At 38.6% G+C, this 70,600-nt stretch overlaps 5 protein-coding genes and 1 pseudogene across 13 annotated transcripts; 4 read left to right on the top strand and 2 right to left on the bottom strand.

Annotated features, from left to right (window-relative positions):
* The first annotated feature begins 19,332 nt into the window (after positions 1 to 19,332).
* On the top strand, positions 19,333 to 27,190 carry CDC48B (cell division cycle 48B). The gene is made up of 12 exons (XM_086572846.1): positions 19,333 to 19,638; positions 19,738 to 19,782; positions 19,869 to 19,924; positions 20,018 to 20,167; positions 21,044 to 21,151; positions 23,158 to 23,257; positions 23,461 to 23,745; positions 23,856 to 24,025; positions 24,480 to 24,608; positions 25,641 to 25,728; positions 25,813 to 25,890; positions 26,671 to 27,190. The coding sequence occupies exons 1-12, from the start codon at positions 19,468 to 19,470 to the stop codon at positions 27,106 to 27,108; spliced, it is 1,818 nt and encodes a 605-aa protein (XP_086428972.1). The 5' UTR covers positions 19,333 to 19,467; the 3' UTR covers positions 27,109 to 27,190.
* A 787-nt stretch (positions 27,191 to 27,977) lies between these two features.
* MCM8 (minichromosome maintenance 8) lies at positions 27,978 to 42,997 on the top strand. 2 transcript variants are annotated; one of them, XM_086572843.1, is made up of 17 exons: positions 27,978 to 28,179; positions 28,271 to 28,408; positions 28,491 to 28,614; positions 28,699 to 28,921; positions 28,994 to 29,031; positions 29,912 to 30,175; positions 30,340 to 30,435; positions 30,573 to 30,725; positions 31,317 to 31,387; positions 31,938 to 32,056; positions 35,008 to 35,137; positions 40,814 to 40,865; positions 40,944 to 41,100; positions 41,206 to 41,380; positions 41,669 to 41,839; positions 41,950 to 42,063; positions 42,659 to 42,997. In XM_086572843.1, the coding sequence occupies exons 1-17, from the start codon at positions 28,003 to 28,005 to the stop codon at positions 42,707 to 42,709; spliced, it is 2,253 nt and encodes a 750-aa protein (XP_086428969.1). In that variant the 5' UTR covers positions 27,978 to 28,002; the 3' UTR covers positions 42,710 to 42,997. The 2 variants fall into 2 exon arrangements, with proteins under 2 accessions (XP_086428969.1, XP_086428968.1); XM_086572842.1 differs by having other exon boundaries at positions 28,994 to 29,157.
* A 10-nt stretch (positions 42,998 to 43,007) lies between these two features.
* On the bottom strand, positions 43,008 to 45,799 carry HCF152 (Tetratricopeptide repeat (TPR)-like superfamily protein). 2 transcript variants are annotated; one of them, XM_086572845.1, is made up of 2 exons: positions 45,273 to 45,516; positions 43,008 to 45,057 (listed from the first exon to the last, which is right to left on the bottom strand). In XM_086572845.1, the coding sequence occupies exons 1-2, from the start codon at positions 45,334 to 45,336 to the stop codon at positions 43,367 to 43,369; spliced, it is 1,755 nt and encodes a 584-aa protein (XP_086428971.1). In that variant the 5' UTR covers positions 45,337 to 45,516; the 3' UTR covers positions 43,008 to 43,366. The 2 variants fall into 2 exon arrangements, with proteins under 2 accessions (XP_086428971.1, XP_086428970.1); XM_086572844.1 differs by having other exon boundaries at positions 43,008 to 45,799.
* A 618-nt stretch (positions 45,800 to 46,417) lies between these two features.
* On the top strand, positions 46,418 to 54,270 carry LOC147485883 (nuclear pore complex protein NUP1-like). Of its 2 annotated transcripts, XM_086572841.1 has the most exons (11): positions 46,418 to 46,637; positions 46,728 to 46,762; positions 47,109 to 47,224; positions 48,871 to 49,132; positions 49,272 to 49,580; positions 49,655 to 49,744; positions 49,839 to 50,262; positions 50,365 to 50,591; positions 51,076 to 51,539; positions 52,596 to 53,353; positions 53,483 to 54,270. In XM_086572841.1, exons 1-11 carry the CDS (start codon positions 46,421 to 46,423, stop codon positions 53,953 to 53,955), a joined length of 3,375 nt encoding a protein of 1,124 aa, XP_086428967.1. In that variant the 5' UTR covers positions 46,418 to 46,420; the 3' UTR covers positions 53,956 to 54,270. The 2 variants fall into 2 exon arrangements, with proteins under 2 accessions (XP_086428967.1, XP_086428966.1); XM_086572840.1 differs by having other exon boundaries at positions 52,596 to 54,270.
* Positions 54,271 to 57,579: 3,309 nt separating this feature from the next.
* On the bottom strand, positions 57,580 to 62,089 carry YAB2 (Plant-specific transcription factor YABBY family protein). Of its 6 annotated transcripts, none has more exons than XM_086572052.1 (6): positions 61,493 to 62,089; positions 60,008 to 60,127; positions 59,434 to 59,563; positions 58,319 to 58,367; positions 58,115 to 58,190; positions 57,580 to 57,931 (listed from the first exon to the last, which is right to left on the bottom strand). In XM_086572052.1, exons 1-6 carry the CDS (start codon positions 61,559 to 61,561, stop codon positions 57,818 to 57,820), a joined length of 558 nt encoding a protein of 185 aa, XP_086428178.1. In that variant the 5' UTR covers positions 61,562 to 62,089; the 3' UTR covers positions 57,580 to 57,817. The 6 variants fall into 6 exon arrangements, with proteins under 6 accessions (XP_086428178.1, XP_086428174.1, XP_086428177.1 ...); XM_086572048.1 differs by having other exon boundaries at positions 59,395 to 59,563; positions 61,493 to 62,004; XM_086572051.1 differs by having other exon boundaries at positions 58,319 to 58,370; positions 61,493 to 62,004.
* A 6,711-nt stretch (positions 62,090 to 68,800) lies between these two features.
* On the top strand, positions 68,801 to 69,546 carry LOC147485881 (uncharacterized; annotated as a pseudogene).
* Positions 69,547 to 70,600: the final 1,054 nt, after the last annotated feature.

Below are 70,600 nucleotides of genomic sequence, written 5' to 3'. Positions count from 1 at the left end.
CCTCCAAGGGACTTAGGTTTGCAAAGTTTATCCCACTCAATAGTGTGGATACTCTTAGATTCATCATGCCCATGCCACCAAAATTCCATACACACTTTATCCATATTGTCACAAACAGATATAGGGAGGGAATACGAGGTCATGGCATAAAGGGGTGTAGCTTGAGCTACAACTTGGATCAAAATTGTTCTGCCAGCTTGGGATAAAAGCTTGGCTCTCCAACCTTTTATCTTATTATGTACAATATCCACCAAGTAATCAAAATCAGCTTTCTTACTGCCCGTGAGTAAAATATGTACCCCTAAGTACATATCTTTATTTGAAAATTCTCTCATGTGCTAGTATTTTCTCAAAATTTGCCTATGTTTAGCATGCACATTCCTACTAAAATAGATACTATATTTATCAAAAATGATCTTTTGGCCAGAGGCCATACAATACGCATGCAAAATCTCTCTAAGAACACCTGCTTCACTTAAAGAAGCTTTAGTGAAAAGCAATAAATCATCAACATATAGTAAATGAGCAATGGGAGGAGCATCCTTCCTAATTTTAATACCATGTATAACATGACCATTTTCAGCTTTATTAATCATGCGAGAGAGAGCTTCAGAAATAAGAATAAAGAGATAAGGAGATAAAGAATCTCCTTGTCTCAATCCCCTTTGAGGGAAGAACTATTCCAAGGGAGAGCCATTAAGGAGCACTTTAAAAGAAACAGAAGATAAGCATTGATTAATAAAAGTTCTCCATTTTTCACAGAAACCAACCTTTTCAAAAATATTATTTAGAAAATACCACTCTACTCTATCATAAGCCTTAGCCATATCAAGTTTTAAAGCTACCCAGCCTTCCTTCTTCTTATACATGTTCTTCATGTTGTGAAACACTTTATTAGCAAGGCCTATGTTATCCCTTATATTTCTACCCTTAACAAAACCTCCTTGGAAAGGAGACACTATCTTATGAACATGCATGACACTTTAATCTATTAGCTAAAAGTTTTGAAATAATTTTATAAACATAATTGCAAAGGCTGATAGGTCTAAATTTTGAAATATGTTCAGGAGAGGAAATTTTAGGAATTAAATAAATAAAAGTTTCATTGAACTTGGGGTTTAAGACACCATTACAGAAAAAATCCTGGACACAGTCAATAATTGCTGGTCCAACCACATCCCAAGCAGTTTTGAAGAAAACTCCCTGGAAACCATCAGGTCTAAGGGCTTTAAGAGGGTCCATTTTTTTAACCACCAACCAGATATTCTCACCAGAGGGAATTTTAACAAGCATATTATTTTCAATATAAGTAATACATGGAACAAAAAGAGAGTCTATATCAGCACTATTCACAGGCATATCAGATTTAAATAAGTCTTGAAAGAAAGAGTTTATGTTCTTACTAATCATGTCCCTGCCTTCCAGCCAGTTGTCATTTTCATCCTTCAACTTATCGATACAATTTTTTCTTCTTCTATAGATAGTAGAAGTATGAAAAAACTTGGTGTTCCTACCCTGTTCTTTCAGCCAAAGAGCCCCTGATTTTTGGCGCCAAAGGTCTTCTTCCTTATCAAGCCAGTCATTAAGTTGACTTTTAAGAGCTCTAATCTCTTCACATATGACCTCAGATAGAGTATTTTTCATAAGCTCCTCAAGCCGATTTTGAATCTTTCTTATATTGGAAAACACATTCCCAAGTTTCCTCAAGCCAAACTCATAGTACCATTGAAACAATTAAATTAAATTTGTTCTCCCTGATCTTCCAAGCTAGTCATTAAGTTGACTTTTAAGAGCTCTAATCTCTTCACATATGACCTCAGATAGAGTATTTTTCATAAGCTCCTCAAGCCGATTTTGAATCTTTCTTATATTAGAAACACATTCCCAAGTTTCCTCAAGCCAAACTCATAGTAGTTCATTGAAACAATTAAATTAAATTTGTTCTCCCTGATCTTCCTTTTCTCTCGAGTGAATGGAGTATATATGTAGAAAAATATCTCATTGTAATTTTTTTTTTCGATATCATGCATGTATAAGTAGGAGGTGGTCATATGCATGTTTAAGCAAGAGGTGGCATAATTGTTGTACTAGTAAAGATAACTTGCTAGAATAGCCAACACAGTTTTCGAAACACCGTGCCAGAAAAGCCCACTGTTTAGCCCAAAGCCCACGTTGTTTTGAAGTCGACATTGATTTCTGAAAACTGCGCCAAAGAAATCCACAGTCCCACACGGTTTTTGAAAAACCGTGCGGCTTATTGAACACCGCGTCGTACGTTTGATACAACATCATTTGGTGTTTGGTTTGGTGTTTTTTTAAAGTTTTTTTTATTTGGTCTCACCACTAAAAATTATTTTTACCAAATTTTCAAGAATTTAGTGTTTAGTTTCACAATTAAAGATGCTCTAATAGACCTATTATTCAAGCACTATCCAAAACATGACATAAAATGTGGAACAAAGTGGGACTTTGTTTTATGATGAGGCAACACTTGAATTGCCCATCTCAATCACGAGTCTCGCCTTTAAACCAAGTGGCAACTTTGCCCAAGCACTCCCCAACGTCAGGCAACGATATCCAAGCGTTACTCATCCTGGACAAGAGCATATATAGGTCCAGTAACTACTTGGTGGCAGTTGCCACATGGGCAGTGCGTCATCCCCAGCAAGTAGAGTCGTAGAAACATGTCTACCTTTCTAATGTATATGGGTTCATCTTTGTTGAACTCATCCTGTTTCGATCGTGATCCCACTTCATCCTACCTAACAGGCAAATACAGTTCAAAACAGAAATTTTTGGTTTTAGGAATGCATAAATTGAATTACATTGTTTTTTTTAGGGTAACTAATTGGATTACATTGTTGATGTGGGCAGTTCTCTCTTACAACCATACACAACACTGACGGAGTGTACAGTACAAGCACAACAAATATCAAATGTCTGCTCCTTCCATCACGCACGAGGGTTCAAGCCCCTTGGTTCCACCACTGCAGGTGATACTGGTACTCTGGTAGAGTAATATGGTGATGTCGTTGATTTTAAATGAGATTTTGTAGAGTACCTTCCTAAGCAACTTAAGGCCAATAGAGAATTAGAGATGCATCTTTTTGGGGCAGCCTCCTAAGAGCATTCCCAATCACAGTCACTATAGAGGGAAATTGACAATTTTTACCGTTTTTGGGAAAAACTCTTGCCCAATGTAAGGGTGACAAAGTCGGTAAGTTGTGACTAAGTGAAAACAAGAGTAGCAGTTGCTACCGAGAAAGTAGCTGAATTGTGAACTTCGGACGGAATGTTTTATTCCGTCACGTGTGTGTTGTTGTTTTTTTAAATTTTTTCGGTTTTTTTTCTGGGTCTTGCGTGTTTTTTTCGGTTTTTTTTTGTTTTTTTTTAAACTTCAAACGGAATGTTTCATTTCGTCTGGCGTGTTTTTTTTATTTTTACATTCAGACATAATTAAACATTCCGTCCAAGATTCAAACTCACCTTTGCATTGGACAACCTCACTTTGCTTTTTACCAAAATGGTAGGAAACAAGGGAAATTAAGTCTATGTGGAGGTGAAAAACTCTCGCTTGTATTGGGAATGCTCTAAAAATTTTGCCAACAAATACGGCTGTCAGCCAATTGGACACCGTTGATTATGCATAAAGGACTCGAGATCTCTACAACCGGGTACAGAGATCATCTCTGTAACCGTGTTATCTCGCCGTTGATCCGAATCCGAGATGTGTGTGTGTGTGCTCGAGATGTGTGTGTGCTCCGAGATGTGTGTGTGTGCGCCGAGATACGAGATGTGTGTGTGTAGTACAGAGATCAATAATCAATCTATGTGATCTCTGTACCCGGTTATATAGGAACCGGTCTCATGCATAAAAGCTACACACAAGCACAAATAAAACTTTTGTCAATTTGTTGGTGCATATCAATGTACAATCATTGGCACGCGTTACTGCATCAGGCTGACACCTCTTATCGTTAGCCTGCTCTCAGCCTGCATAAAATTAATCAGCAATCTTTTGCCAATTTTTTTGTCAACAATCTTTTGTTATGGTAAGATGTATGTAACATCTCCAGATGATTATTCTTTTGAACGTGTCCTTGATTTCGAACATAAAGAATTATACAACTAAAGCCAAATTAGATTAATAATCAATATTGATTAATAGAAAAAAGAATATAATGAATTATATTATAAATACAAAAAAAATTGAGGTAAAGAATGTATGAACTTATGCTCCTAATTAATTAAGCAAACAGCAGTTTCCCATTGTAATCACTGCTGCCATCAGCACTTGAAGCAGAGAAATGCTAATTAGTTTAGCAGATTTGGAAGGTGCTGGTGCTGGTGCTCCCCATTGATCATTAGATAAAACTGTAATGGCCAGTTTTTGACCTCCAACCTCACAATGCTTGCCTACACCACAAATGTACCATTTTCTCCCTGGGGTACCAAGCATAATTACGTCACTACCGCTAGTCAGACCTCCGGTTCCTGTTGGAACAGTGCAGCTTTAGAATTCAGTTCCATTCACTTTGTGAACATTGTGAGCTCCGACGTCATAGTTAAAAACTGCATTGTAGTATGGTACGGTACAAGTTAGTTGAAGTAGTATCTCAAGTAATATGGTTGATGTGAAAAATATATATATATACATTTGTCTAACAACTAATTGAACGAAATTAATTTACCTAATGTATCTCCAACTCTAAATTCTTTCCCAGTAGCCCACGATTGATAATCGAATCCAATTGTCCAACCTTTTTCGTCTCCGACTATAAACTCCTTTGCAAGAGTGATTGTTGGAAGAGTTGCCGCAGCAATGACTAAAATGATGGTGAACATTTGTTTAAAAGCCATAGATGCTTGACACAATTTATGGCAAAAGCTAAATTATTAGCCCTAAATTTGTTTTAATCAACTCTTAACCAGGATGCTTGTTACAAGGATCATTAGAAGTGTACATATAGAGTTCATACCTAGGGATATGTCAAAATTCATTAAATTTGAGATGGGGAAAAGAAGTAAAGAACCGGCTAGGACGGCATGGCATATTTATTTCAATTTTCAAGACTTACATAGTTACATGCCCCGTGTATATTGCAGTCCATTCATTTTAACGAACACAATGACAGAGCCTTTTTTTTGGTAAAACACAATGACAGAGTCACTCTGTCAATACAGCCACTGCTAAATAAGTAAACGGAAGAGTTTAAAAGTGAACTAACTCACCTTCCTCCCAGTATACCTATCCAAGGCATTTCTGTAGATATGAAAATTAGACAAGTACGTATTTCTTCATTGCTAAATATACTTAGCATTGTAAAACTCAAAAGAAAATCAGTGTTTTCTCAAAATTGAAAGCCGTTGGATACTTGGATGAATGACATTGCAACATCGTGCATCACTATGTTAATTAAAAAATGTCACTTCCTACGCGTTCGTTAATCTCTCTACATTCTCCGCTTTTCTATTTTAATTTTTTAAAATCTTTAGATGGCAGGCCTATGTTAGTATGTTTACAGGACCTTCACACTCTTATCATCTTATGTCCCATATACACGTATTCAAATAGTGCAAGAGGAAAATTCTCTTCAACACATTCCCTGATGGCCTGGTCAAAATAATTCCTACCGTATGTACGTAGTTTTTGTCATTTATTAGTAACACTTAGCTCTGGCTGTACGGCTGTGCCGGCAATCCTAGAATGGAATGTTCACACTCGTGGCAAAGGAATACTATAAATACACTCCACGAGTTCTTGCATTAAGCATTCAGTCCAAGGCCTACAATACATTCAAAGTTAGCAGTATCCTAAGTTCCTAACTCCTGCTCATTAAGTTGCAATGGCTTCTAAGAGTTTGTTTGTGATCCTGATCCTTGCCATTGTTGTCCTTCCAAGTGTGGTTCTTGCAACAGATTTTATCGTCGGAGATCAGGTGGGGTGGACATTTGGGTTCGATTATCAAACTTGGACCAAGGGCAAGCAGTTTTATGTTGGTGACAGGATTGGTATATTTTCTAATTTCTTTTTACCGTAAATCATGTACTCATAACACACTAGAGTGACCATATACTAAAATTGTGCATGCATTTTGCAGTTTTCAAGTATCCAGTTTGTAAAGGAGCGTTTTGGTTTTCTCCTAATTACTACTAGGATGAACGGGAAGGGTTAGGATTTTTGATGTGACCAGGAGGTCATTTGTGAAGCTGAAGCCCACATTATCTTCTCTCGTTTTCCTTTTTCGGGGAGAGAAGAATCAGGTCCGGCGTAGTTCCGGTAGGTGGTATTTATAGAGTTTGAGAGAGGAGATCCTTCCCGACCGCGTGTATTCTTTTGTACAAATGTAGGGTGGAGATCGCGGATGAGTGTTGAATTGGATCTGTTATGATTGGGGGTAGATCACGGTAGTCCCTATTTCCGGTGTTGAGATTACCACTAAGATTTTGGCAATCATTACACGGTGGGGCGTGTTTCTATTCGAAGCGTTCTATATTTGGATGAAGTGTTAAATGCTTGAGGTATCTCCGTTTCGCACCACCTACTCGAAAGGCCGCCTCGCATGGTCGGTCTTGGAGGTCGCCTTGGATTCATCTATCTTCTGCGCTGACACGTGTGTAATGCTGTTTGTTATCAGTCCGTCTTGGAGGTCGATATCTTGGTTCGCTTATGCTCCTCGCGAAAGCGATGCCCTATGAGGATATCGCTCCTACCACCCCCTACCGATGGAGGCGTTGGTGTAAGGGAAGCTGGCGAGAGAAAGAGTCGGATCGGCGTGGTGGGCGTGGCGAAACGGTGAGTGGATGAACCGACGGTAGGCGCTACTTTTGAATGTTGTGGCCTCGTGAATTGGCGGGGAAAAGGTAGTTTTAACTTACGCACGCGATAATCGTAGCGGTTGAAGCGAAGCGTGTCCAGCGTTATGCGGGCTAGCTGAAAGGGCGATGCCTTGGAACCGATGTGCGGGCTATGGCGTAGGATGTAATGATTACTCCTTGGTAAGCTGAGCAGGCGGTTTATACAAAATCAGATTTGGAATCTGAAAAAGTTGCCGTGTTTTCTTCCAAAACGCGCCCGACTAGGGTTTTCGTGTGAGTGCTCTGTCATTTTGTTTTTCTTCCCATTTCCATTTGCTTTCCTCTCTGTCCGGTTCGTTATTTTAAGTAAGTAGGTTATTGTAAAGGCTATAGGGTTTAGAACTGAATCTTTGATAGAAAAGGGTTGTTATAATGTCGATTCGATGACACTTTCGGTCGGAGGAGGTCAGAGATATCTTTGAGTTGTGGAAATCACGAGGATGAAGAATCGATAGTAATGTCGGCGTGGGGGTTGAGTTAGAAGAAGAAGATAGGATAGGATGCGGGAAGTGCGCCCGATCTCGGTCGAGGAGATGGCGTGGCTAATACGTCGCGTCGAGGGAGAGGTCGGCATCAGCGATGTGCCCCCTAGAAGAGTGAACCGTCGTCTTTGCTAACTCTTTCCCCGATTTGAAGGGCGTATATGGGATTAATGTCCCGACACGGAGATATCTGAGCCACGGCCGAAAGTGAAAATGTTAAGTAGTGAGGAGTATAACCCCGAGCGGTGGAGTTATAATCTGTGAGGGCGGTGAGCCGCAGATGCACATACCGTTCGAACCGGTATCGCGACTTCTTGGCGCTTTGTTGGAAATCGCCACAATGTCGGTTAAATTGGGTAACACTGGCGATTATTTAAGGTGTTCGACCTCTTTGAGCGAGTGGGAATATGACATAGGTGTATCGATATAGTGGAGCACTATGTGATCGTCGATCGGGGAACATGAACTTTAGCTTGCAAACCATGGCAGCGTTCTGCGGTGATCGATGGAGTAAGCAATGAGGCTGGACTAAGAGACCGTTGTTGCTAGTTGGCAATTACTGTGTGGCCGGGTGTATCTGCAAACTAGGATTTGTAACATATCCGGTGGGTAGGAATACTTTTTGTTATTTTTCGGAGCGTTTGATAAATTGCTCTAACAGGTCTTTGTTTTGCTTTGGCTGCGAGTTTTACGTGAAGCGGCCCGAATCGTGGGGAGATAGAAAGATTAAATTTCGGTGACTCGTCTTTGAAAAACAAAGCGAAGTTACCGAGGTCGCTCATTTCTTTGAGGAAAAGGGGGGCTGCGATCCGGGAGAAGAGGAAGGTGCAAAAGGGGCGGGCTCTAAGTCGAACCAAGCGAGGGGTGATGGAGAAGCGTACAAGTGATCGATAACACGAGAGGAAGCGGTGAGTCGGGAGGGCGCAAAGGCGGGTTGTGAGGGGAATCCTCGGGGAATTTGGAGGATCGAGGCAATCGGCTGAATGGGGTTCGATGGAGGCTCTGTAGAGTTGGAGCCGATGGTTTTTATTTGCTTTCGTGCTAGGGGCGGTCGGAGAGGAGGCCCGCGATGTCTCTGGCGGGGCGGATTTGGGCGAGTGCGCGAAAGTAGCTCGACATGCTTCGTGGAGATGGTGCTAGCGAGGCCGGATCGATGGTGGAAGCGGTGGGGCCGCGGTATCTCGCCCGTAGTGGGGCCCGACTGGCGAGTCATGGACTTAGCCACTTTGGAATGGGGTCCGGTGCGCCTCGGCGGGGCGCGATCGATCCGGTGAAAAGGCCAAGGCTCCACGTAAAGCGCTGGAAGCGGTGCGTCTTGGACGATCTGGAAGGACATTTTGTCTATCACGGGCGAGAATGGGGTATGGCTGCCTTTGTAAAGCAAGCGGCTTGCGCTTGAGATCGATAAGATAGCGGGTTGTTTGCTAGAACAAATAGCTCACGGATGGCAACCGAGAGCTAGATGAGAAGGGTTAGCCGACAACTTGAAGCGAATGGAAATTGCGCAATCGTGGTATGTCTATAACTTCATCGAGGGTACTTGCTTGCTTATGCAAATTCTTTGTTGTGCTAACCATGTGTATGTTCGTGCGGTGGTGGAGCCGGTTCAGAAGTTGAAAGAGATCGCCCGGTTCCTTGAGAATCGGATAGGGAAATAGTCTTTGAAATTTGGGTGAGGAGCTGAAAAATGTCGGGGCGCCCTCATGAGATGGGCCTTGAGGCTGGAAGACTTGAAGAAAGCCCATGAAGCGTTGACTCTGGCCAAAATTTGTTGAAAGATCTGAGCGGAAGAATTTGAGGCAAAAGCTAGGAGAATTTGAAGATAATGTCGCGGCATTTCTTTGTGGAAAGTGGAAGGTTGAGCGAGTCACGCCTTTACCTGCAAAGAAGGTTGCTTTCGGGGCGCTAATCAGGCCTATGACAACGGCTGGGCCTTGACCGTTGAGCCGGAGGCCCGACTACAATGCCTTGAAGGAGGAACACGCCCGCTGTGCGTCCCGTCCCTCGGTGGAGGAGGTTCCAGGGGATGCCGGTGGGGCGATTGCCTCTACGTGGCGTGCGAGGCGGGGTTGCTTTCGAATTTGAAAATTTATTGCACGATCGATCGATGATGAGCTTAGAGTTGGATGGCATAGCGATCATTGTGGACGGGGAGATTTGAAGGTCGATGAAGCGTTTGGCGTGGAGGTAGTTAATGTGGCTGGAGATGAGGAGTTGTAAAATTTGTTCTTGGTCTTTTTATCAGCTTATATCTTTGTGATCAATAGAAGCTGGTTTCACAGGGTAACTGGGCGATTCGCCTTTCTTATGTTTATTATCTTGTAATCACGAACAAGTAGGTGTTTTTCTGGCGATTCGGGGTAGCGAATGTGGCGAACTTCGTGTGGGGCGGGTTGGATTTCTGAGTAATCAAAGAACTTCGGCTCAACACCGAGGCTATCGATAAAGCTATTAAACCCGAACTTCCCTTGTTTATATGCGATGGTAAATAGGTTGTGTTGTGTGTATGTATGCGAGTCGTACGCCCCTCATAGTGATGTAGGATGACACGGCTTAGAATGGAGCGTGGTAGGCCGATTGTGGTGGCGACCTCCTTACTTATGATTGGTAAAATGGGGGCGCCCCGTTGTTGGAGTGCTTGAGATCGCGAAGTCGGTATGAGCGTGAGCATCGAATCATTTGGAGTCCGGCTCGAGATGCGAGGTCGAATTACTCTGGATTGATCGCCAACTGCGGTGTTCCGTTCGCGTCGTGACCGCGTGTAGGGAAGGCGGTTCATGGGACATAATGATGGCGGGCGGATGGCGTTTGGCGTCTCAAGGTGATAATGAGGGACTTAGGAAAAGACGTTTCCTAAGGAATATAAACCGCCGCACATATCATCAAGAGGTCTTTGTCATTGTTTAAGCTTAAGCTTTCCTTCCTCCTCGTTGCTCTGCTCTTCTTTGCTTGCTTTTACGTAGCGCTTGTTCATCGGTATGTGGCTTCTTCTCTATCGTGTTATTCGGTTTGAGAAATACCTAGAGTAAGTATTAACTTTCTTTGTCGCAACTTTTGCTAGGGTAAGATGGCTAGATGTCGATGCGTTTGTGAGAGAAAGCGTCCCCCTATCAATGGAGGAAATGGAGTTTGAGCCTCATGTTCATGGCGATCGAGGGAAGAGGAAGGTTGTTTGATGGGAAAGCGAAGGGTCATAAGCGAGCAAGGAGAGATATTAAGCCCTGGCCGGAATTGTCTTTAGGTCGCCTTTGGTGAAGTGGGAAAATTTGGTCATTTCGGCCCGGGTATGAGAATTTTGGGGCAAAAGGTCGCCCGATTCTGGTGAGTTCGGGCCCCGCCATGTAAGGGCGTGGGGGCGAATTCTACTATCACGGGAAAGGCGGGGAAGAAAGCGGATGGTGAAGCCTTTCGGTTGTAGCTTTCACTCGGCCCCCATAGCGACTAAGCGTTCGAAGGGATTGTGCTAGATGGTGATAAAGCGAAGTTGAGGGCGAGGACATGGGGACACTCTGCGGGGGCGATGGATATGGCGCTTGTTTGGTGAGTTCTTGATAGCTTAAAGTTTGTTGTACCAGACTTCGGGGAGTGCGGTGTTCTAACTATGTTCATGCGGTTTTCGCGCGGGTATGATAAAATTTGAAAGATCTTTGTGCGGCGTTAAAGAGACTAGTGGTAACCCATGCGTGGGTTTGGGGTTGATCGAGCTGCGTGGGGGTGGACAAGAAAAGCTGGAGGTGATGTCCACCAAGTACCGTAACGCGTATCGCCGAGAACTTATTTATCTTGGTGTCGGATGTGGAATTTGGAAAGGAACTGGCGGTTGTGACGGCGCGAAGAAATGAAGAAATGTCGGAAAGATGGTGAAAGCGAAGAAGGCGATTTGAAAAAGTATACGCGCCTATGCCGCTCGTCTGACCGAAAGTATGACCGCCGAGGTCATTTCGACATCTTTGCCGACTAAGCAGCGACCCGGAAGACAAGCATGTCATTCTTGAAAATTGATAAGGTGATGATCATCGTCTACTCTGTTAAAATTTGAAGTTGTGATTGTAGTTTACATTTTCTCTCTTATCACGGGGAGCAAACAATAAAGTCGTGTGTTTCGGGCTTGCACGGCGGTTCGACATTTTCATTCGGGCGAATTTGGTTTCCACGAAAGTGGCGGTTCAAGACTTGTTGAATTTTGTAATGATCATCGATCACGGATTTCTGGGTAATCCCGGCAGATCGGTGGGCGTAGTTAATGATGGCGTATTGTCATGTAGCGTTGTTTTGGATGTGTATGCATCTTTGCGTGTGTGTTTTGTGTAACTAATATCTTGATCTTAGAAATATCGTCTGTTAAGTAGTCAACCCTAGAAATATAGATTCGTTGATGTGACGGAGGCTGGATGGGTTATATGGTGCCTGTGAGCTCGGGGGCGTTTGCTTTCGAGAGAGTGTTCTCGTATGGTCGACCCTAGAAATATAGGCCCTCGGCGTAACAAGAATTGTAGAGGCTATGTAGCCCGGAGAGCTTAATTAATGTGCTTTCCTTGAGAGCGTTCTCGTGTGTGCTAGAAATATAGGTCCTCGGCGATTGGGCGTTCTCGTGTAGTCGATCCTAGAAATATAGGTCCTCGGCGTAACAAAAATTGGAGAGGCTATGTAGCACTGTGAGCTCTGGAGATGTCGCGCTTTCATTGAGGCGTTCTCGTGTAGTCGATCCTAGAAATATAGGTCCTCGGCGTAACAAGAATTGGAGAGGCTATGTAGCTGTGAGCTCCCTTTTATGCGCTTTGTGAGCGGAGGCGTTCGTTCGTAGTAGTCGATCCTAGAAATATAGGTCCTCGGCGTAACAAAATGGGAGGCTATGTAGCGCGTGAGCTCACGAGTATGCGCTTTCGGTGAGGCGTTCTCGTGTAGTCGATCCTAGAAATATAGGTCCTCGGCGTAATAACAAAATTGGAGAGGCTATGTAGCTGTGAGCTCCCGATTATGCGCTTTTTGAGAGGCGTTCTCGTGTAGTCGATCCTAGAAATATAGGTCCTCGGCGTAACAAAATTGGGAAGAATTGAGAGGCTATGCGTTCTGTGTGTAACAAAATTGGAGGCTATGTACCAATACAACTAACTGGAGTAGATAGTATCAGTCAGCACAAAAACTTGTCTTACATTAATGAAAACAAAAGATTTACAACATGAATGGCGCTACTGATAAAATTTTTTCAGTAGATAAGTATTCCAAGGTCGAGGCAACATCTTCCCCTCTTGGGTTCTTATCCAGTATGCTCCATTGCCAACGACGCGTTCCACGATGTAGGGGCCTTCCCATGTGGGTGCTAACTTGGAGTCGTCCTGCGTCTTTTTGAGCACTAGGTCACCAGGTTGAAAAGACCTAGGATGAACTCGCTTGTTGTAGGAGTTCTTGAGTTTCTTCGATAAAGGCGACTCGGCGGCAGACTAAGTCCAGCTTTTCTTCAGCGGTCGGCGTCTCGTGATAACACGGAGTCGTTATGCCACGATTCGACAAGTTACGATCGAGTTGTAGTGGTGGTCGATTCGGTGGGAATTTCGGCTTACGTGCCATAACATAAGGAGAATGGCGACTTCGCCCGATCTCTTGGAAGCGGTTGTTGTCGCGGTGAGCCCATAGAATGTTTTCAATGATTTGGCCATTGGCTCTTATTCTTCTCAATCTTTTTCTTCAAATTTTCCAAGATAGCTTTGTTATCGGCTTACGCTTGACCATTACTCGGCGTCTTTGCGGGTAGAGAACGCATGAATGATCTTCCACTTGGCTAGGAACTCTTTTATTATTCGGCCTTTGAATTGAGGCCCATTGTCCATTACCGGTGTATGTGGTAACCCAAATCTGGTGATAATATGAGTCGGATGAAGTTGCGGACATGGGACTCTTTGGCGTGTCTTGAGGAATGGCCTCGACCCACTTGGTGAAGTAGTCGGTGGCGGCTAGGACAAAGCGGAAGCCGATTACTCTTACGTGGGATGAATGGTCCCATAATGTCCATGCCCCACATGTGAAATATTACGCGGGCTCGCTATCTTGTCGGTTCAGCGAGGTTGGATGATATTGTGGCGAGCGTTTGGCATTTGAGACATTTGAGGGCGTATGCTTTAGCATCGATCGCATCGGGGCGAAATATCCTTGAGAGATGGCCTTGTGAGCTAATGGCGGCGCCCGCGATTTTCCACATTCTCCTTCGTGGATTTCTGCAAAAATTAATTGACCCTGTTCTGGGGTAATGCATCGTAGGTGTGGGCCACCAGCGGATTTCCTGAATAACTTGTTTTGGACTAAACAATAACGCCGAGCTTGATAAGAGACCTGCCGGGCCTTGGTACGCTCCTCAGGGAGCGTGCCGTGCTGGATATAATCGATGATGGGTTGCATCCATGTTTGGCTCAACTGACTGGCGGAGAGAGGAAATAGGTCGCTTATCATCAAGGTATGGTCGACTTGGTATGCAGGTCGATCGACTACCTCAATGAGGACTTGTCGGGGAACGCAGTTCGGGGTCTGGGTAGCCAAATAAGCTAAACTGTCTGCGTGGCGGTTCTCCTCGCAAGAAATGATGTATGTGTACTGCTTAAAAGAAGGCAATAAGCGATGAGCGACACGAAGATACTTTGAAAGGTTACCGCCGTGGGTAGTGTACTCTTTTTTGCAACTGGCGACGACCGATTCGCGAGTCACTAAAGACTTGGAGCTCTTCGACCCGAGCCGCGGTATCCATCCTTAGTCCCCTAATTAGTGCCATTATTCGCTTCATTGTTGGAAGTGGCAAAGTCAATCTTGAACCGACTTTTCAATCATATTTCCGTCGGGGAAACTAAGGCGACTCGATGCGCTTCCACCGAGGGTTATTTTCGAACCATCCACAAAAAGACCCGGGGGGGATTTGATTTTCGCATTTTGCGTGTTTGGGAGCTCCGTTTCTTGTTCCCGGTTGGGGTCCTCGACCGGGAAATCTGAGGAAATCGGCGACGACGACCTTTTACGAGAAGTCGCGCGGGGACGAACTTCGATGTGGTGTTCTCGAGTTCTTCGCCCAAAACCGCCATTCGAGTAGTCTTGTTTTCTTTATGAAGGACTTTCTTCAATGGAAGGTCGGTGAGAACCTTTGATTGGATGTGCACGAAAAGTACGGTCTGAATTTCCGTCGCGGAATACAACAAAGCGAGTGCGGCTCGTTCAGGAAGGAGTAGTTCTTTTAAATTTGGCGTGAGTGTCTTACTTTCGTGAAGTAGATCGGCTTCTCTGAATTGTTCTCCTCTTTAAAGAGAACCTGAGTGATGGCGAAATCGGATATGGCGGATAAAGCCCGGTGTCTCTCCATATCTTGGCTTGGCTAAGGCGGGGCGTGGTGAGATACTCTTTGAAATAGCGAATGCATGATGACATTGATCGCTCCGGAGAGCGGCTCGCCTTTTTGAGAATTTGTAGGAACGGTCGCACTTATATCGAGGCCCTTGATATGAACGGTTAAGCGCCCGCGACCATTCGACAACCGTATCGTTTTTCTTTGTGCGTGGATCGGGCATATCAAGAACGCTTTCGGATCAGTCGGGATTGGCCCGATCCGCATTTGCGACACGATACCCTAAAAACTTGCGGAGGGCGCCCAAAGAGGCATTTTTCGGGTTCAACTTCATGCCCGTCGGGCGTAGTCACGAGAAGCGCTTGTTCTAAGTGGGTGAGGTGATCACCCGGCTTTTTTTTGACCACCATGTCGTCAATATAGACCTCCATGGTGTCGCCTAACATGTCTTGAAACATGTCCGTGACCAGGCGTTGGTATGTCGCTCCAGCGTTCTTCAGACCGAACGGGAGGACGTTGTAACAATAGATGCCTTGTTCCGTGATGAACGAAGTCTTCTCTTGATCTTCCTCGGCGAGTGGGATTTGGTTGTACCCACTGTACGCATCCATAAAGGAGAGGAGTTCGTGACCACAGGTTTGGTCGACCAGTTGGTCAATGCGAGGCAAGGGAAAGCTATCTTTAGGCGTGGCCTGATTGACATTTGTGAAATCGACACATAAGCGAACTGTGCCATTCTTTTTGGGGACGGCGACAATGTTGGCAATCCACTCGGGGTAGTCTACCTTTCTGATGAAACCGACTTGCTTGAGTTTTTCGACCTCGTCATTGATGGCTTTTTGAAAGCGCAGGGATAGTCGACGAGGTCGTTGTCGAACTGGTCTGGCATTGGGGTTCACATTTAATTTGTGGCATGCGAAGTTAGGATCGATTCCGGGCACATCGATATACGACCAAGCAAAAACATCTTTATTCATAGATAAGAAATTTACAAGTTGTGATCGAGTGTGGGGTCGAGGTTAGCCCTACATACCACAAACTTGGGGGTCGTCTTCGATTGCCAAGATTCACTCTTTCTTTTTCTGCGCATTTGGAGGCTTTACGGTGATGGCGAAACATTGCTTAACAACTTCATTATCGGAGGAGATCGAGCACTGGTGGGACGACTGGACCGGTATTTGAATGTGGAAGCGATCTTCAACATTTACCCGGGGTATCCACGACACGGGGAGGGGCCCAGGCTGCAAGCACATTGATGGAAGCGGTCGCGGTGACAATTGTGGCGGCTTGATATGGTGGGACGATCTCGAAACTTTAAGCCCGACAAAGAATGACGACAAAGGTGCGCGGCGTTGGTTCGATCTTTGGAAGTCATATTTGGCGTCGCGAGGACTTCGGGGAGCGAGTCGCGGTATCGGCATGGAGAGAACTTGTAAGAGCCCCGTTACGCTTGGCGGTTCGGGGTTGGACTTGTCGCGACTAAGTCGTGCCATTGTGTAGGCTGGAGGGCTCTGTATGGTGGGAAGCAATTCCGCGGAGTGCATCTGTTGATTGGACTGGTTGCAATGGTACGCTTCAAGTTGATTGCTTGAAGCTCCATCATGCCTCGAGTCAGGGAAGCGGAGAACTTGATGTAAAGTGGGATGATGCGACTTGCATCGATGAATCGGCGTCGTCCGAGGATGGCATTGTATGGCGACTTTTTGTCGAACGAGAACCGAGTATTACGAGGTAATCTTATCCCTCGAGATCCCACCGATCTTGGTAAGATAATGTCACCAATGGGGTCGACTCTGGAGCCATTGAACCCGTAAAAGGCGATTAGATCAGCGAAACGGATTTGGGGAGGTTCATCTCTTGCATAGTGTGGTAAAATAGGATGTCACAGAACTGCCAGGAGGTCGATCGGGGCTTTTTATCGGTCGCTGATTTTGACATGAGCGACCAATCGTCATTATGAGGAAGGCAAACTTTGCTTAAGTCGGCCTCCGTGAAAGTGATATCGCTGCTACTGCGACTGAACCGGGCGTGGGCGCACTAATGAAGTAAAATGATAAACTTCACGAAGCGCCAACCGGGCGTCTTTTTTCTCGGAAGAGGTCCGAGAATCGTCCGGAAAGGTAATCACATGAATAGTCGCGAGCATTGTCCGCGATCGGACGAGTCTTTGCCTTTTCGTGGCGTGGCGAACGCCTCCGCGGGGCGTCCTCTAATGAGGACGAGCACTGTATCCCTTGGCGGTGGCGGTGGGGTGGAGATCGACTGCGTACACGACGAGCCAGCAACTTGTGACGCAGGTCGCCATCAGGAATGCTAATGTAGTGTTTGATATAACCAGCTTCCACCAGGTCTTGGAGATAATGCTTGAGCCCCCAAAGATGCATCGGTTTCATGGCACTTTGCTTTATGAAATGCACAAAAGGCTTGCCAGTCGATCTGCGGGTTGCGATGGTTTGGAGGAAAAATGGGCGCTTAATCTTATCCGGTATGTGGACCGGGAGAGCGTGTCGGGGCGATGAACTCTCTGTTATTATCGATCGTTAGACACGAGCTCTTTGGGGCATCGCGACTGGGCGCTTCTTGCCCCGTGGGGAACGATCCGAGACCGGCGACCTCGTGCCTCTGCTAAACCATGAAGTTTTAAGGTTTCTGCAACTTGATGTATTTTTGTCGAATACGGCGTAGAGCTTTCGGACAATATCTCTGGCGTTCCTTCATCGGCGACCTAGCAAAGGTCATTTGTTTAGCACTCGGCAAGCATTAGAAAAAGCCGATTAATGGCGAAAAGATTCTTTCAAGCCACTTTCCATACGCACGCAATGATTCGGCCTTGAACCGTCCTAGGAATTCACGAATGGTTTAAGCCCTCCTTGAAAGATAATTGAAACAGAGAATCAAGATCGCCTTCTTCCGCTGTTTGTTTATTGGGCGTCTTGGTGGCGAACAAATCGATAAAAGTCGCTTTCGAAGGTGTTGATAGAATCGGACTCGATTGAAAAGAACCAATCGAGGCGCCATCCTTGAAAGGCCGGGCTGGAAATAATCTGCGATGGAGATAATCAAACTCGGGTGAGTGTAAAGTGCGGACTTTGGATATAGCGAGCCACATGACGGAAGGCGAGGTCTTTGCCGTCGTACATAGGAAAGCGTGGTGGATGAAGTCGTGTGGAGAGGATTTCTTTGAGGACCTCTGCGGTGAAGCGGAGATCGCGATCACGTCTTAAGCATCTTGTGTACAATCGCGGTTCGAGTCCTTCTTCGCGGAGGTCGGCCAATCCTTTGGGACAACTTCGTTAAAGGCTGGCGATTAACGTCATTGATCTTTGTGTTGACTCCGTTTCCGACTTGTTGTTGCGATAACTATCCACCGGCGTAGCGTAGCATTTTCCTCCCCGAGCAAGGAAATGCTCTCATTCGATTACTCAAGTGGTGAGCAAGGTTTTGAACTTGAGCTTCTATGCTAACCATGCTTCGTGGGGTTTGGAGAATTAGAGATGATCTCAAGTGGTTCTCGATGTCGAAACCACGGAGGCGGCGCCAATGTAAAGGGCGTTTTGGTTTTCTCTAATTACTACTAGGATGAGCGGAAGGGTTAGGATTTTTGATGTGACCAGAGGTCGCCATTTGTTAACGAAGCCCACGCGTATCTTCTCTCGTTTTCCTTTTTACGGGAGAGAAGAATCGAGTCGGCGTAGTTCGGTAGGTGGTATTTATAGAGTTTTGAGAGAGGAGATCCGCCCGACCGCGTGTATTCTTTTGTACAAATGTAGGGTGGAGATCGCGGATGAGTGTTGAATTGGATCTGTTATGATTGGGGGTAGATGCGGTAGTCCCTATTTCCCGGTGTTGAGATTACCACTAAGATTTTGGCAATCATTACACCAGGTGGGACGTGTTTCTATTCGAAGCGTTCTGTATTTGGCGAAGTGTTCGTACTGAGGTATCTCCGTTCGCACCACCTACTCGAGCTGCTCGCAGGTCGGTCTTGGAGGTCGCCTTGGATTCATCTATGCTGCGCACACGTGTGTCTGCGAGGGGCGCTGTTATCAGGTCTGTCTTGGAGGTCGATATCTTCAGTTCGCTTATGCTCCTCGCGAGTGCGATGCCCTATGAGGATATCGCTCCCTACACAGTTGGCGTCCACAATGTCTTCAAAGTGAACGGAACTGGTTTCCAGAACTGCATTGTACCACCAAAATCTGAAGCACTAACTTCTGGAAATGATATTATCACCCTCGCAACTCCAGGAAGAAAATGGTACATTTGCGGTGTAGGAAAGCACTGTCAAATCGGCGGCCAGAAACTTTTCATCACTGTGCAATTACCCAGTTTTGCTCCTACTGCATCCCCAGTCCCGGCTCCTGCTCCAACGCCAGCGCCAGCGCCAGCTTGGTAATTAATGTCCTAGACAAGCCTGTAGCGATTTGTATTGCTCAGCTTCTATTCGAACTCTTAATGTAATCTTTTATTGAATCTTTGTAACGAGTTATTGTACTGCATATGAAATTCTACTTCAATAAATACACATTTTCCTCCAATTCTAGTAGTACCAAATAACGAGGATCACAAAGATCAGCTCGGCCCAAACTTCACCATGGGCTTTTAAAAGGCCCATTAAAAACTTGAGTAAGCCTCAAATTCAAGCTCGAGCGGCTCATTTGAACACTTAAACATGTAGTAAACATTAAACTTTCTCCTAATATTACTGTTTAGGGTTTTTGATATTTCTTTATTAGGGTTTAAGGGTATACCAGTTTTTGCAATAAGCCAAAAATAATTTTTAAGAAAAAAGCAGAACCCATTTCAATGGAACAAAGTAGTAGTAGCAGCAGTTGTTCTAGTGGGATTACTAGTAGTAAAAATGAATGGAGAGCAGAAGAAGCTATTGCTGGTAACTCAGAAGCTCTTGAAGCTCTTAGAGAAGTCATTACTTTTCCCATTTTGTACCCCAGAGAAGCTCAAAAACTAGGTCTCAAAGTAAGTGGCTTTTTTTCCTTTTTTTTTGGTGAAATGATTTGTTTGATGTATTTGGAGAAGCTCCCAGTCGTCAAAATTTAATATTTTTGGGTTTTGTAGTGGCCCAGAGGATTATTGCTTTATGGTCCTCCAGGGACTGGAAAGGTAAATAGTTTTCAGCTTTCCTTTAGTTGTTTTTTAGAATTTAGCAAACTGAAATACTCAATTGTTGAGTTTTATTTCATTTTTAGACAAGTTTGGTACGTGCAATTGTTCGAGAATCCGGAGCCCATTTGACTGTCATTAGGTACTTGAATTGTCAATTTTGTGTAATTTTGATGCATTGGATTTAGTAAACTGTTGTGAAATGTTTATGGATTTTGGTGCGTATTTTATGCAGTCCACATTCTGTTCATCGAGCACATGCGGGGGAGAGTGAGAAAATTTTGCGAGAGGCTTTTAAGGATGCAGCTTCTCATGCGTCTAGTGGCAAGCCGTCGGTTATTTTCATTGACGAAATTGATGCACTTTGTCCTCGTCGTGATTCTCGGTATGTTTTTTAAATTTTGAAGAGATTCTATATTTGAATTACATGTCCATGCTGAAGAAACCAGTTTGTGCATGATTAATTGGGGGATATTCATGATGTCCATGTGTTTAATCGTGATTATCGGTGTCGTGAACTTACATCTTGAACGTACAGTTAGAAGGTCAATGTTTATAATGATAATATTCTAACAAGTAAGTTTTGCCATGTTAGAATGGGCAATGGAAAATGTAAAAAGGAAAGTCGTATATGTTTAGATTATTTGTTTTCCGCAAGAACACGGCAAAGCTCCTTATTAATCATCAAGTCCTGTACTCCTATCAATGGTCAGGAATCATGTAGTCATACCCTAGTTAGCACATCCTCTCCCACTATGCTTGGTGGTTGCTGGGGATTACATGAAAGTTATTCCATAAATTCTCATATAAGCTTCAGTGCAATGCACCGTTTAAAAGCTTGGAAAGAATAGGAAGAATCAGAAGGGTTGATAGAAAGAATCAGAAGGGAACTTTATATAAGACTCTTCTTTTTCATTTAGAGAAACATATACCCTCAGGATGAAAGTTAGGCATCAGATGTTTCTAAGTTTTGCTCCTGCAGTTCCAATCATATCTCAATGTCCATGCTTCTAATCATATGGTAGTAAGCTTTAATCCTATCTCTTGCAAATAATCCAAAACTGCCCCTCTTTCTTTTGTTCTCATGCACTCATTCACAATAAATATGGTAACCAAATTCTGTCTCCAAAAAGAATGATCCTTGTTTGTGGCCTCCTGGGAGGCTAGGGTGGGGGACAAGCACATAGTTATTGGAATCACATGAAGATGTGTTGACTATATGATATGTATAATAAAAAATGTATTTGTTCATTTGGTGCAGGAGAGAGCAAGACATTCGCGTAGCTTCTCAGCTATTTATGTTGATGGATGCCAACAAACCCTCGTCAATGTCTCATAACCATGTCATTGTTGTGGCCTCAACAAACAGGTACTTTAGTACTTTTTATGTTTAAAGAACCCAAGTGAATGGCATTTACTGCTGCCCTTAAAATTTAAAAGTATCTCATCTCTTTTCCTACCAGTTTTATGTTATGCTGGAGTTGTTGTTTTAGCCATTGAGGTTTTTGACTCATGTTCATTTTCATACGTTAGTAGAGGTGATTGTGTGAAAAGCTTATGCCAATTGAAAATTTAATGGTTGAGTTTGACAAAGATACTTATTAGCGTTTTGTGACGATATTGAATCATACTCATAATAATGGCATTTCATTTGATATTTGATCTGAAATTGTTTCCATATATGCTTTTAAGGCCTCGTCTAATAATAAGCACTTGTTCTTAAAGAAGCATATGTGAAATAGAAATTGTATTATTTGACTTCTGTAGCAACGCTTACATACATTAGAAACTAGGTATTTGAAGAAACTATGAACTAAATGGTGGTTAATCTTGTACAGTCAAAGAATGAGTTTTAATTCTTTAGGCCTCTTCTGTGAGAAATGCTAGAGATTGTTTTTGTAAGACCCAACTTGAACATATATATCAATATGGTTGATAGTCCCACATCTCCTGGGTACCTTGTGTTGTTGTAGTTTGTGCTGTCTACCTAAACTTGGGCACCCTCCTTGTAAAAAGGATTTCATGGATGAGCTCAACTCATGGATTTATCTTGGTATCACTGTGGTTGTAAGTTTGTAACACAGGGATGGGTCATGTTTGTATATTTAGCCATGTGTGAGGGGATGGGACTGCCTCCAGCCCTGGCGGTAAGGGGGAGTAGTCCCACATTTCATGGGAATATTTTGGGGTGTGTTGTGTATACAGACTTGGATAACTTCTAATTGTGAACTGGTTTTTAAGGGTGAGCTCTACCCATGGGTTAATCAAATATACCTTCATTGACAGGCGGGTAGGACCAGTGCTTGGACAACTCCTTTCTAAAGGTGACAGATTGAACATAGCTATTAGTTGTTTAACACAAAAAACTAAACATGGCTCTTTTAATTCGTTGTTTACTTTGCTTAATTAGATGTCCTGCTTAGGTTTCATGTAGTTCTGTCAGGGTTCGGTAAGGAGTAGTATCAGAGTGTCTCGGTCATCAATAGAATATTATAATTCCTTCATTTTTCGTATTCATGAGTGAGGATTGATATTATGTAATTATGAAACCTGAAATGACTTCTTAACTTCGTTAGAATGAAATTTTCTTATTATTTACCCAAAATTGGTTGCTCAAGTGATGCTTGACATTAAGATTATGACTAATACTTATAGGCCTGTTACCGAGCTTATTTCTAAAGATGAGAACCAATATACAACTTATAAGCTTATGCCATTATATTTCCTTTACCAAGCAAAGGCCTCGTATGGCCCCTGATATCCATATAAACTGGTATAAAGAATTAAATACCGTAGAATGAAACTTGGGCATTTAACATAACAGTTCAAGCATTGGGCCATTTACATGCTTAATATCATTATCTATTTGTCAAAAACGTGAATCTTTTGCCAGTACATGGAGAAGTGAATTTCCACTCACATGGCAGGAAATTTTTCCAGTAACAACAGCTATTTGTGTGAAGGAAAACCCCTGTGCTTTTTTGTAAATGCGAGGTTCCTGATATGATTTATCACAGACTGTGCTGAGCTTGTAAAGTAGTTCAATCTGTTCCAAACTGCTAACACCAAATTGCAAATCTTTTTGACAGTAATACAATTCAATTCCTAGTTAACTACTTAGCAACAAAGAACAAGGTGGGGGGGGCCATGGGAATGTTATTAGTTAAGAATGTGTTATATTAAATTTATCTCCAAAATAACTAAGATGTGGGACTAAATACTCATATTTTTTTGTGATAAAATATGTTTTTTCTTTATAAATTCCTCTTTTTGACTTCCCAACTGGAATTTCTTCCGTTTTTCATATACCTTATTTTTAATTTTGTTAAACTATCTCTCTGACTAGTAATTTTTGCTTGATCTGTGGGTATCAAGAAAGGATACAATTGATCCAGCTTTACGGAGACCTGGGCGTTTTGATCGGGAAGTAGAAGTTTCAACACCTAATGAAGAAGAGCGCTTACAAATCCTCATGGTAGGTATCTGCCTTCCATAAAGAGATAAAAAGATGGGTGGGCCTGGGAAAACTTTTTAGATATTAAATGATATGTAGGAGCTACTTAAGAATTTGTCAATAATACTTAAGATTTTGAATCATTGGCCAGTGGGAATTAGTTGTGTCTGGATGGTACTTTCTTTTCTAAACTGTAGTTCCTATTTGCATTTGAATTGGTTCAGCTCTATTCAAAGAAGCTTCCTTTGGATCCCCATGTCAACCTACAAGCTATAGCTGCATCTTGCAATGGATATGTTGGGGCTGATCTAGAAGCTTTATGTCGGGAGGCTGCAATGTCTGCAGCCAGGAGATCTGGTGATATGATTAAAGATGGTGTTATATGCTGCTTAACAGTGGAAGACTGGAAGCATGCAGGATCTGTGGTTGGTCCAAGCATAACAAGAGGTGTTACTGTGGAGATTCCCAAGGTGTCATGGGAAGATATAGGAGGATTACATGATTTAAAGGTTAGTCTTCTCTTAGTAGTTAGTTGGAATTATTCAAATAATGATCTTTTTCTGTAAATAAAATAGAAAATGCTTACTTTCATCTAACAATGTCTGGATGCAAGTAACAGAAGAGGCTCCAGCAAGCTGTTGAATGGCCAATTAAGTATGCTGCTACATATAAAAGGCTTGGAGTATCGCCAGATCGTGGGATTCTCTTACATGGACCTCCCGGATGCTCAAAGACTACCCTTGCTAAAGCTGCAGCTAATGCCGCTCAAGCTTCTCTGTTCTCCTTGAGGTTATATTCATTTATTTACCTCACTGTGCAGTCACATCTATTTAAATATAAAAATATGAGATGAGGAAAATAGGAAATACTGTGAAGGCAGTCAACCAGTTGAACACTGTTGCAGTTTCCATGGGTGTGGTGCCACTACCTGAAGTAACTAGGGTTATACCCACCATGTCAGATGAGTTAATGAGTTTACTGTTGTGATTTATCTCAATCCTATACATTTACTGGTTAGGTTCATTTGATCAGACAACGTGAGTTGCTAGACTGTCTTCACAGCTTCTATCTGGTTGGTGCCTAATATTCCTTGACTGAAAATACGTTGTCCTGTCTTCGTAAGAACAATCGATCTTTGGTATAATACGTTGTCCTGTCTTTCTGTACTATATATTATAGCGGCCTGAAGATCTGAATAGTTTTATTTTGCATACATGTCTTGAATGGCAATACATATTCTCAGTGGTGCAGAGTTGTATTCAATGTATGTCGGAGAAGGAGAAGCTTTATTGCGTCATACATTTCAAAGAGCTCGACTGGCAGCACCAAGTATAATATTCTTCGATGAGGCTGATGTAGTTGCTTCGAAACGGTAAGTATTCTAAAGTTATATCTTGCTAGGTTCTTCTCATATTTAATTCCAGCAATGCTGAATTTCACATGATTATTCTTGATTCATGTGGAACACATTGGCAAATTAGATAAAACTTATCTGTGAACTCATTTCTGTGCAGACACTTTGTATAAAGCTATTGACTTGAATTCAAGTAATACATTCTACTCGTGTCACTCAGATCCAAAGTAAATAATTAAAATATCATAAAAAACCAACTTAAATTGGATAGTTTATATCTTCTGGTCAATTTATTGAAGATCTTATAGCTTACTATGTTCATCCACAAAATCCATATCTAGATGCTATTTTCAAATCCTCAAGTCATAATCCAATCCAATCAACAAAACCAAACATCTTAAAAATAATAAAAGTAAAATAAAAATACAAGAATCTTTAGAAATATGTATGGATGAACCTTATCAGTAACCCAGATTCCAATTTCCATTAGGATGTTTAACCTAGTAGAGACTAGAGAGAAACAGTTTGACTTGGTGCTTGATGTTTTGATGGACTGATGGAGGGACAATTGAGGAAGAGGGAGGAAAAGCCAAGCCCACGAGATATTCATAAGCCAAGAAGGAAATCTTACCCGGGGAGAGTTTGTGTAAAGGTAAAAGTATCTTGAAAATAGCATCTTACCCGAGAAGGAAAGTTTTTACAATGGGGCACAAAGTAAGTACACCGTAGTCTGTAAAATACACAAGTGTTCAAAAAATTGCTTATAAAATTTGGGATCCTTTAGCATGTGGCTCCATTCCTGGAGGGAGCACTAAATTCTTCCTATTCACACTCTCTAATCATTAAAAAGAAATGACTACTAAAGCAGTTTGCTTACTACCAGTATGAGATATGCTCAGGCTCCCCATAAAGTGTGTTTGATGAATTTGACATGTTTTATCTTTGTTCTGGCTTCAGATGGTTTAGAAGTTGTTGCATCTTATGTTTTGGCCAACCACGTTCAATTGCTTAATTTAACCACAGAATATCTAATGGGGTTACTTTTGGCAGAGGTGGAAGTTCCAGCAGCAACATTTCTGTCGGAGAGAGACTTCTATCTACCTTGCTTACTGAGATGGATGGCTTGGAGCAGGCTAAGGTAAGCTGAGACCATGTGCACAAGAATACTATGTCACCTCAATTTTCTTTCTGCAATATGATATTATTTACTTTTTTCTTATAGGGTGTTCTTGTTTTGGCTGCTACAAATCGTCCTCATGCTATTGATGATGCGCTAATGCGACCTGGTCGCTTTGATTTGGTAAGAGTTACTTTTAATGATATTAATCTAGTCTTGAACTGTTTTTTATTATATATCCTTCCATGGCGATGAATGTGAAATTTTCTCTTGACTAACAAGTAACCATAGGAAGATGATAATATTAACGTTTTTTCTTTGTTTTTACTCGGGGAAAGGAGCTTTTTATTAGATATGGCTTCACGTGAAAGCACTAGGTTAATAATTGAATTTTTATTATTGTATAATATTAAATTCATAGATTAAGAAAGAGGCATTTGACGATGGCTATAGTTGCTGGATTTGGCTGCTTCTTGGACTTGATAGAGAAGCATTTATCATTTCTACTTTATTTTATTTTTTTTCAACCCACCCTCACCTGGTGATAACAAAACTATATAGTTTTAGTAATGAAGTTTACTTGGATTGGGCGCTCAAAACTGAGAAAATAATTGTAACGTTTGGTTTAATAGTTTATGTTGTTATGCTGCCTATCAGTACTTGATTCACATTGATATTTGATATTTCTTTAAAATGAAAATGAAAAACAGAAAAGTGGACAGAGGAAGGGCTATGCTTTTCCATTTACGTTTTACATAATGAAAGAAGACAACCTTGAAAACACCCAAATTTATTACACAAATGTGTTCGCCAAACAGTATATGCTAACCTAACTTCCACGGAGAATACTATTAGCTGGACTAAAGAAATCTGAGTCCTTTGGACCTACTTGACATAAGATAACGGATTTTACGACAATTTGGTCCAGTTTGCCTAAATCTGATTGATTTGTTGAATGTGTAGGTGCTTTATGTACCGCCACCAGATTTAGAAGGTCGCCATGAGATACTGCGTGTGCATACACGTAAGATGAAGATAGGAGATGATGTGGATCTCAGATGCATAGCAGAAGGTACTGAGCTATTCACAGGGGCTGAACTGGAGGGTCTATGTCGGGAAGCCGGAATGGTGGCATTAAGAGAAGACATATCCGCTACAGTTGTCTGTGACCGTCATTTTCAAACTGTAAATCAGTCGCTAAAGCCAGCGTTAACAAGAGAGGAAGTTGATGTGTATGCCTCATTCAAGAAGAAAAAATCACTGGGGTCGAGAAGACGGAGTGGATTGAGCTCAATGCAGAACTATTTATTAAAAGTTGGAATGATAAGCATTGCTGTAGTATACATTTCTGTGTATCTTCTGATTCGTCGGCCAACATCAACTCGTCTAGCCAGTACATAAATGTTACACTAGGTCCTGTTATTCCGTATAATTTTGGTTGTACATGCATTAATTTCGATTTATCATATTTGGTTCAGTGAAATCTTTGTATGTCTACCAGGTGCTCTTCATGAGTTGTTTTTGTGAAATAGAAACTTGCATTACGATTTGAATTACGGTTCAAGTAAATCAAGGTAATGAATCAATCCCTTATATATCTGGTTTTGGACTCTTTTGGTCCCAAGATATTGGTAGACGGGATGTTGGGAAAACGTTGTCCAAAATCATTTACAAAGAGTGATTTGATTATTTAAACAATTCCACTCACTCGTTCTTCTCTTCCTTATTTGTTACCCTACTACATTTGCTCTTTGATTACCGGCTCATATTACTTTGTCTTCAATTTTGATAACAATTTCACAATATTCAGTACAAATTTCGAAAAATTTAAGACTACGACATTTCTGGTTAGATAAAAAATCCAACTAAGGTCTAATTGGTTTAATATGTGGTATAAACGATTTCACAATTTTGCTCTTAAGTATCCTTTTAAGAAACCCTACATTACCTGGATCAATTTTTAGTTTAAACCTTGATTATTAACATAAACCTAGTTAAAGTGAGATTTGTATGCAATTGTTTTGAAAGACGGTTAAACAATCTTTGTAACTACGTTAATTGAACTTGGAGTATTTATCCTAATACAGATCACACCTAATTTACAAATAATTACAATTTTTTTTTTTTGACAAATCGACCTCGCCGATGGGATTTGATATGCCTTTGTTTTTGATATATACAAATACCTTTGAAACATTAGTGGATATTTATAAAAAACCAATATCCCGAAAACAAGCCATTTTCCGATAACTTAAAAAACTATAAAACAAGCAAGAAAAAAAAAAAAAAAAAACAATGTTTGAACAAGAAGAAGAAAGAGCAGATTACACAAGAATAAATATAATCCCCAAAATCTGGCCCACCTATTTCCCTCAAACAGAATTCAGTTACAAAGATTCCCGCCTTAAACTCATAAACGAGCTCACTCATTTCTTCTCCTCAACTCCACCTGGACAACTTGTCATTTCTCAGGTACACATTTAATATATTATTTCTTTCACACACTTTATTATTGTTTTGTTTATTTACTTACATTAATAACACCTTTTGTTTTGTTTTGTAGGTGAAGAATGACGGGGCCTTATGTTTGCCACTTGATTTTCAACACTTTCAAAAAACATGTGGAGTGAATAATTTTTATGCGAGTTTGGACAAGGAACCTAAAGAAGCTTTGTCAATCATGTGTGTTGCCATTCATAAGGTGCATTATTGTAATTGCACTGTTTTTTTTTTGTTAATTATTTAGAATGAAGATTAAATTTGTTTTAATGTGGATGATATAGGTAATGCTAATGAAGTCACAGGAGAATATTCAGTTTCTAGAAGATGGGAAAGTTAATGTGAGATTACATAACTGTCCTGATTCGATGATGATTGCGTTGAAGAATTTAAAAGCTGCTTATATTGGTAATGTTTGTACTAATTTATGCTATATAGAGTAAATAATGGTGAAGGGAATAGTTCTAAGTTTTGTGATGTTTTGTTATATAGGTAAACTCGTGTGTGTTCGTGGTACGGTTGTGAAAGTGAGCACGGTTAAACCATTAGTTATACATATGGACTTTTCATGTGCAAAGTGTGGGAGTTTGATTTCGCGTGTGTTTCCGGATGGGAAATTCTCGCCGCCAACGACTTGTATTATCCAAGGCTGTAAGAGTAGAACATTTTGTCCGATTAGAAATAGTGCCAGACCTATAGATTTTCAAAAAATAAGGTAAGTTACCTCCGAGATTTGTTGTTTGATTTGATGCTTTTATTTTTGGTAGTGTGCTAATGCTTTGTTCAGAATTCAGGAGCTGCTGAGGTCTGAAAACCATGAAGAAGGTAGGGTTCCTCGAACTGTGGAGTGTGAGCTAACTGAAGATCTTGTTGATGTTTGCATACCTGGTGATGTGGTCACTGTTACTGGAATTATTAAAGTGATTAACAATTATATGGATGTTGGAGGAGGTATGAACTAAATGTACTTGCTTGTATATACACTCTCCTACACAACCATGCAATCATATTCGGAATGTATTAAATGTTCTTTCAGAATTTGGTGCTCTATGCTTGACAATTTAGCATAATATAAGGTATCATTTTCTCTCCGTAGTGACAACATGTAAGATAAATTATAGAAAAAGTGAGGGTATCCTGTTTCTGGAATCAATTTATGTTTTTACACCACATGCTTACATTTTTTTGCCTTTGCCTTTGACCTTGATCCCTGAAAACTGCATTTACTTAAAAAGAAACACTTATAGTGGTTGATGTACTGAATTCTTGGTGTGGTCAAGCTGGAGGTTAGGCAGATACATAGTAAGCATATTGATATCATTGAAAAGCTGCCCCTTAAGAATATAAAGTATGTATGATGCCTATACTTACAACTATTAGAAGATTTTAACTACTTGTCTTTCTAAGGAATGATCCTTGTGTCCATGAATGTTTTTCACGAAGTCACGACTGACCACGCTCCTTAATCTTATCAATAAGTCCACACCGATCTTTATTTCCCCTGAAAACATGGCTTCCATAGGCACATCCTATTTCGTACTTTCATTAATAACATGTATCTTAATGGAACTGTTTCTTTTCTTCTTCTTCTTTTTTCCCTCTTTTTTGTCTCATAGTATTATTCTAGGTCACAAAATATTACACAACTTCATCTTTTAAGCAGTTCAACAATAAGTATATGTTAACGAAAATTTAAATTTTGTAGGGAAGTCAAAAAACAAGAATCAAGGGTTATACTATTTGTATCTTGAAGCTGTCTCAGTGAAAAACTCCAAGTCCCAATCTAGACCTGAGGATTCACTAGACAGTAGCGCTGATCCTAGAGCTACAGAACTGTTTGATTTGTACTCATTTTCTCCAAGGGATCTCGAATTTATCGTCAAGTTCTCAGAGGAGCATGGTTCGGATGTCTTCCGTCAGATACTCCAATCTATTTGTCCCTCCATATACGGACATGAACTTGTTAAAGGTGACCAACTCCTTGTAGATTCATTATCTCTTTCAGATTAAACCATAATATCTACAAAACTTTTGTGGGTTGCACATAACACTTTTGTTTTCATGACTCCCCCAATTTCTGGGACCAACTGTGGTGGTTCTGAGTTACTTATTTCCTTTTTCCTTGTTGAAAAGCTGGGATAACACTAGCACTGTTTGGAGGTGTAAGGAAGCACTCAATGGATCAGAACAAGGTTCCTGTTCGAGGAGACATCCATGTCATTGTTGTTGGTACTCTCCTAGTAATTCCAAAGATGCACTTTTAATTGAATGCTTCTGTACTTTGCAAATCAATATTCTTATGCAATTCTAAAGAATCTGGAGGTAAAAAAGATACATATGACTTAACATAGCAGTCACATTGCCAGGTGATCCTGGATTGGGTAAGAGTCAACTACTGCAAGCAGCTGCGTCTGTTTCTCCTAGAGGTATCTATATTTGTGGCAATGCAACAACAAACGCTGGCCTTACTGTTGCTGTTGTGAAGGATCCTATGACCGGAGACTATGCATTTGAGGCTGGTATGTGGAAAGCTTAACAATTTTATTTTGTATTTTATGTTTCTATTGTCATTGTTTTTAATTTCCTTTTATGTTTGATCTCTTTGGAGTGTGTTAACATGGTACTCTCCAGTGTTACTGCAATGGACAAAATCAGTATATGTAGTTCGAATTACCTCCATTATTTCTGCAATGAACAGAAATAGTATCCCATTTGCCACAATTTTCATGAGAACTTTTAAGCATATACATCAGATAATCGGAACTGTCAAATGTGATTGAAACGATTTATTGCAGTGGCCTCACTCAGACCAAGTGTTTATTGGAGGCAAAAGGCAGTAAGGATCTATTGTGGGCCCTCAGAGCCTCCTGAGTTTGATCAAACGTATGAAAGTGGGAGATTCAAAATTTTACTTACATATCCTGATTGTTTATTTCAGCGTTATTACACATTAGTTGGGGGATCTTGTTCCGAGGTTTTAGTTATATATTGACTGTGGGGAGTTTTATAAAAACTTTAACTGGTTTTAGAGTGTGCAGTCTCTTCAAAGCTTCATATAAAAAGACAGGTGCTAATATTTTTCATCAAAGCTAAATGTGATCCCTCTACAGGTGCTATGGTACTTGCGGATCGTGGATTGTGCTGCATTGATGAGTTCGATAAAATGTCAGCAGAACATCAGGTTTCTTTATATTCAATACCAGCCATGATTGAAAGAATTGAGATTTAGGATAGAGTTGACAACCCCATTTTTGGTAACCGACTGAATGCACCGAGTCATCTCTCAATTAGTTCTGGGTTGGTAGATAAAAGGTTTTAAGTTGAACAGGTTATTTTCTTTGTAATTAGTGTTTACCAGAAAAACCTATTCAGACTTGGAGTTGGCATAGTTAATTTTGGTACATTTGTAGTATTTTGATCCCAGACCAGATCAGTCTAACTTTCAAATTTATTTGCTGTATTTCTTAAACTTGCCCAGAAAATTCAAACAAATTAAAAACATTTATATGCTATGTTTCTTAAACTTGTCCTAAAAATTCAAATAAATTAAAAAATGAAGAAGAAAACATTGTTTACCTATCTGATTCAGCTGGTAGTTTTTTATCCGTTGGTTGGTCAAGATTCGAATATATTCTTTTCTTGAGTTGGAAGTCTTAGAAAGCCATGATTGTCAAGATTTTATGTTGAAAGATTTTTGAACGGGGTCTTTAACTAATGGAAACCTACCTTAGGCTCTTCTCGAAGCCATGGAGCAGCAGTGTGTTTCTGTTGCAAAAGCTGGACTGGTAGCTAGTTTATCAGCACGGACTTCTGTTTTAGCAGCAGCTAATCCTGTTGGGGGTCATTACAAGTATTTCTCCACACTAGCTATTCTATTTTATTTTGTACTGATCTGTGAGTTACTTATATTTGTCGGTGGACTATCATTGTTAGATTATATGATGCATGAGCATGGAATAAATAATTAATTAGTAGTTTATATATTATTTGGTTTCCTAATTCAATTAGGAATAAGAATAAGATGGTTTCCTATTTGGTTTCCAATTAGGTTTAGTAGTTGTTTTCTTATATAAAGGCATCTAGGCCTTCATTGTTAGGATGGTTATTATTGATTATTAATTATTTGTGAATTGTTCTTCATATTTGAAGGTTTAAACCCTAGATTTAGGTATTTGTTTTATTAAATCTTATTGATATTCATCCATTGTTGAAGCTTCCGCCAACATGATACATCAAATTGGTATCAGAGTCATTAATTTCTTGGGAGATATTGTGATGGATTATCGAAGAAGAGGTAGAAGAGAGTCACCGCCGCCACGAAGTCCCCATAGATCGAAGTACCATACCGATCCTCATACTTGGAGAGATTGTGATTTAGATCACAGCCGCCGTGCGAGATTTCCACCTTCAAGAAGGTATGAACCTCCCTCTAGATTTTGTTCCCCAACTCCCAATTGCCGCCGCCAAAATTTTGAGCCGCGAATATCGTATTTTCGTAATGAATCCTACTATTACAATGAAGAGGAGTCTTTTATTGATTCCGATGAAGATGAGTATTCCAATGAGGGATATTCTCACCAAAGTAAGTATGCTGATCCCGAGACATACTACCCATCCCAACAACATCTCATTAATGAGTTGTTATCCTGTTTTGATCCCCAACCACCGGTGACAAATCATATCCCCCACAAGAAGCATCGTGATGCACATAGAAGCCATGGCAGTGTTACACGTTACCACAACCAACACCACCCTGTTCTTGGAGATTATCGACGACAAAGTCGAGAAATCCACAGCCACTTTCGTGAGCATGAACAAAGACGTCTTGCAGACCAGATTCATGAAGAATCTGTTCATCCAGTTCGGGTAACCAATGCCCCACTACCCCAACGTGTTACTGTTCATATCAAGGAACGTCAACATGGTATTGCAATAGAGTATATTAAACCAGAAAAACAGCGCAAAGAAGAGCCACAAAAGAAGACAATTTCAATTGGTGACAATGTCCCAACTACTGCTTCATCAATTGGTCTCTCTTATACTTCTTCTCTTCCAAATTCCGGTTTTTACAGCACACCAGCTACCAGTCCTATTGCTTTCGAATTAGAGAACACCCATGCTAAAAAAGTGACAATTTCAGACTATGTTACTGCTGTAGGGGAGGTGGAAACCTTGGCCATTGATCCACCAGCACCAATTCAAGTCAAAACCACTTTAGAAAAAAGATATGCGGGGTACCAAAAGAGAGATGCATGTGTTGTGCGAATTGGTGATGAACAAACAGAACACCAAAATCAGAAGTAGGAAACACAAATTTTTGAGAAGACAAAAGGAGAGGGCACCAAGCTTACCCCTCCTATTCGCATACCTTCTATAACTCCTTTAGTAACATCGACAAAGAAAGAGAACGCAAATATTTTAACAGTTTTGGTTTTTGTTAGTGCGACAAAGAACCTTGTTTTGTTGCTTGTTAGTGCTGAGCAATCAAGGTTGTTTGCTACTTGTGTGTTTCAATTTCAGTTGCAACATGGTTGCTTCGATTCTTGGGCGCGTGAAAATCTAACCCAACTTCCGCAAGTTCGTGGTAAAGGAAGACGACGACTTTTTCACATTCTAAGTGTTCGTGCTAAATCGGACTTCCCACTGTGGCCTTTTAACCAGCAAGTCCAAGGGCGTATACACAAACTATTTTGGAATGGGTTATAAGGAATGTCAATTATTTGATTTGGTGCAGGGAAGACTTCTGATTTTCGGCTTTCAGTACCACATGAGTCACTATTAGGCAGTGGTTCAATACATTCTGGTCTGTCCAATTTGCTTCCTCCAATTGGTGGATTAGTATTAATGCCACGCACAATAATTATCAGTCATGTGAAGCGCGCACATAGTGATTATATCGATCCCTTCCTTTGCAACTTTGAAAAGGGTTTTACTCAGCACAACAATGTTTTTGAGCACATAGTTAGTGAGCTGCGGCTCCCAATTTCTTCTCGAAGGACGTTTCACTGTTTCAGAATGGAGTATTATTAGTATTGTGGTTCATGATTTCTTTTGTGAGCCATTATTTGGGCAAAATTCGAGGTCGAATTCCTTTAAACTGCGGGAGGGTGATGGTGATGTACGTGATTTATGCTGACTTTTTGGAGCGTGTTTATGAAATCAGACTCGGGGACGAGTTTCTTTCAAGCCAGGGAGATTGATGCATGAGCATGGAATAAATAATTAATTAGTAGTTTATATATTATTTGGTTTCCTGATTCAATTAGGAATAAGAATAAGATGGTTTTCTATTTGGTTTCCAATTAGGTTTAGTAGTTGTTTTTTAATATAAAGGCATCTAGGCCTTCATTGTTAGGATGGTTATTATTGATTATTAATTCTTTGTGAATTGTTCTTCATGTTTGAAGGTTTAAACCCTAGATTTAGGTGTTTGTTTTATTAAATCTTATTGATGTTAATCCATTGTTGAAGCTTCCGCCAACAGGATACATCATTATAGCTGCATTTGGTGAGACTTTTTTTTTTTTTACTTTTCTTCCCAGGACAACTTTCCTATTCAATCAGGGATTATTTCTTTAAAACTTCATTGTTATTGGCATGTATAAGAACAAACTATATACCTTCTCCTGTATTACTTTCATCTAGGAAGTGGTAGAACTTTTGCTTTTTTTTTTTTTTTTATTGCTGGGTAGAACTTTTGCGGCTTCTTGCCTGAATATAGTTTGTTGAAAAAATAATGTGTTTTTACTGCTGCATTGTGTATTATTGGCCTAACAAGTAATATTTCAAATTCTATTTCAGCCGTGCAAAAACCGTCAACGAGAATTTAAAAATGAGTGCTGCTCTCCTCTCGCGATTTGATTTGGTATTCATTTTGCTGGACAGACCAGATGAAGCGTTGGATAAGCGGTTATCTGAGCATATTATGTCCGTATGTGACCATATCTACTAGCTTCTCATCATCTTTATATATATATTATAGCTCTATCCTCTTCAATTGAGGAAGCGTTTCTAGGGTGTCCACGTGTCATGACTAATTAAGAAAAAGTAGGAGATAAAATAGGAAACAAATATTTATCTTTATCCTTAGATATATATTATAGTTATATCTTCACCGATCTATTTTTTGGCAAAGACTCCACTTTTTTCTAAACTCTATTATTAATTATAAAAAAGTAGGATATAAATAAGGAAACAATCCCAAGAGTTTCACATAGTCTCTAACTTTTCCTAAACACTATAGCTAATTACGAAAAAACAACCTCATCTAGAGTTTCACGGAGTCTCTAACTTTTCCTAAACAATATAGCTAATTAAGGGGAAAAAAATTAGACAAAAAACTAAATTGCTAAAAACAATAGTTTCTTTTTCCTAAAACCCTTTCGATTTGATTCATCATTTTGTGGGATGTAGACATTTATTCATAGTTAATTTCTAAACACTATTTTCTGAAAAAACAAATAGTTTAGCTTTTCCTAAACAATATAGCTAATTAAGGGGAAAAAAATGAGACAAAAAACTAAATTGCTAAAAACAATAGTTTCCTTTTCCTAAAACCCTTTCGATTTGATGCGTCATCCACTGTGGGATGTAGACATTTATTCATAGTTAAGGATTCCAAAAATCACAATTTTGACCACAATAATTACAACATATTCCAATTCCTTAGATATATATTATAGTTATACCCTCACCAATCTATTTTTTTGAGCACTCGGAGAGACTCCAGTTTTTTCTTAACTTTATTACTAATTATAAAAAAGGTATGATATAAATAAGGAAACAATCCCATTTAAAGTTTCCCAGAGTCTCTAACTTTTCCTAAACACTATAGCTAAATACGAAAAAAAAAAAATCTCATCTAGAGTTTCACAGAGTCTCCAATTTTTCCTAAACAATATAGCTAATTACGAAAAAAAAAATATGAGACAAACAATTAAATTGCTAAAAACAATAGTTTCTATCGAAAACGATTTTCCTAAAAGCCTTTTGATTTGATGTGTCATCCACTGTGGGATTTAGACATTTATTCATAGTTAAGGATTCCAAAAATCACAATTCTGGCCACAATAATTATGACATATTCCAATTAAATTTATGAATTTATAATTTTTCAACATTATAATATAATTTTTCAACTCTATAATGTTTTATATTCGGCGGAATAACAAGATTAAGTTAAAGTGAACATTGGATTTAAATAAATTATATACCAAATCAAAACAAATTACATGTGAAAAATTAAATTATACAAAAAATAACATCACAAAATATATAATAGAAAATGAAAAAAAAATAACGGCAAACCAATAATGACAAATATTTTAAAATATATATAATACTGAATGAAAATAACATCAAAAAACAATTAATGGGGAACCGAAAACTGGATACAAATACATCGAACTAAACCTCAAATAATATTTAACGTGAAATCAAAAACTTGATGCAAATACAAGTATTAAACTAATCTTAAAAAGTAATTAATAGAAAATTGGAATATGGATACAACTGCATTAAATTAACCAAAATTCTATAGCAACCGAATTTTTTGAACCGAATTTGTGAACACACTGACGTGGCACTCATCAGGCAGGGGGTGCGTGTGTATTTCTCAAAGAAGTACTGCAAATCAAGGTCTCTCTGCTTGCCACGTCATTGTGTTCACAAATTCGGTTCAAAATGTGTGTTGCTGTAGAAACACTCTTAAATTAACCTTAAAAAATAATTATCGGGAAATCAAAATTTGGATGCAAATACATCAAACTAACATAAAAAATAATTGTCGGAAAATCGGAAATTGGATGCAAATACATTGAATTACCCTTAAAGATTTAATTAATGGAAAATCGGAAATTAGATGCAACTCCATTGAACTAACCTAAAAAAAAATTAATTGTAAATTGGAAACATGATGCAAATGCGTATAACTAATCTTAAAGAATAATTAAGATTAATCGGAAAATCGGATGCAACTGCACTAAACTAATCTCAAAAAATAAACTGGATGCAAATACATTGAACTAATCTCAAGAATAATTAATGAAAAATCGGAAACTGGATGCAAATTCATTGAACTAACTTCATACAATAGTTAACATGAAATCGGAAACTAGATGTAAATGCAACCTTATCAAATAATAAACAAGAAATCGGAAATCGGAAACTGGAAACCTGGATGCAAATGCATTAAACTAATCTCACATAATAATTAACGGAAAATCAGAAACTGGATACAAATGTATTGAACTGACTTCAAAGAAATAATTAACAGGAAATTGAAAACTGGATGCTATTGAACTAACCTCAATAACTAAATAACAAGAATCAGAAATTGGATGCACTTGCATTGAACTAGCCTCAAAATATAAATAACGAAAAATCAGAAACTGGATGCAAATGCATTGAACTAACCTCAAAACATAGTTGGGTTATATGTTGTGGGAATGTCTCGATAAGTATAGTTTTGTATTTAAAATGGTGTTTATCTTATCTCTTTCCATATGATTGAGAACACCATTGCTATTCAAGTAGCTTCAATATATATGAACTTCGCCTTATTAGACAATCTCACAAAACTTCAATCAAATTTCTATTATTAAACAACAAAATGAAGTTGAATTGAAGGGTTTTATCAAAAGTGAGTTTTTTTTTAATGGAGAGTGAGGTTTTCACATTATAAGAAATTTGGATGAGTGATCAATATAATATTAATATATAATAGTTTTGTATATTTGCAAATATTTTTCAGAATAATTAATATAACAACACCCATTCGTAGATAATCTTTGAAGATTCCACATAGTGAGTCATGCATATAATTTAAAGAATAATCGATGGGAAATCGGGAACTGGATAATCTTCGATGATCCCACATAGTAAATCAAACATAATTTAATTTTTATGTCATGTTTGCAATGACACTACAGATGGATCAGTAAAAGTTGGTATTACAGACTACATTGGATAATTAAAAGAAAATCAGAAACTGGATTCAAATACATAACTGAGCTCAAAGAGTAATTAACGGAAAATTTGAAACTTTATGCAAATGCAATAAACTAAACTCAAAAAGTAATTAACTAAAAATCGGAAACTGGATGCAATTGCATTAAACTAACGTCAGATAACGGAAAATTAGAAATTGGATGTAAATCCTTGAAAAATATTTAACGGGAAATTGGAAATAGTATGCAAATACATCAAATAAACCTCAAATAATAACTAATGGAAAACTGGATGCAAATGCATTGAACTAAACTCAAAAAATAATTAACAAAAAATCAAAAACCGAATGTAACTGCATTGAACTAACCCCATAGAATAATTGGTGGGAAATCAGAAACTAAATACAAATGCATTGAAATAACTTCAAAGAATCGGATGTAATTGCAGCGAACTAACCTCAAAATATAAATAATCATAAACTAGATGCAGATATATTGAACTAACTTTAAAGAGTTATTAACGGGAAATTAAAAATTGGATGCAAATGCAATGAACTAATCTCAAAGACTAAGTAACGAAACATTGAAAAATGGATGAAACTGCACTGAACTAACCTAAATGAATAATTAACTGGAAATTATAAATTTGATGTAACTGCATTGAACTAACCTAAAAAAATGAACTAACCTCAAAAAATAATTAATAGAAAATCGAAAACTTGATGCAAAAATATTGAATTAACCTCAAATAACAATTAACATAAAAACGGAAATTTGATGCAACTGTATTGAACTAACCTCAAAGAATAATTAACTTAAAATCAGAAACTGGATGCAACTGCATTAAACTAAAATCAAAGATTAACTAACGGGAAATCAGAAATTGGATGCAAATGCATTAAAATAACATTAAAGAATAGTTAAGTGGAAATCGGGCCAGGATGTAAGCGTATCACACCTTGACCTCAAAGTATAAATAACTAGAAATTGTAAACTATCAAACTAACCTAGAAAAATAATTAACGGGAAATCAGAAATTGGTTGCAGATGTATTGAACTAACCTCAAAGAGTAATTAATAGGAGATTAGAACCTGGATGCAAATGCAATGAACTAATCTAAAAGACTAATTAACGAAACATCAAAAACTGGATGCAACTGTACTGAATTAACCTTAATGAATAACAAATGAGAAATCATAAAGTGGATGCAATTGCACTGAACTAACCTCAAATAATAATTAACGGGAAATCGGAAACTTGATGCAATTATTGCATTGAACTAACCTCAAAAAATAATTAATGAGAAATTGAAAACTGGATGGAACGTACTACATTGAACTAACCGTAAAGAATAATTAATGGAAAATCAGAAACTTAATGCATATGTATTGAACTAATAACCCTAAAAGGGGAATGTCTCGACAAATATAGTTTTGTATTATAAGTAGTGTTTATCATAATTCTTTTATTATGATTGGAAATGTCTTGCTCTTCAAGTAGCTTCAATATTATTTTCGCCACATTTGCCATTCTCACAAAACTTCAATGAAACTTCTATTATTAAACCTAACAACAAAAAGAAGTCGATAGGTTTTATCAAGGTATGGTGCTTCCTTTTTATAAAGAGTGGTGCAAGAAATTTGAATGAGTGATTAATATAATTTTCATATCTCATAGCTAACTAACTATCTTTCGAACCCGTTCTACGAACGGGTGCCCTTATATTAAATTATTCTAAAAAAATATTAACAACTATGCATATATGTATAGTTAAATTATTCTAAAAAAATATTAGCAACTATGCATATATGCATAGTTGCTAATATTTTTTTAGAATAATATTAAGGGCACCCGTTCGTAAGATGGGTTCGAAAGCTAGTGCTATATGAATACAGATGATATGTATTTTGAGGATTAGAAACGTGATTCATGCTATGCTATATACATATATGGGGATATATATATATATATATATATAGGGAGGGATAGAGCCACTCCCAAGCCACTCCATCGACTTACTAATTGAATTAAGACCCCATTTTTTGTGGATACGATCTTCTCACAATGGATAGCATGCCCACAAAATTTCATCCTATTTGGATATGTCTAACCTTTGTGAAAACTAGTGTTCAATTTTGAACATTTATCTAACGGTCCAGAATTTTCTGATTTCATAATAACGTTTAATTAGGTTAGACATATTTGAATGAGCCGAAATTTGATGGGTATGTTATTCATGGTGGGGAGATCATATCTACCAAATATCAGCCCTTAATTTAACTTGTAGGATGAGATATGGCTTTGTACGTTTTGGGAGTGGCTTGGGAGTGCCTCTATCCCTCCCCAAATTTATTTATTTATTTATTTTAAAGCGAGCCCAGGTGCATCAGAAATTTGCATATCTTCCCTATGGGAAATTGTGAAGGATTATAAGTTGTCTCTAGACAAGTTCCCAACTCCCCCATGAAGTGATATTCTGCATACTTGAGGTTAACCAATCAGGTCGTTCTGTCACCTTATGAACTGGAGGATTAGTCAAGCACTGAATCTTCTGCTTTGCATGTTATGAATACCACAGCAGGATTTGGACATGCATCAGAATTTATTGTATTGTGGCTGTCTATCTTATCGTCTCACACGACATTGGTGTCTTATGCAGCTACATGCAGGATATGGGGAGTCTTCACCGGCGCCAAAGAAACTCTGCAGAGGTTGTCTTTCTATTTGCACACAAATTACAAATAAAGTCCTACATAAAACATTAACTTAACATTTAGATAAATATGCAGCCTTGCAAGTTGGTACCAACTTGAATATCGGAGTAAAACGTGATTCCTTGGCTTCAAAGTTGAGACTTGATCCACAGAAGGATAGAGAATTTACTCCCTTGCATGGTCTGCTTCTGCGGAAGTATATTGCTTATGCAAGGACTTTTATCTTCCCAAGGTGACTCGACGTGTGCCTTGTAAAATCAGCAATTAACCTCTTCTAGAGGATATTCTTTGCTGTAATAACTTGCTTATTTGTATACTTCTTATTGTATATATATAGGATGACAAAACCTGCAGCTGAAATACTACAAAAGTTTTACTTACAATTGAGAGATCATAATAATTCAGCTGATGGTACACCAATAACAGCGCGACAGTTGGAAAGTCTAGTTAGATTAGCACAAGCTCGAGCGCGGGTGGATCTAAGAGCTGAGATAACAGTTCAGGATGCTCTGGTGAGTGCTTCTAGCATAGTTACTGATTTTGGGAAATGTGATGTTACAGTTGGGCCATTACAGTCTATACTGGCCATTAGTAGCTCACATTGTGAATTATCAACAATAATTTAGGCATATAGCTAGGTCTTTGTCATGGCATCTCCATTTATATTTGACTGTTACTTCAGTCTTTGGATGAGCTACTGCTCTGTCTTGCGGTAACCATTTATGGGTTTCAGAGTGGACTATATGGCACTTCTGGTTAATAACGTCTGTTGACTTACACAGTTTCTTATGTTTTTCCAGGATGTAGTTGAGATAATGAAAGAGTCCTTGTATGATAAATATGTAGACGAACATGGTATTGTGGACTTTGGTAGGAGTGGTGGAATGAGTCAACAGAAAGAGGCAAAACGATTTCTAAGTGCACTCAATAAACATTCAGAATTGGCGCAAAAGGATTGTTTTTCAATCTCTGTAAGCAGCATTTCTGTATTACTTCACGTCACTTTTTTTTCCCTTGAGATTTTACTCCCCTCCTTGAGATTCTGTCTGTCACTTTCTTACATTTTATGCTTATGTATCAGGAAATATATAGTTTGGCAGATAGGATTGGCCTGAGAGTTCCGGACATCGACACCTTTGTGGATAACTTAAACAGTGTTGGATACTTGCTTAAGAAGGGGCCCAAGATGTATCAGGTAGTGTCTGCAGACAACACTAAGGCAGTTTCATAGTACAAAACTCAAAATGCTTAATGAAAGCTCTTTTGGAAAGGGGGGGAGGGGGTGTTAGAATTATGAACTAAAATTTAAGAACTAGATAATATACTAGGGTGATAATAAATGGATATATTGGTTCCCTTGAAGAACTGGAGATGGAAGCTTTAGGATTCTTATGATAACGTTGCTCTGGCATGGGGTGTAAGCGCTGCTCATAGTTCGCAACTGGCATGCCAATAATAGGAAATCATAGTGACTAAGTGTTCTTGAACAATTATAGTTAGTATGATCATATGGATTTTGATCATTTTCTTTATAACTGCACTATGCTACTTCAAATATGGGGCTGGGTCTTTTACATATAGTCGTATGGGGCTCTGAGCTTTAATTTTCAGCTACTGATGGTCTATTGTTGTGCCACACCTAATTACCGATGGTCTGGTGTGGATGCAGTTGCAACCTGATGTTTCCATGGCTGAAAATTGTATAGCTTGCAACTCCTGGGAATATAGATCCTTCATGCAAAACTCACATGAAATCCCATTCCATGATATCTAATTGATGTGTGATGCAGGTATTATCCTCGTCGTATTCCCGGAGTCAATCTTCAAGGTCAAGTTGCTGATGCTCACATCCTTCTCAATGAAAGAAACCTGCAGAATCAATGCCTTTTGGGATATTTTGGCTACTCAACAAACACCGAAGCTATTTTGTTCCGTCTCATATTGCTCGTCCTTTCTCTTCTATGGGTGGAAAGTAGCATACTAAAAGATGATGTAAGAATTGTATCATTGACGCAACTATTAGCAGGTAGGAGACCCAACGAGTTTATTTGTACAGATGATATCATGGGGCTAATTCTAATTGATACTGAGCCGGTCAAGGCAGGTAAATCCAATTTGATTTATGGCAATATGTGAAAATTTTCTTTATCCCACGTACTAAACTGCTTATTAAGGTTCAAAATAAAGAATGCATCAATAACATATATCTCAAAGTACACTTGAAACGGGAGTTTCAGAAAAGTCTCAGCCTTCTTACAACAACAAGTTCTTTTGCTAGGTTCTCACCCAACTGGCAGTTGGGACAGAGCACTGTCTAGAAATATAAAAATGTGGGTTGTGAACTCATGACCTATAAAGTATATTTGTATGTTTTCTAGTCTATCATTATATAACTTCTCTGCCAAAGGTGTCTCTTTCAGAGTGTGTAGCATACAGCATACTAGCATGACCTCTCTTGACAAGGTCTTCAGATGTAGATCATCATAAGATGTAGGTCATTAGGAATTGTCAGTATAATCATTCCCTGGTTCAAGCCGCCATTCGCTTCCATAATAGGAGTTGGGGAGTCCCAGCCAAAACTTGAAAGCCTCTGCGGCTCTTTTTCTCTCACTTCGCCTGTCCTGTCTAGCCCTTGAGGCGTGCTTACTCGTGAACATCCTAGAATGCATCTCAACGTATATCCTTGTATACTTGGTCTTATTTGGTGATATCCCATTTTCCTCCATGCAAGCACCTATTTCCAGAGCTTTCTTGAAAAACGCAGACCTTACACAAACATCAGCTAGAGTATCAAGGAGTCCTGCATCAGGCTTTAGTGGTGGAACAGAGGGAGGTATTCCTTCCTCTCCCCCTTTTAGTCTTTCTTTGATCTCATTCCAAAGCAGAAGAGCCTCCCCTGGCTTTCTAGCCAATGCAATCCCATTTGCTAGGCTACCATATGTAGCAACATCAGGGTGAAACCCATCCTCTCTCATCCGTTGAATGACCTTCTTCGCTTCTTCGACTAATCCTTGTCTGCAGTAACCTTCCACCAACATGTTCCAGGCAACCAAATCAACTTTCACTCTTGGGTCTTTACGCATTTCATCAAACACATTGTTAACTAGCTTTGGCTGGCCTGTTAAGGCAAAGGCTTTCATCAGGGTGGTGTAACTAATCTTAGATGGTGCAATTCCTCGAGCTCGCATCTCATTAAAGTATGCAAGTGCCCCTGCACTGTCATCAATGAGTATGCAACCATCGATTACAATGTTGTAGGAAACCACATCGGGCTCAATCCCTGCATCATTTTCCATCTCCTTAATTAACTCCTTGGCCTTTTCTACATTTACCTGCTGGCAGTATCCCTTGAGTAGAATATTGTAAGTGATTCGGTTTGCAGGCACCCCAACACGGGCCATCTCTGCAAGCACTTGCCTAGCACGGTCCATTGCTCCAACGTTGACGAGGGTTGAGACAACAGTGGTGTATGTTACATGGTCAGGATGACTGGCTTTGTCACTTTGATGCCGCATTGCTTCTAGCATTCGAACCACATCACTGACTCGACCGGTTTTCATGTACCCCTTCATGAGGGTGGTATACATTCTTGAGTCTGGCATATACTTTTTGGGTAATAGCCTCGATTCTTCATAGCTGCTCTTTGATGGTACCGACGTTGGAAGCAATTTTGGAAAAACATTGTCGTCCTCCACTTCATTAGAACTATAGTCTGAATTTGAATCTTTAAGTATTTTGCAGAGGTCCTGCCGTCCTTCCCTCAGAGCTTGGACCAAATTTTCTGCAGTTTCTAAATCATTGAATCCAACATACGCTGCAACAAGGGAATGTAATGTAGTAATGCAGGGGGTAATTCCTTGACCAATAATCTCTTCTAAGACAGACACAAGCAGGTCCTTTCGACCAACTCGAGCACAGAGCTTGATCATGATATTATAAGTAAGAACGTCTGGCTTGGCCTTAAATTCCGATATTTCTTGAAATAACTCCAAAAATTTCTTAGTATCTCCAACATTAGCACAACCATTTAACACAGCATTATACGCCGCTGTATCTGGCCGTGCATCCTTAGCAATAGAAGGGTCAGGTAAGTGACGAATACGCTGTATAACAGAACTAAACAACTTGAGAGCATCAACTGGTCCATCATCTGCCGAAGCAGCAAGTCGACTGACAACAGCACTCCATGCTTTAACATGAGGTAGATAACCACTTCTTAGCATTGACTTAATAATAGAACTAGCATAAAGAACACTGCCGGATTTCGCCGCACACATTGCAAGAAGGCCAAGGGAATTCGCATCGAGACGATGGAGTTGGCCTTCTTCACGAAGGCGACGTATTATAGTTTGAGCTCTAGTAAGACTTTCTTTAGTATTATGGTAAGATAATTGACAAACTAACCTGCTAAGACATGTTGGGTTTGGAAGATAATGAGTGGATGACTGAGAATATAGTTGCCATGCATCTTCAGTTTTCCTTTGCTTTAATAGAGACAGTAGTAATTGGTCATTGTTGGTTGTGACTAAAGAGGTAAGAGAGGGCTCTATACTGTTACTACTACTACTACTACTAGTGCTGCTGCTACTGCTGTGTATGGGTTTAAGAGGGGTGGTGGTTTTAGACTTGTTAGTGTTAGTAGTTGGAGTGAAGAAGGGTGTTGTTGTTGATGGAAGAGAGGGGCGTTGGAAGGTAAGTGGGTGTATTACTGGAAATGCCTCCATTTAAGTAAAAAAATAGGAAGTGAGAAGAAAACCTTGTTTGTTTGTTTGGTCTGAGTGAGCTCTGTATCTTCTCAAGACAATATTTAGGATTAGAAATATAATATATTAGATCTTTTAGACATTGATATTTTTTTTTTCCCGTTTTGGATGGGGTGTGTCATGTGTGAGTGTGTCCGTGTGTGGAGAACTGGAGATGTATTGGACCACGTCAAGAAATTGTGTCCTCTTCTTTCTAAACCTGAGTACCTGACTATGAAATGTCCATGTAAGTGTGTGAGAAGGTCGACCTGTTGATTTTTCTGTTTATATTGGTTTGAGGCTAAAATGGGAAGTTGAAATTAAAAATAAAACTTTAACCCCCTTCATTTCCAATGTATATATTAGTATACGTGGAGGAGTGTGAGAGAAAGCGAGTTAGGATTTTGAGTGGGTGAAAAAGAAAGAAAAAGAGATTAGAGAGACGAAAGAGTGTTTGGCGAAAAAGATGAGAAAAGAGAATGAAAACAGATAGAAACCTACAAAAATATTTTGAGCTACATAATGTTTGCTCCACTCACTTGATTAGTTTTGATGTTTGGTATGGGGAGTTTGGGGCTAGAAATAAGCAACGACCAAATGACAAGAATTTAGCTTTCCCTATTAAATTTGAGCTCTGTACCAATGATATTCCAATTGAGTTTCCAAATACAAAATTTCAATACTCTGAAAACCGGAACATATCACTATATATCGTTATATTCCGTGACGTGGGCATGTATTTTTTAAGTAATAAAACATTCTTCTTCGTTCCCATTTGTTTTCCCCTAAAAAAAAAAGTGAAATCAATTAATGGCGACAGCTGGAGAAACATCATACCAAGGAGGAGTAGGTGGAAAATTTCGAAAGAATGAACAAAATCGAAATAAATCGTCAACACCATATGATCGAAATACAAATAGAAATAGAAAGAAAGGTTTAATTTCAAGTGTTTTAGATACTTCTTCTAGAATAATTACTTCCAGTGCTCGTAAATTCTTCTCTTCCGTCTATCCTCCATCACCCACAGGTTCGTTTCTTGCTATTAAATGTTTTCATTTATATATAGATAGATAGACTGATACGGCATTATGTATTTCTGTGATTTTTTCTCTTACAGTGGAAAACCATGAATCAAGGGATGCATTTGCAGGAGTAAGTCAGAATTTTCAATGTACATGTCTTTATGCAGTTATATATTATGTTAAAAGCTAGTCTGTACATGTTTGTATAATTAAAGAAAAGGATTTAACAAATATGCAAAAAGAACCTAGACAACACCTTTAAACGAGGTTACGCTGTGGATGTCAAGTTTGCAATCTATACAAAAGATCCCAATAATGCCAAAGTTGCTAAAGCACTTGGGAGAAATTTACATTTCAACATATTGGGCTGCGGATCATGATGGAGTGTAGTGCTCAATGGAGAAATAGGGTGTTAATCGTGACTCCTAGTGTTTGGGGTAAGTTATAATCAATTATGTTTATGAATTTGAATGCAGAGTTCCTTCGGAGATCAAGAACGAATCGGCAATGAGAAGATTGAGCTGAGCAATGCTTCTGACATTGGTTCAGTCAATGACCTTGAACAAATTTTTAAGCAGAAGATTTTCACCAGGCAAGTTCTTCTGGGTTGATTTTGTGAGACCTTGCTTTTCATATGAAACTGTGTAGTGTGTGTGGATATTGTTATCTGAACTTTGTTACGCTATTAAATTGTCTGCATTTCCTTTCAATTGACGAGCTGTTTACCAAAGTCTTCTGTCTTCTGTTTGTGACCAAAACTTGCGATAGGCTGTTGGGCAAGAGTTTGATTCTCTGGGATGATAATGTTTTATCTTTCTTTCTTTTGTTCCCTTTTTATTGTAACAAAGAAGGAATTAATCATTGTTAGGATGTTACGTTTGTTACATGAGTCGCTGGTTCATGCTTCAATGTCTTCTTTTTATAAGCTTTTAGAGAAAATGATGAAGAATGAAGTATCATATTGATTACACTCAAGTTATATTTGGTAATTAATCTTGAAGAGAATATCTCATCAGTGTTGAGCCCATGGTGCATGATCCATTGTGTTGTAATAAATTGAACGTAAGAGATGTCGTTAAAAGAGTGACGGCGTTGTCCATGAACCTGGGAATTGAAAGGGGCCATCAATCAGTTCCAACTGTGTTATGTTATGTGGTGCACACCTTGTGTAATCAAAGTGTTATTCAGGAAGGACATTATGACTAAAATGACGCATTAAATTGACACTTTTTGAGGTGCACATGGTTAAGATTAGGGCTTTTGTGGGTAGTGTGAACTGCACCACTCCTTGATTTCACGAGTCCTACGTGTTGGTGCAACTTATGAAATGGCGCATCCGTCCCCATCTCTGCCGTCTGTTGCTTAGCTCACTTAGATACAGCCCCATGGGATCTCATTCAACACCCTCACTTTATCTGAAGTCAACAAGCTCCAATTACATATTTTAAATCCTTGCAAAATTGAATAAAGACAACTTTGTATAAACATTAAAAATAAAGATTAAGGGTGAAAGCATAATCCAGTTTTTATGTTGACACTGGTTCATCCTCCTTTACCCTCAATTATCTCGATTTCAAATATACCACGTGGCAGAGAGACAGAAAAATTTGTACTTTTTGATTGTTAAATTTCAAAATATTATAGCTTTTGATTTCTGAGTCGGTTTCCAAAGAACTTTATGTTTTTTCGGAACATTTTCCACAAAACCTTCCTAATGTGACCACAGATGAACACCAGATTTTGGAAAGACCTAAACCTAAACCTAAACCTATAAATGAGCCAAATTGAAAAGAAGGCCATTGTAGGCAAGCTGGGGCAAGCCAAGTTGCTTTTAAAGGCTTAAGTTTAGTATGCAGAGACTCATTAGTGCCGAATTGTGTAAAAGGCATGGACTTGGTGAGCAGTGAGGCGTGTCATGGCATGTCTGAGGCAACATCATCCATATGCCACAAGGCATGGGCACACACTAGTATCTATCTATAGAGTTATAGACTGAACCTTAGATTCCAATATTCATGTTTGTGACACCTATCAAATGTCAGAAACTTACACAGTTACCACTGTCTTGCAACACGGATTGCTTGGCACATTTTTCCCCATTTACAGTCAATGGATTGATTGGGAGGAAGACCACCTTTTCGTCTCTTTCACCTGTATCCATAGTTTATTGTAAATTTTGTTTTTCAGTGCGACCTGTTTTATGGTTCTTCATGTAATACTTTTTTCATTTATTTACAGAGCGGAGATTGATCGTTTGACAGAGTTATTGCATTCTAGAACTGTCCATGTATCTGCAGTGGAGGAAAGGAAGAGGCTTGAACCAAGTACTTCACGACATGTAGAAGCTCCTGGTGAACAAGAAATTGTTCCAGTTCAAGAAAATGAACTTAAGAAAATGAACTCAAGTGTACGAAACCATATTTCACGACATATAGAAGCTCCTGGTGAACAAGAAATTGTTCCAGTTCAAGTAAATGAACTTAAGAAAATGAACTCAAGTGTACGAAACCATATTGACATTACCTCTTCTTTTGGTTTACTTAACCTGCAGATTACTTTCGGATAGCTTTCTGCAATGTAATTACCACAATATACATGATCCAGTTTCTACATTATTGACACCTACTTTGGCATTGCAGTTTCTTGAAGAGAATGTTTCCTCTCCGGTTGAGCTTGCAAAAGCATATATGGGCAGGCCTTCCAAAGTAACCCCATCAACATTAGGTTTGCATAATCAAGCTTCTAGAGGCGATGTTTCTCGGGGAACGACTATTCCATTTAGTCCAATGTCCCACAGTAGGTCACTTGTTCCAGCACCTGTGCACAATGCTAGTGTTTCCAAGGTTTATGATAGTGGATATCTGACCCCTGTGCCACGAGGTAGATCTGCTGTATACAGTATGGCTCATACACCCTCTTCCAGATTTCATCAAACTGCCTCTCTCAAGGTAATTGTGATTGGAACTCTATTACTATTTTACTTACCTCAATGACTTACCTCAATAATTCACTGATTTTCCAGGGTGTTCAGTCTATGACTGAGGGTAATGCTGGCCCCTCAACATCATCTCAGAGGTCTTGGGAGGCCAATTTACTCAATGGTGCTAAACAGGTGGATATAGGTTTTGTTGCTTCCATTCACCTCAAATTTGTTTGCTAGATAAATTAAGCATACTTGCAAGTTAACATTCAAACTTAATTTGCAGGCGTCCAAGCGAAGAATTTCAGTTTTAGATAGTGATATTGGATCCGTTGACTCTATACGTAGAACTCGAAGGAAGACCAACATGATGTCTCCTTCAGACAGTTTGGGCCTATCTATTCATAGATCTTCCCTTCCGATTTCCTCAGCTCTGATTGGTACAGATGCTACAAAAGGTCACCTATCTTCGGTTCAGAACCAACTTCGGCTCGATGGACACAAGCATAATGCTTCATCCCGGGCGCTTGTGCAAAATGGGAAAAGTAGCATTGCGAGCAAAAGATTTGTTTCTGTTCCTTCTCATTCCACTGAAATGGCCAACAAAATCTTGCAGCAGCTTGACAAGTTGGTACCATCTCCAAAAGAGAAATCATATGAGCGCAAGACAGCTACTCTCATGGAAACATCACCCTCTAAATTAACAGATGGTATGGTACATAGATAAGCTGTCAGAAACTTGGAAGGTGTGATTTTATCAAATTTTAGTATAATGCAAAATTGCAAATGGTAAATGTATTTTGATTGTCCAGGTGGTGCTGGGGATTTTATGTCTCGGAAGCAAGCCAGGGTTGATGGAACTCACCTTAAACATATCTCTGATTGGGAAGAGAAAGTGGGTCCTGAATCAAGTGGGTTGGTAACAACGAGGTTGAAGTATGAGACGACATCATCTTTGAATACTGCAATTGTAGCCAGTTCTTCCTCCCTGGAAAGATTTTCCCAGAAGAAACAGGGTTTTGAAGAAATTGCAAATAAGGTGAGAATGCTGATGATTGTTTCAGTTTTCCCTGACCAAATTTTCTTATTTTTCCTACATTGGCCTTTGCTAATTATTGATTGTCTAAAGTTTCCGTTTTACCTTCTTCTTTCTATTAAATATTTCGTGAGAAGATGGTGTAGATAACTTAGCTCATGCTAGTGAAATAATTGAATGGTCTGGAGGACTTCCAATGTTAAAATTTTACTCCCTGACAATACAAACATGTAAATTGACCCTGATTGTATCTTACTCAGTAAAATCAGTTTGAAATACCAACAATAACAACAACAAAATATCAGATTGTAGTAGACATGACCTGGAAAATATTTGTATACCTGGTGGACCTATTGGCCACTGGGCCATGGACCCCTTACATGTAGTTGCTGTTTATCATTATTTTTTTTGTCTTGTTTTTTTAAATACCTTCCTCCCTGTATGTGTTGATGATTTGGTGTCTTCACTTTGCTTAAAACTTTTAAAGGATTCTCCAGAGCTTGAAAAGAATAAGTTAAGCAGCAGAATTGGTTGTAATCCTTCGGTGGTCTCTGTTAAAGATAAAAAGGATACACCTGTTGTGGAGAGCAAGGAGATTGTTGATGGAACTGTTACTGTAGGAAATCCTCCTGGAATTTTTACGGTAAAAAAATCCAGAGATACTGGAGCTTCTGATAACTATCGTGCCATAGAAAAGGAAGTTGGATTTACTTATCCTGTTACAAGTGCTACCAGCACAGTTGTAACACCAGCTCTAGCTACTTCTATGTCTCCCTCATCATTTGATAGAACTTCTTCAGCAAATCAACCTACTGATGCTGGATTGTTGACCTCTGTTTCTAAGAGTGTTGAGAAGGCTGCTTTGTTCACATTCTCTTCAGAATCTGTTAGTGGTGAATCTTCACGCCTGAATGGTATCCAGTCAGAAGCAAAGCTAGAGACAGTGAGCAGGTCAGTCTTTTCGATGGAAACGTTCAGTATCTGCTCTCTCTTTTCACACACACACTTTTGTTTATTGACTCATGACTGAATGCCTTTTGAATGGTCCTACAATATTCATTAGATGGGAAACCAGCATGACGAAAATCGAGTAAAGTTGCAGTATTGAACTTTTCTTTTTATGGAAAACTAAAACTGTTCCATAAGACCATAACTAAAATCTGATGAAAGGATTGCTCTAGAGGATCTGACATTAGAATTATAGATAACATGGAAAGTTGGAGACTTATTTATCTACCCAGATAACATGAAACGGTTTTTTATTGGACTCCAAGAGAGAAAAACAGTTTGTATGAGAAATAAAAACACATGGCTAGCTTGCATGCAAAATTTTCCATGTAAAAGTGACCTAGAATAAATTTATCTAAACAAAGTGTTTCAAGTTGCTTCTTGGTATTCCTACCACAAACGAACTAGGAAAAGGATGAAAAGTGGGTGAAGATTTTGCTGCCATTTCTTAATTGTGAAATGAATCTTTTGCAGCTTTTGGGAAAAAATTAGGTGTAGAAACACCTAGAAACATCTCTACTTTACTTTGAAACCATCCCTATTCTTGCCCAAATTTACATGAGAAACTTTACTGGGAAACAAGAACAGCCTATGGGGGTAGTGGATGGAAAAGCATTGTTTAATTACAGACCATTTGAAAAAAATAGTTCTCTGAAAAACTTGTATCGCATCTTACACTTTCTGCACCTAGTTGTTTGGTGAAACGCTGATTTCCTACTTTCCTGTGGACCTGTACTGAGAATTCCACGTTTCCCATCTATCATTTAGAGTTTGAAGAAAGGTACTTGGTGTTTGATTATAAGTGGTTCTGAAGGATGGAAGTGTGTCGTCAGTTTGGTGATTGAATGGACAATAAAGGCCATCTCCATGCGTGCCTTGTTTCAGTCTATCAATATGCTTAAAGGAAAGTTCATTGATCATAGAAGATTGAGATGGCCTGTCAAAACAAATATGCTCTGTAATTCCTTGCTTACAGTTTTCTTTTTCTATTTTATGCAGCACTTTCACTCCCAGTAGTGGAGAATGCAGCAATACTATTATTGATGGAGATTTGCTCAGACAGTCAAACAGTGCTGTATCCTTGTCCAAATCAGCATCAATTACCCCTGGAATATTCTCGTTTAGCGCTTCTGCAAGTTCAAGTCTTATTAACGGGTTGCCCGCTTCCTCTAGTTCTCCGTTTTCTGTCCCTGCTTTCTCAGTTCCTGCAACTGTTCCTATTTCTGGTAAGCCCGCAGGCAATGATTTGTTTGCAAGCCCCAGCAGTACCTCCTATACCACCACTTCTTTAAAGGTTTCTGCAGCACCAATGTTTGAGTTTGGATCCAGCATATCTGCGGCATCAGCTCCAGCAAATTCAGCTTCAGTAATCTCAACATCTTCAGGTCTAGAGTCTACAGAATCAGAACTGAAGACCAGTTATGCATTGTCATTTGACAATCTTAAAAGCTCCCCTATTGGCAGCACGACACCTGCATTTGCAGGGTCAAGCAACGGAAAATTTGTATTTGGAGATCCATCCTCGTTGTTGACAAACCTCTCATGTGATAATAACCAGTCTCAGAATTATAATTCCTCAAGTGCTGCATCTGGATCTCTGTCATGTGTTCTGGCTGCTCCTGGTACTGTGAGTGCTCCATTCACACAGAGCGTGCCAAATCAGTTGGACTCATTTACTTCATCTAAAGCTTCTGTTTTTAGCACTGGTGGTTCTCCATTTGCTTCTTCTGTTCCTGGTGCTAATCTGTTTGCGTCAGGTTCTCTTTCTACCTTAAGTTCTTCTTCTTCTTCTACCTTTTCAATGACTACCAGTTCTTTCACCTCCAAAGCTAGTTCTACATCCAGTTTATTGGAACAGTCTTCAACATCATCTGTCTTTGGGACAGGCTTTAACTTTGGATCATCCTCGGCAGTTTCTGCTACTATGGGAAGTGTAGCTACGGGATCTAGCTCATCTCTTGGCAGTCCAGCAGGCTCCATCTTCTCATTCACTTCAGCTGCTCCTGTGACTACTGCTCCCATGTCTAGGTTTGGTTCAGCTTCCCCAGGCAATGATCAGATGATTGAGGATAGCATGACTGAAGACACTGTACAGGCATCAACTGCACTGGCCTCAGGTTTTGCTCAGCCAACTATTCCACCTCAAGCAAATAGTTTCGCATTCACAACGCCTTCCTCGGGAGGGCTACCCTTGTTCCAGTTTGGCAGCCAGCAAAATCCAGCAACTCCACAGACCCTATCTCCGTTTCAGCCACCAGGCAGTCTTGGATTCTCTGGTGGAGGAAGCTTTTCATTGGGAACTGGTGGTAGTGTTGACAAATCTAACCGCAGGATTTTTAAAGCTCGACGGAAAAGATAAAGCTTCTGCAAGTATTGCCATTTTTCTTCCACCGTTCTTGAGCCGGTCAAAGCAGTATAGCCACAGAAATGTATTGAGTAGCTCTACTGCTTCCTTTTACGCTCCTTCCTTGTCTAACAGAGTCACAGTGATTGACAGGCTCAAGGCCTTCATAGCAGCAATTTTGGTTAAGATTTTGTAACGTGTATATAATATTTGGAATTGCTGGTTCTGCTCCGTGTAGACCAGGAAATTGCTGGTTCTGCTCCGTGTACTATGTAACATAGAAATGTGTCCTTATTTTCCAATTTCAATGCCATGTCCATCCATTTTTTATTTGATTTTGCAATTAGAATTCATTTATATGCTGAATTTGCTATAAACCTATATCTGTTCAACTTTACTGAACAGATATACTGATGTACTGAGGTGAGGATGAGAAACGTCGGAGTGGCCGTTCAAGGGAATTAGTGGCTTTTAATAAACAAGGAGCATATTTAATGGTGAAAGCATTAATCAGATATTCATGATTGATATCCAGTTCGGTTTTGGGGGGAACACCTTATGGTGCTTCTAGCTATTCTTGTCTTGTTTTATAGTTCACAATTTCACATTCATGTTTGTCATCTCTTTGTATAGTATATCGCCATGTATACAGGTGAAGGCAAGTGCAAAACTGCAAATACACTTCGAGGCTATAGACATCGCCAAAGGACCGCATATGATTTCTCCCTCGTTTTCCAGAAGTTAAGAGCTACCTTTTATATTTCAGACGGTTGAGGATTTTTGTTTCTGTTTTAACTTTCCATTGATCGATTTTAGTGACTATGTCCTCTTTGCTGAATGTAATTAAGCAGAATCCAAAACTTTTTAACTGTAAAAAATAAAACCTGAATGTGTAGAACGTTGCAAAGAAAAATTGAATTCAATAGTTACGAAATTCGTTATTCATTTCATATCACATTGCAAGTTCAGGAGCTTTCGTGGCATATGTAGCTTAGCAAAAGACCGAATGTTCTTAATCTAATTATGGTTATAGTGGGAGTAACTTGCATAGATGATACATGCCCCCTCATTGGAACTTGGAAGACATCTTTTGCCTTGCAATTTGAAATATCAAGTAAATTGTTGGAATCCCATGCCAAAAAATGTTGTTTTAAGTGCGTTTGACATGTATACAACTGACAACTGCGTTGCCTGCTGGCATTTCTATATACGGTCATTGAATTGAAACCAATTAGAAGTTAATTCTGTATACACAGTGTTGATTTCTAAAAATCAAGGAACTGACTTGAAGCACTAATTTCGCGCGTCAAAACTGTGTACTTAATTCGAGTTTTGGATATATGTCTACTTCTGACCTTGATGGAAGCAGGAATACGGTAATGGTCAATTTTAATTCCTAATTCGACCTAATTCCAAAAGCAATAGAGCTAGAACTGTAATTGTGATTACATGATTTGCTGCAAAATCTGTGACAGTTGTGTACGAATGGCTTGTGATCAGACATCATTCATTGATCACATTCTCACACACACACAAAACGCAAAATAGACACTAACTATTAAGCTCCCCATGATCCGAGTGAGTCCACAGTCTGATTGCACTCACTCTCTGTCTACAATTCTAGGCATTGCCATATGTGTGAAGTGACAGGTGATGAAAAGTTAGTGCTTTATTTTATCATTTTATCTCTCTTTCAGTATAGAAAAGCAGTCAATAAAGTTACACCCCCGTCTCATTACATGATCGATTTGACGTTTCAGATTCTATTGTTTTCACAGTAGACTCTTCATATTAAAGAAAAATAATATGTATTATATTGTTTTCTGCACCTTTTCCCATTATTCCTACTCAGAAGTCAGAAATATGTTTTTTTTGGGAAAGATAATCTTCTCAGAACTAAGAACTAGGCTTTACAGTTCAAAATTTCAAATCTCATGATACACAATATATAGCAATGAACAGTCAACATCTTCTTCTTTCTTTCTTTTTTTTTTTTTTTTTATGCTAATTTTAACAAAATTTCTCCACAATTTGTTCTATTGGCCATAATCCGTAACGGAAAAAAAGTGCACGGCTATCTCAGTAGCTCTTCACAACATACAACACCAAGAGAAATATAAAACTTAGATTAGCAGTAATAAGATTTGAGCATAACCACCGCCCGAAGACCTGATAAAATATATGATGATAGGAGAAGCATTGAATCATTAATAGTAAGACTTCTCTTATGTGAGAAAAAAACAATGATATCTAAGAGCTCAACATAATAAAAAAACACAGCAAGGAGAAGGATATTGTAACATATGGAAAAAAAATTGTTGAGGGTGTTTTTTTTTTCAGCCTTTTTGTGTATCACTCATAATTAAAAGTAAAAAAAATGTGTCCTACTATTTGGACATACTAACGTGTCAAAAATTATAATCATTGATTTACATAGAAATACGTGTGTATATTGGACAATATAAACCAACCCTATCTAAATAGTGAGGCGCAATAACTAACCTATCTAAATAGTAAGGTGCAATAGTAGGTTTAAAAAGTAGGCCCATATAACACTATTTTATAAAAAATAATGGAATATTTATATCAGTTACATGAATTTCCGATAATACAAATAATTATTTTAATTTCAGATATCTGAAGATATGACGAAAAGTAACTATAAGGCCAGGGTGTGAACGTGGACAATTATCCACCTAGGGAGTCTCTACTATCTACTGATCTGACAAGAGTCTTGCACTCACAAACATGGGCCCGACTTGCACACATGAGCCAAGCACACAAAGAAATAACGAAGTCGGCACTTATCGGTTGTTGGGATCTACATTGAGGAAGAGAGGAGAGAAAAAGTTATGGGGCTTTTTGCAGAAGAGAGGTGGAGAAGGAGAGAAGAAAGAAATTGGATTTTTTTCATCTAGTTACGGATATTCGGTTAGAAAACAATTTTCTCCTTCTCTCTCTCCACGTAGATCCTAACAACCGATAAGATAGCTGACTTCGGCTATTTCTTTGGGTGCTTGGTCGTGCACTCGCGCCCCACAAACATAGCTTCCTCGGTTTATTATTGAAATACGCAATCAAAGCTTTAAATATTGGCTTCGACGTATCTTTGTCTGTTCAGATATTAGGTCAGAGATCTGAAACCTGAAGTGACCCATGAACAGTTAAAGCTGCGACTCCAATCACACACCACACGGACACATGCAATGCACGCCATATGTCCTTATATTTAATGGTTTTGTACTATTCAGGTATGCATACCAGATATAACCAAGTCTAGTGAATAATCAATAATCAATAATCAATGTAACCCCAAGAAGACCAGAAATGAGGATGTGGTTGGGTACTTGGCTTTTATGGCTGGCAGCCTGGTAGAGAAAAAATAATAATAAAAATAATAATAAAGAAAGAAAGAAAAAAGAGAATGTACGTATATAGAGTTGTACACAAGTAGACAAGAACAGACCTTTTAAATGGGAATTGAGTCTCTCGAGACAGAAAACAAATATAGTTTGTGTAATCTCTAAACATCTTAATAGATTTATTATAACAGATATATTATTCTTCATGTGTTAATTTGCTTGATTATTTGCCTTGATGATTATAACAAAATCCAGCTTAAAACTATTGGAATTAGCAGAACAATAAACTGGATTAGGCTATATATTAAGCTCCCCAGAGCAACCAAAGAAAGTGCAAGAAGTACCGTGCATTCCCTTAAGAAGAATTTTACTGGAAAAAAAAATAAAGCAACAAATAGAGATTTAGAAATATTTTAAGGGTTTCTACCTCTTACAATAAGTAAGGGGGCGGCTTCATGATCCCAATAGAATTGCGCAGCACAGATCTGTTAGCACACATGTCCACAGTGACCTTTTTAGTAGAATTCTTGGGTTTTTTGCGATCCTTCAACGGCTAAAGCATCTCCGACTTTTAGTCGTTTGTTGCCATCCATCATTAAACCAAAATGAATGTGAGGGAAATGTGCCCACTGCATAATAGAATGTGATTTCATAAGCTCATCAATCCTAATTTAAGTTGAGTTATGCAAAAGAGCTTAAGAAAAACATAGTGTAATCTGAGGTACGTATCCATATCATCATATTTTCGACTGAATTGAGATTATATTCGTTCTATTTTTCCTTCCATGCCATTTCAATCCATCACTACTCACATTTTTGGCTGCTGTGCTAAAAGCTTCCCTGTGGCTGATATCAGGATTACTAGCCTTTATCCTTTGAATTTCCTCCCTGCAAAAGAAAATTAAATGGAAACAACTTACACTTATTACCCAAAAATTATTGACACTAACGAAGTTTTTTTTCCAAAGGATAAAATGAAATACAAACACAAATAGAATTTAAACAATAAGACTCACTTGATAAATCTGTTATATGCCGAGGGAACACGCTGCCTCTTCTCTGGGGCTGCTAATTCATGATAATTAAAAGTATAGATTGGTGTAGTTGGTTGAAATCAACAATGCCATAGAGAATATAAATGAAAATGAACCTAGTCCTAGCTAGAAGGCTTGAAGTTATATATCAATATATGTATTTACTTCGTATGCATGTACTTTAATCTTCATTACTATTTAATGGGTGGTCAGCTTCATTCCCTTAGCGAAAAAAAATGATTTAAGTCCGGGTTAATGAGTAATCTGCTTCATTTTAAATTTAAACCGCTGGTCGCTACAAACAAGCAACTAGCTAGCTGTTTGTTGCAATATAATCACGAGAGGATGGGATATGATCATTATTCTTGAAGGGTAATCAAACACAGGCTATTACTTATACGGCCAATCAGAGGAGCTAGCTAGTATAAGCTTCTTCCATCTGACATTATCTATTAAAGGTTCTTTAGTTTAAGCAGAAATTTTATTTCGTTTTCTTCTAATGATATTTGGAGGGGTTTGCGGCGACATAAGGAATTCTACACACAAACAAGTTCATGATTGTTGGCACACTTTGAAACTTTGAACTTTGGAAAATCAATGTCCTGTATGTATAACTTCATCTCACCCAAAAAACTAAATAACCTCAGTTCTAACTTTTAACCGTATGCCAAAAGATCTCTCCAATAAATTGTTAACGGCGTATGATAAGGTTGAAATTTCGGAGCGGACTTGACTTACTTTTTTGGAGTTGTCTTAGATAGTTAGGGGATCCTGTTCTAAAAAAAATAAGCCTAACTGCTAGCTTCATTAAAACAGATTCCTATCTCCTAGTGCCTACTTCCTACACAAAGACCCATTGCAAATTGCTAACTGCACACTCAGTGTTGATGCAATGACCATTAATAAATTAACCAAATTTGGCGCCTAGCTAGGTTTTAATAAAAGTTAACCTAGCTGCCAGCTAGCAGTGTAGGGTACTTCACACACATTTATGTATGATAGTACCAGTGAATTTAAGACACATATCTAGGGCGTCAGGGAGAGAAAGAGAGAATTACGTGAAAGGAAAATAAGAGAAGAAAAATAATGTATCTCACGGCGGATAGGAAGCATTCTAGGTGGCTCTTCATTTTCTGAAGAATTCAACGATGAAGCAGTACTCCTTTTGCATTTGGAAGAAGACCCAACACTGTCCTTACTTGATGCCTGAGAACTTGGATGTTGATTCTGCAACTTCCGCAACCATGGTATATAAAATTATAATACTAAAATCATATAGATAATATACTGTTATCATATTGATTATTCTTCCATGTAAATCAAGAGCACAACAGTAAGATAATTTTTATTTTATTTTTTGTTAAAAAAAGTGAAAAAAAGACATCCATCAAATCAAACTGAAACAAGTATATTTGTTCATCTCATATCAGGAAAAAAGGAAAATTTCTATTTCCATCCATGTCTGCTAAGTGCTAACTAAATCAGAATCATTATACTAAAAAAACAATGTCGTCGTCATTTCAAACAACCCCACATCTGTTCCATCAATGTTTTCTTACATATTTTTCTCAGAAACAGCACATATTATAAATTACAATATATCAATCTTTTTGTTATCATTAATTCTTTCATAAATACGATAGTTATTAGAGCAAAATATTGTGTGTATACCTGAGGATCTTGAAGAGGGTTTGGCTGTACCAAAGCTTTCATATTAACAGAAAGTAAATTAGCACAATGCCCACATCCAACTGTAACAACATTAAACAAACTGGTGCATGGAACACTGACCTGCAAAACAAATCAACATTTATTTTTTAAAAAAATCAGACTACAAGAGGAAGAAGTAGACAGTACTAAATATAACCAAACATCTGTCACTCAAAACTCGATATTTGTAACAAAATTTATAACTGTTATGCACTACAGAAAACCTTGGTCTAATCTAATTGTAATGATGTAATATGACATGAAAAAAAAGCTATATATTTCTCTGCTCTTACAGTGCGCCTGACTTTTCTGTGACACCAAAATCAAGATAATAAAGACAGGAAAATGTGCAGAGAGAAAAGGGACTTGAGCAGAAACCCCCAAAGGCTAAAACCACAGTTCTTGAAAGTGGACAAGTTAAAAGAGAGAGAATGTTGAGAGATGATCAAGGAGTAGATCTGGTACTCAGTCCTTGAGATCGAATTTTAGATTCTTCATAAAAGGAGAAAGAGAGAGGGTTGGTAAAGGAGGAGATGCTATGATGAAAGGAAGCCCAACAGTAACAAAAGGAGAGAAGCATTTTGTAGTGGTGACCAGCAATCTTCATGCATGCTCTACCCTTTGCAGTATCTGTCTCAATTTTTTTGTTATAGAAATCCTCCATACAGTGTTGAAATTGCAAAGCCCACTTGAGAATTCAAAATAAATTTCAAAAAAATAAAAAAATAAAAAATAAAAAATAAAATAAAATGGAAACTATGCGAGAATGTTGGCGAGGAAAAGCATATAGTATGAAAAAGGAAAAAAATGAACAAAAATAGACGAAACTATAGACCTTTTCAATATAGGTGAGATTGATGGATGAGACTAGGGCAAGTAAAGGGATGTTGAAAAGCTCAAAATTGTATACTGGTGTGGAACCCTAAGACCTAGATCTTAGTATCTTATCTTAACCCTAGCTCGATCTTTCACTTAACTCCGATCCATTTTCTTTGGAAGCTAAGTTATGAGAGAGAATTGACATGACCAGCTGATACTTTTCTTCTTGGTCTGGACTTGATTTGATGTGTTCCTCTCACTCAAACATGTGAAGAAGAAAACATCAAACCCTAGTTCAAACTTCTAAGTACTCACGAGTTGATACTTTCACTAATTATTCTGCAAAACTCTTTGGCAATTGCATGTCTCAATTCCTTGACTTAGTATTCATGAAGAAGAATGTTCGCCTACATTATTGTTTCTTGTTCTTTTAGTTATTAATAGAACTTATGCGCGTACCACATAAATAATCAATTAGAGCATCAACATCATAGGAATTAATCATACTAGATAGAGATCATCAACATCAATCTGAAAAGCGAGTTTTTTTTTTTAGGCCATGTATCATATATATGCATGTCCTCAAAGGCTTTGGAAAAACAAAATATATTAGGACAAGTGATATACCGCAAGAATTGTGTTGCAGAAGTTGCAGTGGACATAGCAGACGCGTTCAGGTGTAACATCAAGCGACATTTTCTGTGGAGAATTTTAAGAAAATTGCTCAGATCCGAGCAAATTTTCTAAACAGCTAAATAAAGAAAAGGATCAATGACAAGGAAAAGAAAAAAGTAGTATAGATCGAAAGAGAAGTTTCTCTATTTTTTTGCTCAATGAGCTGGGAGAAGATGTGGAAGAAGAATGAGAGAAAGAAGATGGGTGGGGTTTATAATGGAATAAGGAGTGGCACAATTACAAAGCTGAGATGTGGGTGGTCGGGTGTAAGGGGAACGTAATTGAAATGTATGAGACCATTAGAGTATTAAAGACTAGAGCGTAGTTGTAGTAGTGGTGGTCTAGAAAGAGTGGTTTCATGTGCAGTAAAAAAAGAGTGGTTTTGGTATTGATCATTGATTCATTGATGGATGTAGGAAGAAGATTTTAATGAGTGGGTAGGAGTGTCTATCATTCCTGCGGACGAGGGGGGCGAGATATTAATGTCAAGAATGTTTACAGTATCTATCTAGCCAGAGAGATAAATTTGTTGGTATACTTGTCCAAATCTTTTTGCATAAATAATTTCATATTTTCTAATCCAAATATTGCTCGAACCAACCACGTGAGTTAACATTTGGTTGAAATAAACTGAGGGTTTTGATTTGTGGTTGTTCATTTTATATTGGATTTGGCACATTATGAACTATATATTTAAGCGCTAAGTGTATGATGTGGAGCCCAACGAAGATCACTTTATGTTATATGCTATGCTGCACTAAAGAACATATTCAATGGTAATACGGAAATACCAAATCAACCGTCAACACCAAATCTTCAAAATTTTGCTGAGATCCAACCTAAGTCCTTCACCAAACATATCATCAAAGGCGCCACCAATCAAACCTTAAATTTCAGCAATTTATTATTATTATTTTTTTGAAACTATTATGAGGTTAGGCATACTTCAACCTGTATTTATCGTCAAATTAAATTATGTCATGGATTCAGCCATTTGCATCCTCCTCCACAATACATAACAACCTATCATGTAGGGGAAGGGAGTAATACAAAGTTACATCATCAGTCATGGTTAGACTCCTAGCTAATAATAAGTATGTCGCCCTATTAGTTTCTCTGAACCCACGGTAAATGACCAAGACTGAAGAACTTGAAGCTTGCTTCTTATGGAGTTCACCATTTTCATACACTACCAAGGAGGAGGAGTCCTACATCATACTATTGATGATTGCACAACTAGCAGAGTCCGAACTGACTTCTATTTGACCAATATTCAATAGCATGCATGCTTCAAGACCAGCATCGATAGCTCGTATCTCTCTTGATAATATGTGTTTCTTGCCTCCACTGTAAGCTATTACAATATATCCATCACGTGTCCTAATAAGACCAACATGTCCACCAGCAATCTTGATTGGCAGCAAATTAGGTTGTGTTTGCTGCTAGGCTTGGTGCGCAGCTTATAACAAACCGTGTGGACTTTTTCAAATGATAGACACGGTCCGTGGTGTGGCGTGTCGACCTATTTGGTAAGGCCTACGTGGTTTGTGGTTTAGTGTAGCACTGTAGCGCATACTTTAGTAAAGCACGCGACTTACTGTGTGGTGCGCGGGCTTGGGTAGTTTTCACGCGCTTTATGGCTTGGTGTGTGGGATTGGGGCACGCGGTTAACATAGTGACGCGTGTAGATTTGTTAAGACTAAAACTTAGAGCATCTCTAGGTAGTAGTATCACCTCCAAATTCGCTTCTAAATCTTGGAATTTTGCGAAAACCAACTCTAGGTGAAGCAAATCCGGTCGTATTACCTATCTAGCCCATAGTTCATGATTCCGAACGAAACTCCGGAATTCCGCCCAGAATTTCGGTTTTTCAAAAAAACGGAATTCCGAATATAGAGTCGAAATATCCAAAATTCCGAAATCATCCGAAATTCCAAATATAACAAGGGTCGAAATTTAATGAATTTCGGTTTTTGAATTTGTCGGAATTTCAAAAATTCGAAATTCCGAACTATGGTCTAGCCGCATCCGTGGATGCAAATTTGAGATTTCGGATGTGGATGCGGCACGATAGTGGTAATATCATGCACCATTGCAAATGTCGCATGGGTTTTTCTTTTTACTTTTTCAATTTAGCGTGACATTCGCGCGACAGTGGGAATGTCGGCGTTTTTTTTTTTTTTTTTTTTTTTTTTCTTTTACTTTTTTCAACTTGGGGCGACATTGGGAGTGTCACGCGATAATACCAATGGCGCCCGGGGTGAAATTTGCGGGCACCTAGAGTGTCTAGCCGCATCCGTGGATGCAAATTTGAGATTTCGGATGTGGATGCGGCGCGACAGTGGTAATGTCATGCACCATTGCAAATGTCGCATGGGTTTTTCTTTTTACTTTTTCAATTTAGCGTGACATTGGCGGCGGCGGCGAAGGGGAATTTTTTTTTTTTTAACTTTTTTCAGCTTGGGGTGACATTGGGAGTGTTGCGCCACAATACTAATGGCACCCAGGGTGAAATTTGCAGGCACCTAGAGTTGGTTAGATTTTGAGGAAAATTTTGTCAAATTTTAGAGGCAAATCTGTCAAGTGATATTACCATCACCTAGAGATCTGCGTTTATCCTCGCCCGGATGCAAGGACAATACGGGTCACTAATGGGTTGTCCTCGTCCGATCTTGGGATCAAACTAAACCGGATCACGATCAATACGGTCAAACATCAACTAAAACCGAGGATCAACATGGTCAGGATGCGGATTTTGACCCAAAAAAAATAAAAAATAAATCAAAATAATATTAAAAAACTAAATTTTTTCATTTTTTGTTTAGTTAAGACTTATGAGATGTTTTTAAAGTTTGATTAGAAAATATTAAACTTAATTTTGTGGCAATTTATTTTTAATAGTTTTGAATTTATAAATGTTGATATATTTAATTTAGTTTTTAATGTTCAATTTATATAAAATAAAATTATAAATATTAATTAATTTTCGTGTCCTTTGCCGCGTTCACGTCTTATCTTTTTGAGATATAATTTAGTCGCCACGTCTGTGTCTGTGTCTGTGTCCGCGTCCGTACAACATAGGTTATCCTTCAACTTGAACTATCTATTCACCATCCTACCCAATTCCAGTTTGCATTTTTATATTCGATTGGAACATGTGATGGACCAAAAATATGTTGTCTAAATAAAAGAAATGTACGACCTGTCACACATCCTTATGCGTGTCGATCATTTCTGAATTCAGATACCTACGTTACATACTACATAATTACATATTGAGTATGCTAATAAAGTAAAAATAATTAACCACAAAAGCCAGAAAGTGTATTTGGAAGCTAACTCATTAATAGTCTTGAAATAATCGGCATACATTGTCTTGTGGGGGCAGGGGAAAAATGTATTTCCCGCCATAGTTCAGGATTTCAGAATTGCTGGAGAGTTATAATTCTAAAATATTTCAAATAAAAACAAAATTTAAATTATTCGACCCACCCCGTAGTCCTTTACATTATTATTTCGAGTTCTTTAAAAACAAAAATATCTAGTGGAATTCTGAGATTAACTATGTTTCCCACTTGGCGTCTGAAACATTTAATTATCAACCTGGTCAGCCCAAAGACTCATTGGTTGTCATAGCTTCAGCCCTAGTTAACCTGTACAACTATCTGCCTGTATCATTACTCATTAAGGCTAAATTCAATAGTGCGGCAAAACACCAAATATAACCGAAATTGTGATTCAATGGTGCATCAAAACGCTAACCCGCCAATGTTATTGGTATAAGTTTATCTATCTATACCGTCAGTTTTAACGATATAGCGTATTGTCTGCACGCCAGTAGGAACGGCGGCTAGAAAATTTGTTTGACCAAATTTATTTTCAAAATATTTTTTGTTTTGATGAATTACATTTGTATCCCCATTATTTTGTATTTGTATAATAAAGATAAAGGGCAAAATGGGAAGGAAAGAAAAAATGATTTTCCATATGCTTTTTGGGGTGGCAGCTAGGGAGGTTTCAATTATTTTTTTTTTTTTTTATTTTTTTTTTTTTAATGTACGCCATTGTCAATGGCAGTTAGGGAGTGAGTGATTGTGTTTTTTTTTTTTTTTTTTTATTTTTTTTTTTTTTTTTTATGCAATTGGAGAAAACCATTGACTAACCGTATACACTATTGTATTGTGGTTTGGTGGGATGGCGCACCAAACCATTGGACTTAGCCTAAGGTTGGGTTGTAAACTTGTAGAGAGTGTATTTTGAGTCCATAGCTAGATACCCCAGCCTAATTTGGACTAGTTAATGGACCCACTGAAGTGTATGCAATTCGTTATTTTAACTTCCCTAAGCTTAAATTGTATATAATTCAAAAAAAGATATAATAATCCAAAACTTATACCACACTCCAAATGTTACACCCAAAGGCCTCAGATGCTATTTCAAAATCTCGCTCAAATTTGAGATAAAAAATGAGTTTGAGTGGGGTCACATTTGACGTCAAAAAATTATTAACACCTGAACACGGTAAAAAACATTCAACATGAGGTTCTAGAAAGAACTCAAAGGAGCAGGGCGGATCCAAGGGGGGCGGGGGAGTGCTGCAACACACCCAATTTTTTGGTCGAAAAAAAAAAATACTAGTTATAATAGTGTATAATTTACCCCAAAAATTATATTTGTAGTGTATGTTAATTGTAGTAGTCTCTCTTGAGTGGCAATCCTGGATCTGTCCCTGCAAAGGAGCAATACAAAGTTACATCATCAGTCATGAAAACTAGAACTATTCAAGCTCATCCATCTTGTAAAAGAACTTTTTCACTCATCTTTATTTTGGAGATGACATCCTAGTGTTTATAAGAAGAAAGGAAGACTCAATGTTGGTTCTAAAGACTATACTGGAGGATTTCTCAAGTGCAACTGGACTCAAGCTGAACCTCAACAAGTCTACTATTCTCATTGGTAGACTTACACGTATAGGGAGAGAGCACACATTTGGCTTCTCTAATGGATATGGATATGCAATTGGTAAAACCTCCAATCAAATATTTAATTATGCCCTTAGTCTTAACAAAAATCAACATAAAAGATTGCCTTCTTTTGGTGGAGAGAACTATTAATAGGATTGAGAACTGAAAGAATAGATTCCTCGATTATGCAGGAAGACTTCAACTAATAGTATCGGTGTTGGCAACTTTTCATATCTACTGGGCCAAGACTTTTATTTTACCGAAAGGTGTACTGTGTTGATTCAAGTGTCAAATATTTGTGCCTCCTTTCTATGGTCAGGGCCAAAAATGGAGAAAAACAAAAGCATCAGTCAAGCAGAGAAAATATTCAATATCCAAAAGAAGGAGGTCTAGGCATTCAGGATCCCCTCATTTGGAACATATATTGCATCCTATTGTGAACTCATTTTCAATATTGCATAAAGAAGTTAGGGATTTGGATTAGATGGACATGGTTTGAACATATTAAATAATTTTTTTTTTCTGGACTATGACCATACCAAAGGATATATCTGTAAGGAAATTATATTTTCTTTCCTTCCCCTAAATATGGTCATTATAGGAAATCCAATATTTTAGGATATATGCTAAATATTGGTTTTTATATATCTTGCACAAGATTGTGCAATATCCTCTGCCTTGATGGATGGCTGAAATTAAGAAAATCCTAATTGGTAGAATCGGTCTTCTCTCTACCTATAAGTAAAAGCTTTTGTTCATCACAAAAACTTCACTTCACAAAATTCAACACATTAAGATTTGTAGGCAAGGAGAGAGAAACAGATCTATTCTCTGGCGATTAAAGCATTCAATCAATAACAACATCAGACAACAGGATCGACAAGCTCTCTGCATCAAGATGTCTGGAGGTAACATTTAAATTGTTTTTTGATTAATCCTACATGTGATTATTATGTAGTTCACGATCTTAGGATTATTCATGTTAAGAAATATCTAACATGTGGTATCAGGAGCTAGGTTTTAAAACACATGATAGTCCATTAGTTAGGATTACTTTGGATCGCCATAATCAGCATATGTTAACTCTGTTTTGGAGCAATTTATTGATCCAACTATTATGGTCTGCATAAATGGTTTATGTTTAATTTATTCCACAATTTTAATTAATGCACGACTGTTTGATCATGAGAAATCAATGTAATAGTTTAATGATAATATCGTGATAACATTAAGTAACAAAGCATGTTCTTTATCTAGTAGCACATGCATATTAAAGTCTTCTGTTTTGATGATGAGCATATATTTTGCAAAGTTGAAAGTTGTATTATTCTTTCCTACGGATTAAAGTTTGGTTACTGTCTGGTTTTGGGAGGTTCATGTGCATTATATTTTGGGTTGAAGATTAAAATCCTACTAATGGGCTTCGTGGTTCTACTCGTTCCCTTTATTGAATGGAAGAAGGTGTTGATATCATTAAGATATCATCAACTCATTAAGATTCCTTTGGGTTTCAACAATTGCAATTTTGACCAACTATGATTTTTTATTCGTTTCTTAATTATTGTTATGATGTAAGTTGTTTTAACCCAAAGCCCAGCCCATTAATGAATTGGGTATGGTTTGACCCTTACGCACTAAACGAACCTGAATTGGTTCTGACCGGGATAGATCTGACTCATAATGACCGGGTCCAGTCTCACCATGTTAACCGGGACCCTAACTATTAAACACTGAATTTTGGCCCTAGTAGTATCATCATGATGTTTAAACTACATATTGTTCAAACAAATGAAGCTTTTAATCACCCACAGGCGGATTATATTCATACGTCCAAACAATAATTAAGGAGTATTTTGTTCCCATGTAGACCAAGGATATCCACAGATCTTAATTAGGAGCAACATCACTCAATTTTTTTTTATCACCTTGAATATAACGACCTTAGATGGTATAATGTGTAAAAATTATAGTGACTACCCACAGGAGCACCTAAATTTTATGTTGTATATATTCATACACGTGTTGTTTTAATTAAATGTCTTATTGTATAGTATCTCTATTTGCAGTTATCATACCTACCAATCTAAATTCGCATGCTACCTCTGTCACTAAACTCAATGGAACCAACTTCTTAGAATGGAAAGAGCAAGTTGAGTTCACATTGGGGGTACTTGAACTGGATATGGCTCTTCTTAATGATAAACCACCTCCACTTAGTGCCGAAAGTACCGCTGAGAAAAAGAATCTCCTTAATACTTGGGAGAGGTCTGACAGACTAAACATTATGTTTTTGCGAATGACTATTGCTACCAACATCAAAACATCCCTTCCTAAATCTGAGAATGCTAAGGACTACATGCAATCCATTCAAGATAGGTTTAAGACTGCAAACAAATTCCTTGCTGGAAAACTAATGGCAGATCTTACAACCATGAAGTTTGATGGCACTCGCTCAATGCATGAGCATGTCATTGAGATGACCAACCTTGCAGCAAAACTAAAGAATTTGGGACTATCAGTGGATGAGGCTTTTCTCATCCAATTTATCCTGAATAGTTTACCTCCTCAGTACGGGCCTTTCCAAATTCATTACAACACTATTATGGACAAGTGGACAATGAATGAATTGGCTAACAAACTAGTTCAAGAGGAGGCCAGGCTGAATCAACAAGGTATAAAAGTAGCTCATCTCGTTCACGGAGCTGGACACAAAGCTGGGAGAAAGCATAATTCAGGGCATAACCCAGATCTAATGAGGCTAGTCAAAACCCCAAGAAGACAAAGAAGGAAGACGTATGCAAATTTTGTAAGAAACCTGGACACTTTCAGGCAGACTGCACTAAACACAAAGAATAGTTCGAAAAGAAAGGTAACCCCATGGGTTTCATAAGTTATTTTGAATCAAATCTTACTTATGCGCGCTTCTTCTGATACTTGGTGGATTGACACCGGTGCTAATGGTCATGTTTCCAACTCAATACAGGGATTCCTTACGATCCAAACTACAAACCCAAGAGAGAACTTCCTCTTCATGGGAAATAAAGACAAAGCTCCAGTTGAAGCTATTGGAACCTTTCGTCTTGTTTTAGATGTCGGTTATCAGTTAGACTTATGTCGAACTCTTTATGTTTTGTCTATTTCCCGTAATTTGGTTTCAGTAAGTGCACTTGATAAAGTTGGTTATTCGTTTGAAGTAGGAAATGGTATTTTCAGCTTATTCAAAAATTATAGTCGAATTGGTTCTGGAATTTTGATTGAAAGTCTATACAAGTTTCATCTTGATAATCAAATTATTGAAACCCATCTTACCCTGCATTCTAAGGAAACAAAACGAGAGTCATCTTCAAATGACTTCGTATTTTTCTTAATGGCATAAAAAGATCGGGTCACATATCCGATTGAAAGAATCAAACGATTAGTAAAAGATGGTGTCCTTCCCGAGCTAAATTTTACTAATATTAAAGTATGTGTGGATTGTATTAAAGGAAAAACAACAAAACACACAAAGAAAGGAGCCACAAGAAGTACCCAGCTTCTTGAAATAATTCATACAGATATTTGCGGACCTTTTGACGTTCCAACCTTTGGGGAGAAAAGTATTTCATTACCTTTATTGATGATTACTCACGTTACTGTTATTTATACTTGTTGCATGACAAATCTCAGTCTATAGATGTTGTACAAGTGTTCATTACTGAAGTCGAACGACAACTAGACAGAAAAGTGAAAATCATAAGGTCTGATAGAGGTGGTGAGTTTTATGGAAGGTATGACGAAATAGGACAACATCCTGGACCTTTTGCAAAACTACTCCAAAAGCTTGGAATTGCTGCCCAATACACAACGCCTGGTTCCCCATGGCAGAATGGTGTAGCTGAAAGGCAAAATCGTACATATATGGAAATGGTTAGATCCATGATGAGTCATGCTAACTTACCTATATCCTTGTGGATGGATGATCTACGCACAGTTGTTTATATCTTGAATAGGGTTCCCAATAAGGTAGTTCTAAAAACACCTTTTGAACTATGGAAAGGATGGAAACCTAGTTTAAGACATCTCCAAGTATGGGGTTGTCCAGCTGAGGCTAGAATCT

Source organism: Coptis chinensis, chromosome 7 (assembly GCF_015680905.1).
Source record: "Coptis chinensis isolate HL-2020 chromosome 7, ASM1568090v1, whole genome shotgun sequence".
NCBI lineage: Eukaryota > Viridiplantae > Streptophyta > Magnoliopsida > Ranunculales > Ranunculaceae > Coptis > Coptis chinensis.
This window is presented reverse-complemented; position numbering and strand designations above follow the sequence as displayed.

Bases quoted from the DNA above. Each gene is read 5' to 3' on its own strand.
- HCF152 (XM_086572844.1), bottom strand. From the start codon at position 45,592: ATGGAGGCATTTCCAGTAATACACCCACTTACCTTCCAACGCCCCTCT.
- CDC48B (XM_086572846.1), top strand. From the start codon at position 19,468: ATGGAACAAAGTAGTAGTAGCAGCAGTTGTTCTAGTGGGATTACTAGT. The intron at 19,925-20,017 runs GTACTTGAATTG...TATTTTATGCAG, and splicing joins GCCCATTTGACTGTCATTAG to TCCACATTCTGTTCATCGAG. The intron at 25,729-25,812 runs GTAAGCTGAGAC...TTTTTCTTATAG, and splicing joins ATGGCTTGGAGCAGGCTAAG to GGTGTTCTTGTTTTGGCTGC.
- YAB2 (XM_086572047.1), bottom strand. From the start codon at position 61,561: ATGTCGCTTGATGTTACACCTGAACGCGTCTGCTATGTCCACTGCAAC. The intron at 60,128-61,492 runs GTATATCACTTG...TTTGTTTTGCAG, and splicing joins TCTGCAACACAATTCTTGCG to GTCAGTGTTCCATGCACCAG. The intron at 58,368-59,394 runs GTAATTCTCTCT...ATGAATTAGCAG, and splicing joins TTCTCTTATTTTCCTTTCAC to CCCCAGAGAAGAGGCAGCGT.
- MCM8 (XM_086572842.1), top strand. From the start codon at position 28,003: ATGTTTGAACAAGAAGAAGAAAGAGCAGATTACACAAGAATAAATATA. The intron at 28,180-28,270 runs GTACACATTTAA...TTTGTTTTGTAG, and splicing joins GACAACTTGTCATTTCTCAG to GTGAAGAATGACGGGGCCTT. The intron at 41,840-41,949 runs GTAAGCAGCATT...CTTATGTATCAG, and splicing joins AGGATTGTTTTTCAATCTCT to GAAATATATAGTTTGGCAGA.
- LOC147485883 (XM_086572840.1), top strand. From the start codon at position 46,421: ATGGCGACAGCTGGAGAAACATCATACCAAGGAGGAGTAGGTGGAAAA. The intron at 47,225-48,870 runs GCAAGTTCTTCT...ATTTATTTACAG, and splicing joins AAGCAGAAGATTTTCACCAG to AGCGGAGATTGATCGTTTGA. The intron at 50,592-51,075 runs GTGAGAATGCTG...AAACTTTTAAAG, and splicing joins TTGAAGAAATTGCAAATAAG to GATTCTCCAGAGCTTGAAAA.